The 72,089-nt window shown below is 25.4% G+C and overlaps 2 protein-coding genes across 2 annotated transcripts; both read right to left on the bottom strand.

Annotated features, from left to right (window-relative positions):
* Positions 1-28,498: 28,498 nt before the first annotated feature.
* On the bottom strand, positions 28,499-38,357 carry LOC135924458 (uncharacterized). Its single transcript, XM_065459514.1, has 5 exons — positions 38,217-38,357; positions 35,940-36,060; positions 35,473-35,499; positions 31,697-31,783; positions 28,499-28,704 (listed from the first exon to the last, which is right to left on the bottom strand). The coding sequence occupies exons 1-5, from the start codon at positions 38,355-38,357 to the stop codon at positions 28,499-28,501; spliced, it is 582 nt and encodes a 193-aa protein (XP_065315586.1).
* A 15,723-nt stretch (positions 38,358-54,080) lies between these two features.
* LOC135924059 (2-hydroxy-1,4-benzoquinone reductase-like) lies at positions 54,081-55,229 on the bottom strand. Its single transcript, XM_065459107.1, has 3 exons — positions 54,872-55,229; positions 54,590-54,826; positions 54,081-54,539 (listed from the first exon to the last, which is right to left on the bottom strand). Exons 1-3 carry the CDS (start codon positions 54,987-54,989, stop codon positions 54,310-54,312), a joined length of 585 nt encoding a protein of 194 aa, XP_065315179.1. The 5' UTR covers positions 54,990-55,229; the 3' UTR covers positions 54,081-54,309.
* Between the last annotated feature and the right edge of the window lie 16,860 nt (positions 55,230-72,089).

Below are 72,089 nucleotides of genomic sequence, written 5' to 3'. Positions count from 1 at the left end.
ATTTCAGATTATGAGAAAATTTAGTATCATATTTTATTTCTATATATTTTAATTAAATAAATTATTATAAACCTTAAAATATTCAATATAATGGAATGTCTAAGAAACGCCTGAGATAGCTAATTTTATTTTAAACTGCATAAATTTGGATTGTTAAATGTGAGAAAAGTTTAGAAATTTTCTAGGAAGAATTGTACAAGGTTAAATTTTTTATGAATGAATATTTGTTCCTCCTTTTGTTTTGGTAGGTAATAGATAATTTTACTCCAGATTAGATTTAGAAAATACTTGAATCCACATTTTATTGCGAAAAAGCGGAACCGATATGAGATTAATATCAATTCATTAGGTTTCTTATTGTAGATTGAGCCAAGATCTAGAGGCTGTAGTGGTTATCGTATATGGCTTTTAAGACCTAGGATATGATGATGTTGACTGTAAAGTGTCTTGGGTTCTTTGGAGAATTTAAAATGACAAGAGTGGTCTTCATTTTTTTCAACCTGAGTGTTACACAAGGTGAGCATATATAAGCAAATACTTTCTTACAATCAGTAGAGAACCTGATAGATACATTCAGTTGTTCAGATAAAAGATGAGGGTGAAAATTTGGTTGGAGCTTTCGATAATTCGTATCCGCAATTTATGTTTGTGAGTTTAAAATTGGTGACATCTTCAGGTTATTGGTTTAAACATTCAGACGGTTTAATGTTCCAATCCATAGACATGTCGGAGATGGACGAAAAGAGATATTTCAAGAGTGCATAAGAGATAGTGATAAGAAGGTAAAAAATAAATTGTTGGACGCTTTAAGTTGGTGTAAGGAATTAATTTATAGCATATAAGATTATTTTTTTTTTAATTTATTGTCTATGACAGAAATTTCGACTGGTTGTTAGTGATGATAAGTATAATCTTTAGAAATTAAATTTAATAGTTTAATTTAAGATATATTTGGAATAGCATCCTAGCAAATTGTTCAGGAAATTTTTCAAAATATACAACTTTTTATTTCATAAATATATTCAATCCGAAGCATTTCGTTCATAAATAAATTTAATATTCTTATCTCTCCATTCCATTCCTTTTCTTTTTTTCTATTCTTTTATTTCTTTTATATATATTTTTAAATATATCCATATAAAAATTTGTAAAACAAGCATTATTTACCTCCAGCAACTTCTTCTCCAACTTAATATTAAATAAAAAATTATGAAGATTTCCTAAAAAATTTATTCAGATTTATTTGAAATAAAATAAAAGGCTAAAATAATCTATAATTTAATCATAAAGTGCTTAAAGGTCGCTGGTCGCTATAACAGCACAGCGGAGATTATTATCAAATCCATTATCTCAGCTAAGTACCTGATTCGCCTGTATAATACTTAACCTTTCTCTTGTCTGTGTACCCCATGATGCTACAATATATTTATTCCTTCGTAAACATTCTTGCACCAAAAATCAAAAGCGAGCTTTTATCAATGTTCAGCAATTATATGTTCCGATCTATCTCATAATCATCCTTTTATTCTGGTTTTATATCATTTAGTTTCATTAGCCTCATTGGTATGAGTATTCTGCAAATTTTCACAGGAAATCTACTTGAGATATATCACTTTAAAAAGTACAAAATGAAATTCTGAAAGTATGTTTTATATGTCATTTTCCCATACCTATTCTCTTAAATCTTTATATTATTCATACACCATTTTTAATCAAGTTCGTTTTTTTAATTTTTAAATATTGTTTAATATTTTATTTAGTTTATAATTATAGAAATTTTTATATTCTTAATATTTATATAATAAGTAAATAAAATATGTACTACCTGGAACTCCTATGACTTAATAAGAAGAATTGTAGATTATTAAAATTATTCTAAAAATTCATTCAATTTTAAAAATCTGAAATAAAGTAAAAATGATAAGGAAATATATTATAGGTTTGATCATTAATAATTTTATTATTTCTCTTATTGTTCAATTATTTATTTTATATATGTCATATTTTTTAATGAGATCAAACTATTGGCATTTATAATTGGTTTTTATGGATACTTAAATCAGGTTATTTAAGAAATCAACTTAATTTTTACTTATATATTTTAAGTGTTATTTTTTTATTGACCTTATGAATGTGTGTTTGTCCTTATAGTGAATCAATCGAGAGCTAATAAAAATATCTATCCAAATGAAGTTCAGCCTCTCTTTCTCTTAAATAATAAGTATCAAGGTGAGGGGAGGGGGATAATTTATCAAAATATGCTAAGAAATATTTTTTGACTGATATAAAGTATTAACTTAGTCTAGAAAAGGGTGGAAAGGGGGGGGGGGGTTATAATACAATTTAATATGGGTATGAAATAAAAGATTAAAATATCTATTGACTATAAAGTTGATTATCATGTTAGCAGGCGCGTCTAGGTTTTGGGGGATGATAAATTTTTATATTAATTTTATAACATAAAAACTGGATATCGCATAAAATAAAATGTAATTGAAATATCTTATAACAGATAGATATTTTAACCATGACGAATCTAAGTCATAGATTTTAAAGATGTATAACACAAAAATTTAATATGGGCAACAAATAAAAGAGAATTAAATGTATTTACCATTCTTAATCTTATTAGGTTATATCTGTTGACTGCAATATTAATTATTACTCCTACTGGGTTGGTCTGAAGGAGAGGGAAGAGGGAGTCAAGAATTCTAGAAATTTTTTATAACTTAAAAATTTAATATGGGGGGGGGGGGGGTATATAATGAAATGTAATAAAATATCTTTTGACTATAATGATTTTGTAAGTTGGACTTGGTCTTATGAGATTAGGAAATGAATAAGTTATGAGCACTAAATCTCTGGCGCAGGTTTTGTAAAAACATATATTTTCAAGATTAGTCTGTAATTATAATTTTATTTTATTCCTAGATGCAAGGCTGATTGTGGGCCAAGCTTCCGATAAAAAAAATTAATTATTTTATTTCCAATTTCTATTCAAAATTTGATGGCTCTTATACGGTTACCTAGAAATAAAGCTGAAATGTTCAGAAAAAAAAGGATATTCTTAAAAGCTAAGAATAAATATTTAACGCTTAGTAAAATATTTATTGCTCAGAAAAAATACTAAATGGTAAGAATTATTTCTCAATGCTCAGATACAAACTGAATTCAGAAAAAAAATGATCTTTTAGATATAAAACTGAAACGCTCAGATTAAAAATTTATTTTCTCAGAAAAATAGTGCAAAGGCCATTAGATACAGGTTGGTGATATTTACGATGACTAATAGACGTATCCTAAAAACTAATTACCCCAAATGCTGCATAGAAGCCATTTCATTTTAAAGGATTAAAACAGTTCCCATTTTTGGTAACTCTTGTCATCTGGTTTGATAAATTAGCCTAGTAAAATTTAGTAAGTAAGGTTATGCAAGTGAAAATATTGATAGAAAGCCATTACACTTATAAGTAAGCAAAATTTTTTAGATCGCTTTAAGGAAAAGGACCTTCGGAATTCCCTTGACTATACTAAAGAGCTTGCACACGAATTAAAAATGAATATAAAAGATCAGTGCTTTCCTTCAATAATATCAATAGTAGACGGAAATTTTAAAAACAATTTTCTTACGAAGGAGATGACATGCCTATACATAATCCTCAAAAATATGAGATTATTATTTTCAATGAATTACACGATCAAGTGAGAAATTTGTGAAGGAACGTTTCCAGCCAACTAAATCTCTTTAAGGATCAATTTGAAATTTTATTCAATATATCATAATTAATGCCTGAAAGAAAGCTAAAGGAAAAATGTTGCCAATTATAGTTTTATTAATAGATCCGGATACCTAAGAAAGCGATATTAATCCGTAAAATCTAATAATTGAATTTAAAAATTTAATGAATATATTAAACATCCCATAGAAACTCCATAGGAAATTTTAAGCTATAATAGCACTAATAGAATAAATGAAGCCTTACCAAATATATCTATTGTATCATTCCGATTACCGTGGCATCCGCAGGACCCAGATTCTCAAAGCTCAAATTAATTAAAAGTTACCTACGATCCTGTGAGGCACAGGACCGACTTGTTAATCTCTTTAAATTTTAAAAAAATGATATCACCTCATCGTTAGATTATACTGACATAATAACCATTTAAAATTGCAATATTTTATATGAATATATTTATTTTTTAATGTGTGTTACTCATTTAAGCTTAAAATTTAATAAAGTGTATATGTTTTTAGTTCTCATTGCGAGAATTTATCAAATAATAGGTAAGGGAGACCGGGGACAGTTTGTCCATAAAAAATTGAGGTGATATAAAAAATAGACAAAGCAATTTTTCTAAAATGTTTTAACTTAATTTTATTCTTTACATATTTATTAGGGTTCATCTATATCACATATATCACCTGGAAGTACTTGTTGTCACTTAAATCTCATAATATTAAAAAAATAAGTCAATCATCTTCATATTGTCATTAGTGGTACTAGAAGTGACTTCTAATGTTTTTATAAATTTAGTTAGATTTTTTTTATTCAAAATAATCTCTGCCTAAAAATGGCTAATACGTACCCCGTCAAAACCTGCCCAGGTTTTCACAATTATAAAATTTAATTTTAAAATATTAAATTAACATAAATTGTGTCAATATTTTTATATATGTTAAAATATATATTTCTTTATCATATAGAATTAATATTAAGTCTTACTTAACAACGTTTATAAAAAAATTATTAATGAAAATGTAAAATTTTAAAAAGTTACTTTTGGTATGTTAAAATTTAAATTTGCATTTAAAATTTTTCATGAGCAATTTTGTCCGAAACATTTTTGAAACTACTTAAGCACCTTATTAAAATACATATTTGGCTTAAATTTCAAAACTTAAACTTTATTAATTTTTAAATTATTCGAGAAGGAAATACAAACCTCGGGAACACACTATCTCCGGCGCCAAAGGTATCAGCATGGCGCTGTATGAATCATTGATTCATGTCTTGTATGATTTTATCTATTCTAATTAAAATGTTTTTTTTTCAAACATATTCTTATATGAAGAAATTTATTTTACCACTTGTTAATAGACGCTTGTATAAATAATAAATTTTTCTAATCTTGCAAAATTTTATTCTTATTTCAAATGATCATCGAAATTTTACCCCTAAGATTTCGAAACTATTTTTATATTCTTATACCTCCATTTTTTCTTCTTTCTATTCTTTTATTTGTTTCATATATATTTTTAATTTATATCTATAAAATATTTTTATAAAACCTATATTATTTACCTGCAGCACCTTCTTCTGCAACTTAATATTATAACATTACAAAGTTTTGCTAAATTCATTCCTATTTTAAAAATCTGAAATAAAATAAAGTTATTAATATTTAAAGGTATTAATCCTAAATTGTCTAAAAGTCGGTTCGCTGTAACATCACAGCACAATGAGGATTATTCTTTTCAAATCGGTCAGCTAACCTAATTTTCTCTATGATACCTAACCTTTCTCTTCTATCGTAAAAGGCTCGGGGATGCTTCAATAAATGTGGTTTTATATCTAGTTTTCTAGGTCCGTGAAGTTGGTCCCACAATTTTTGATTTTCAATGGTTTATCAGTTGGTGTGATTAGTATCCGATTTGTACCGTTTTCAGTTCGATTTGTACCATCACCGTTTTTGAGATATTCAAAGAATAAAATGGGGGGCTAACTTCACGACAGCCCCCCAACTTTTGAACTTAAAAATAAAAAGTGAATAGGTCGATAGAGAATGATTTGTACCGATTTGTACCTTTTTCAGTTCGATTTGTACCATCACCGTTTTCCAGCTATTGACCGTTGAAAATATGGCGCCAAAAATAAAAAACACTCAAATTTATTTTTTTTTAAAAGTTTTTTAACGTACAAGGATAGAGAATTTTTTTATCTTCCTAATGATGCCTCTAATTAAGCTTTATCTTTATTATTTATTTCGGAAATCAAATTTTAAACCTTATATTATAGCGTGAAGTTAGCCCCCCCCCCTCCGATATTCAAAATTTGAGATTTTTCATATTTTTAAAACGGGATTGATTTGTACCCGATTTGTACCGTTTCAAACTCGATTTGTATTATTACCATTTTCCAGCTATTGACCGTTAAAGATATGGCGCCAAAAATAAAAAACACACATTCCGAAATAAATAATGAAAATAAAGCTTAATTTGAGGCATCATTAGGAAGAGAAAAAAATTCTCTACCGTTGTACGTTTAAAAATTTTTTTTAAAAAGATAAATTTTGAGTGTTTTTTATTTATTTTCAACGGTCAATAGCGGGGGCGATGGTACAAATCCAACTGAAAACGGTATAAATCATTCTCTATCGACCTATTCACTTTTTATTTTTAAGTTCAAAAGTTGGGGGGGGGGGCTGTCGTGAAGTTGGCCCCCCATTTTGTTCTTTGAATATCTCAAAAACGGTGATGTTACAAATTGAACTGAAAACGGTACAAATCGGGTACTAATCACACCAACTGATAAATCATCGAAAATAAAAAATTGTGGGGTCAACTTCACGGACCTAAGTTTTCTTAGTCTCATTGTCCAAAGATTTGAGCTCTCTTTCATTCTAATAGATATTTTTCACTTCCAAAGAGCACAAATTGAAATTCTAAAGGTACGTTTCATTTGCCATTTTCCTATTCATTTTCTCTTATATCTTTATATTATTCAAACACTATTTAAGTATATTATTTTATTTTTAAATGTTCTTTATTAATATGTTATGTAATAAAATATGTACTACCTGGAACTTCTCCTACGACTTAAAAAGAAGAATTGTAGATTAAAAATTGTTCTGAAAATTCAATTATTTTAAAAATCTGAAATAACGCCAAAACGATATAAGTTTAATCATTAATGATTTTATTCCTTTTTTCTTATTCCTTCTATTATTTTTATCATTCTTCTCTTTTATTTATTTTATATATGTCATATTTATAAATGAGATCAAACCTATAGGATGGGTTTTTAATGGATACTTAAATCAGATTTTTTATTTAAGAAATCAATTTATTTTACTTACATATTTTAAGAGTTTTTATTTTCCTCATGAATATATGTTTCTCCTATATAGAGAATCAATCGATTAATAAAAATAATCCAAATGAAGATCAACGTTTCACTATAAAAGGACAAGTCAACTCGATAATGAAGCACATTAATATTCTTATGGCTAATCATGAAGATCCCACAAAAGCCCTGGTTAATTAATTTTTATTCTCATCATGATCTTGCAGAAGTCGTCGCTGGTTCACACATTTCTCTCTCTCAAATATAGTGTTATCAATCTCTAAAAATTTTAATACAAACTTGGGCGATATAGATGAATGGCCCTTGTAGATAAGTGATAATATGAGAATGTTTTTAGTAGAAAAAAATCCTCAAAGAATTGAGAATTTTAGTTTTCCAATAAATGGTAAACATTTTTCTGGTTCATTCCATATGCGATGAATTAGTCATGCAATATATTGTTTTGTTGTAAATTATTTTCAAATTCGACAAATAAAAACGAAGGCTATAATGACTGGAAACATTTTGCTGATCGCGTAAAGAATCATGAATCCTTTCAAAATCATGTGGAAAATCTGCACTAATTGATATGCTAGATAATCGCATTGTCAAAAATCAAGCAAATGATAAAGATCTTGAAAAATTATAGAGGATAACAAAAAGAGATGGTATGCAGTTTTGGTTAGAATTATATCATTCAATTTTTAGGCCAAAAAAATTTATATTTTCGAGGAAGCATAGAAAAACTCAATTATCAAAAAATAATATTTTAGGTTTATTTAATTTATTATCAATTTTATATAGTATTATTTGACCACATTTGTCGAATTAAGAATAGTGAAACGAATTCGAAATGAGATTATTAACTTGATAAGAGATAATGGTAGAAAAAATTGTTTATGCTATTAAAAAGGCAAACCTTTTTCGATAATATTAGACTGTACACTAGACATAAGCCACCAGGAACAATTAACCTAGTTATACGATATGTAGAACTTAACAACTCGTTTGAAATATATGAGCGATTTGTTAGCTATCAAAAAATCAATTCCAGTAATTACCAAGCCTTGGTAGAAGCATTTTTATCGTTATCTAAAAAATTGGGATTAGAGATAAAAAAAAATTGTAGTGAACAAGGTTACGATGAATCAAATATGAGAGAATATTATAAAGGGGGTTCAAGCTCGAATATTAAAAATTATTCGGAGAAAGCTTTTATGTCTTGTGGTCACCGCTTAAATCTGATACTTAGTGATATGGCACGATAATCATTAGTAGCTAAATCATTTTTTGGTGTTATCAAATATGTATTCTCTTTTCTGTTTCTAGTCAGCGATGCCAAATTTTGCAAAGTAATATAAATAATTTTTATATAAAACCGCTATCTGAAACGCGATGAGAGTATAAGGTGGAAAATGTAAAGGTCGTTAAATTTTAGGTTGGTGATATTTACGATGCACTAATAGAAGTTTCAGAAAACACTAATTACCGCAAATGCTGCATAGAATCTAATTTATCCCATTTTTGCTAACTCTCGTCATCTGGTTTGATATATTTGCCTAAGTAAATTTAGTAAGTAAGGTCATGCAAAGTTACAATATTGATTTAAAAAGATCTATACACATATAGAAAGTAAGCAAGATTTTTTAGATCACTTTATGAAAAACGACTTTCATAATTTCCTTGTCTCAGTACGTTAAAAAAAGCGATACTAATCCTAAAATTTTAGTGACTATATTAAACATGCATCCCATATAAACTCCATTGAAAATACGCTATATTAACACTAATAGCTTAAATGAAGCCTTATCAAATATATCTATTGTATTAAAGATTATTTTAACCATTCCAATTACGGTGGCATGCAGAACGCAGTTTCTAAGAGCTCAAATTAAATAAAACTTACCTACAATCTTGTATGGCGCAGTACCGATTTGTTAATCTCTCTTTAATTTCAATAGAAAATGATATCGCTTCATCATGAATTATACTGACATAATATCCTCTTTTGAAAAGACTAGGAAGACAAATAAAATTGCAGTATTTTAATTTATAATTATATTTATTTTTTAATGTACGTTATTCATTTATGATTAAAATTTAATAATGTGTATATGTTTTTAGTTCGCATCGCGAAAATTTATCAAATAATAGGTATTTTGTGTTTTTTTGAGTGATCGCCAAATTGTTTTTTTACTCTTTGCCGCCAAAGGTATCGGAACAGTGCTGTTTACATTAATGATTTATGTCTTGTATGATTTTGTCTATTCTAATTAAAATGTTTTTTTATCAAAGATATTCTTATCTGAAAATATTTCTTCTACCACTTGTTAATAAAAGCTTGTATAAATAATAAATTTATCTAATCTTTCAAAAATTTATTCTTATTTTAACTGACTAAAACGGTTTATATTAAAGTTCATGTTTTTTCACTAAGAATGTGTTTTTTTTAACTTATTAAATTACTGAGTTCGTTATAATTTGAAAAGTAAGATTTTCCTGGAAATGTATTCAAACATGTGTAGGATACATATCTACCCTATAAATTTAAGTTATTCATTCTATTACCTTTAAGTCATTTTAAAATTAAAAAAAAAATCATTGTAAATTGAAAATGGTTTAAATGTTGTAAAATAAAATTTTCTGTATTTATAGGTTATAATATATATATATATATATTATCTATGATACAGATTCTAAAATATATTCGAACATGTTCATTGCTAAAATCTGGACTTTGATGGAGAAAATATATTGAAGCATTTAAACCTAATAAAATCATATCGAACTGTCGCGGAATGGTTCTAATATAATATTTTGTATTCCATAATTAAAATCACCCCGAAGCATTTCGTTCAAGAAATTTCTTTCTTTCTACTCTTTTATATACTATATTTTTTTTTAAACCATATTATTTACCTGCAGCAACTTCTTCTACAACTTAATATTATAACATTATAAATTTGTTAATTTCATTCTATTTAAAAAATCTAAAATAAAATAAAATTATTAATATTTAAGGGTATTATATTGAATTGCTTAAGAGTCGCTCGTTACTGTAAGGGAAAATCATTTATTTCAAATTAGTCATCTCAGCTGAGTACCCACTCTGTATGACAACTAACCTTTCTCTTGTAGATAGCGAAGCCAGACGATGCCACAATAAATGAGTTGGAAAGTGAATAAATCGTAACTTTTCGTAAATTATTAAAGTATTTTTATAGCTAGCTTACTTAGACTTATTGTCCTAAGATTAGGGGCTCTTCTTAATCTAGAAGTCTGCAAATTAAGCTCTTTACAGGAAATATATTTGAGATGTATCACTTCAAAGAGTACAAATTGAAATTCTGAAGGTATGTTTCATTTATCTCATTTTCCTATACCTTTTCTCTTAAATCTTTATTGTTCTTACACTATTTTTAATCGAATTTGCTATTTTAATTTTTAAATGCTTTTGAATATTTTATATAGTTTTTTTATTAACAATTTGTATATTTTTAATATTAATATATTTAAACGAAGTGTTTATTACCTGGGACTACTCCTTCTATAGCTTAATAAGATTTGTAGATTATAAATAATATTCTATTAATTAATTATATTTTTAAAATCTGATGTAACTTAAAAACGATAATGATATAATATGTTTAATCATAAATAATTTTATTTATGTCATATAAGGAGATCAAATCTCTTGGATTTTAATGGATACTAGGTTTTCTTATTTAAAAAAATTAAGTTCTTATTATTTATACTTACATTTTATTAGTTATCTTTTATTGACCTATAAAAGAAGGTATGTCCTATATAGAGAATCAATCGTAAGCTAATCAAACGATCTATCCGATAATGTCAACCTTTCTCTCTTAATAAGAAGTCAAGATTTAAGGGAGGAGGATATTCTATCAAATAAATACAATCGAAATATCTTTTGGCTGATATGAAGTATTAACTTGATTGAAGGGAGAGTGGGAGGAGGGAGGGGGAGCAAATGTATAATATAATATGAAATTGGTATCAAATAAAAGAAAGTTAAAATATCTTATGACTACAATTTTGATCATAATCTTAGTAGTAGGTCTAGATCTTTGGGGTTGACAAAATATTAAAACAGATAATTTAATTATCTTTTCTCAGATATTTAGCCATCATAATAAGTGGGTGAATCTAAGCCTTTTAATAAAAAATTTTTAAATATGTGTAACAAAAAAATACAATATCATATAAAGGTTTATTAAGATATATTTTAATTGTAGTGATAATAATCAGTCTTGATCTTTTGAGTAAAACTTGATCAAGAGGAATAGGGGGGGGGGGGGGGATTTCAAAATTTGATATGGAAATGACAGTTATATATCTGTTGACTGCAATGTAAATCAATATGAATTTTGGTGTACGTCATGGGTCGTCAGGAAATTTTATAACCATAATATTAATTATAGGTTTATAATGAAAGCAAATTAAAATATCGTTTGACTATAATTATAATATTTATTATTTTACTAAGTTAGACCTGATCTTATGGGATAAGGGAATAAGTAAGATATTAGCAGTAAATGATTGTACTTAAATTGTTTAACCCGGCATTCCTGCCAGGTTTTATAAAAATATTTTCAAGATTAGTCTGTAATAATTATTATAACTTAATTTTATTCCTAAGCCTTGAACATCTAAGAAAATAGAATTTTAACTCCAATCCGGATATGCAGGTAGGTCTGATTATGGGTCAAGCATCTGGTAGAAAAAATTTAATTACTTTATTTTTCTATTCAAAATTCTATTTGCTCCTATTTAATAATGGTTTAGAAATAAAACTGAAATGTTTTGAAGAAAGTTATTCTCTAACGCTCAGAATAAATAGATAACGCTTAGTAAAATACTTAATGCTGTGAAAAACTACTAAGAATCATTTCGTAATGCTCAGATACATACTGAATTGCCTAGAAAAAATAATAATCGTTCAGTAAAACTAAAATGCTCATATTAAAAGATGAACCCCTCCGAAACCAGTGATAGTTAATTAGCTAAGAAATTTTTTTAATATTACTGATATAAGAATCTAAAATTATACATTTTCAAAATATAAATGATCGTATTTTAAAAACAATTTTTAGTTAGAGAGAACATTTTAAATATTATAACTCCTCTCAAAACATTTTTGATTAGAAATCTTTCTCCTGGAATTGGATCGTTATGACCAATATAGTTCTAATGATCCCTTTTAAATATACGACACTTATTTTAATTAAGGTGTAATGTTATTTTTTTATAATAAATATTCTTACCTAGAACAACTTCTTCTATCACTTATTTAAAAAAACAAATTATAAAATTATTTAATTTTACTTAATATTGGGTTGGTCATTTAAAAGAGGAATTTATTACTAAAATAATTATTGAATAGCAATCACTAATTAATTCCCAAAAATGTTCAATAATTTCATAATTTTAAAAGTATTATATTATTTTTTTATAATAAATATACTTACCTGGAACAACTTCTTCTATCACTTATTTAAAAAAAAATAAATTATAAAATTATTTAATTTTACTTAATATTGAGTTGGACATTTAAAAGAGGAATTTATTACTAAAAAAATTATTGAATAGCAATCACTAATTACTTTCCAAAAATTTTCAATAATTTCATAATTTTAAAAGTATTATATTATTTTTTTATAATAAATATACTTACCTGGAACAACTTCTTCTATCACTTATATAAAAAAAATAAATTATAAAATTATTTAATTTTACTTAATATTGGGTTGGACATTTAAAAGAGGAATTTATTACTAAAAAAATTATTCAATAATTTCATAATTTTACAAGTATTAGATGTGGTAATAGGAAAAAAAACCCCTGGAAAAAAAACCCCGGAAAAAAAACCCCCGGAAAATAAACCCCCGGAAAATAAACCCCCCGGAAAATAAACCCCCAGGAAAAAAAACCCCCGGAAAATAAACCCCCAGGAAAAAAAAACCCCTGGAAAAAAAACCCCCGGAAAATAAACCCCCAGGAAAAAAAACCCCTGGAAATAAAACCCCCGGAAAAAAACCCCCAGGAAATAAAACCCCGGAAAAAAAACCCCCAGGAAATAAAACCCCCGGAAAAAAACCCCTTTAGATTATTTTTATACACTCTCATATTTAAGTATATTCTAGCAATAATTTATATTGAATTGGTATATATACAATTGCAAGTTAATAATTTGTTAAAAATATTATGACCTCATCAACTTTTTGCTGATAGACCATTCATGCTTCCTCCACCCCACCTCCTTCTACTGTCATGGGCCTTGCTGGAGTTGGTATGCCTCCTATGAATATGATGCACCATCCAAATTTACTTTACCCCCCAATATGATGGGTTATTTATATTTACTATTGATACTTAAAACGTTATGTATATATTCTAAATTATTAAAAGTAACTGCTTGCATAAATAGGCCAATCCAAACAGATTTTTTTTAAAATACAAATTTATTTAAGCAGATAATCAATTTTTAGAAATACATATATAACCTGATTGGTTGTTAGCAGCCAGTATATAAAGAAATTGAAACTTAATTCATGCATATTTAAAAGATGAATATAGAAATAAATTCGTGATTTATTATAATAGAAACAAATATACATTCACCCAATATACAATTTAATTCAGTTGAAACCATTAAAATGCAAATGGAAAATACTCAATTTTTTTGCATTTGGTATTTTGAATAAATGTGATAATTTTAATTTATTCATGATTTCTCACCTCATTGATATGCAACTACCTTTAGTTTTTAGCTTATTAAAAGTTTTAAAATGTATTTTTAATCAAAAGAATAAAAATTGTTTATTAATTAAAATAAAAACGCTATGATTGGTATTGTTTTAAAATGTATTTTTAATCAAAAGAATAAAAATTGTTTATAAATTAAAAACGCTATAATTGGTTTTTAGACAATTGCAAGTTAATAAATATTATTGCAGCAACTAGTTAAATGAACAGATATTAAAATGTATTGTTATAAAATGTATTTTTAATCAAAAGAATAAAAATTGTTTATAAATTAAAAACGCTATAATTGGTATTTATTTATAAAATTAAACAATAATAATTTGGATCTTTATGACGTATATAAAAGACAAAAAAAAAATTAAATTTACAAAAATATTTTATTCATAAAATTTAAATTTAAAAAAAAAAATTAAATTTACAAAAATATTTTATTCATAAAATTTAAATTTTAAAAAAAAAATTAAATTTACAAAAATATTTTATTCATAAAATTTATATTTTATAAAAAAAAATTAAATTTACAAAAATATTTTATTCATAAAATTTGTATTTTATAAAAAAAATTTAATGGAATGGATCTTATTCATCCTGGAAAGCTCATATTTGAAGGTTATTCTTATACCATACATAAAAAATGCTCAAACAAGATTAGATGGCGCTGCTCAAAGTATTCTTCTTTTAAATGCCGAGCAATACTTTTTTCAACACTCGATAATCAAGACCCGGTTCTTGATACAGCTCATAATCATCCATCAAATATTGATGGACTAGTAGCAATGAAATCCATTGCTAACATGAAGAAGCGATGTGCAGACTCTTTGGCAAAACCTCTTCAAATTTATGCAGAGGAAATTGTAAAATTAGACCAAAAAGTTCAGTCGCATATGTTATCGGAAGATTCTATAAAAAGAACTCTAAGGAATCACAAAGCAATGCAACACCCTTCAAATCTTGAGAATTTGGAAGACCTAGTTATTGAAGGTATTGCTTTAAATATAATTATATTTTCATAAAAATTTAAATATTATAGGTGATTGGGCAAATTGTGGCTCCCAGAACTCAAAACGATTTTTATTTTATTATTTGATAATGGCCCACAAGCTGAAGAACGCATAATAATGTTCGCAACAGATGATTCCTTGAATCTAATATCTAATAGGACAGAGTGGTATATGGATGGTAATTTTGCCATGTCCCCAAAAAATTTTCTACAATTATATGTGATTAGAGTAGCAATAAACAATATTTTTATTACAGCGGTTTATTGTGTACTCCAGAAAAAAACTCAAAGTACATATGAAATAATATTTCAAACAATAATGTCTAAATGTCAGGAAAGGGATTTATTTCCTGATCCATTATATATATACATGGATTTCGAAAAGTCTGCTATGACCGCGGTTAAGAGTATCATTGGTATGATTATTAATATGTTTAATAATTTATATTTATTTTTTCAATTAGGGGATCACATCGTAATTAGAGGATGTTTTTACCATTTGTGTCAAAGTACACATAGAAAAATTCAGAAGCTGGGTCTGGAAAGCGAATATAGGACGGATGAAACTCTAAGTTTTTTTTGTGTGTGGCATGATGGACGGCTTAGCATTCGTTCCGTTATGTGATATGGATAATGCAATGACATTCCTTAGATCAGTTACTCCGAGCAATGGTAAGGACATTCTCGATTATTTCGATAAAAATTATGTCAATGGAGTATCAAGGAATGTCATGAGAAGCAATTCTCAATCCCAAACACGTCGAATTGAGCCTCGATTTCCTCCAGAAACCTGGAACGTGAATCAGAGTACTCTCTCAGATGAAGAACGAACAAATAATCAATGCGAAGGTTGGAATCATCGTTTTTCTAATCTGGTTGGTAATAAACACCCATCAATCTGGGTACTCATTAAAAAAATGAAATGCGAGGTGGCTGCCGACGAAACCAAACTTGAAAGATGGCGCGTAGGTAGTTGGACATCTAAAACAAAATCGCAGAGTTCTAACAACCAGATTCGGCTAAAGAAACTTTGCGAAGAATACCGTGATGGGGTGCGAAGCCTTCCGGATTTTATAAGAGCGATATCCTTCAATCCTTCAATATTCGATGTCAACCAATATAATTATTATTATAAATTATAAAATTATATATACATAATCATGGTTTACCAATAAATTAAACATTTCTTATTTCTAAGTTTTGTCAAATTTAGTCTATTTAATATCATATTTAAAGATGGTATTGTATTTTTACTATAGAAATTTTTTTTTACAATACATAGTTATTTTACTGAGGCATTTTTTCCCAGTACCAATTTAAACATCAGTTTTTCTTATTTAAGAATTTTTTTATGAAGAGTAGACCGGTCTTAAGTAAATTCTATAAAAATGAAAAAAAATTATTGGGGAATTTTTTTCCGGGGGTTTTTTTTCCTGGGGATTTATTTTCCGGGGTTTTTTTTCCTGGGGGTTTATTTTCCGGGGTTTTTTTTTCCTGGGGGTTTATTTTCCGGGGGTTTTTTTTCCTGGGGGTTTATTTTCCGGGGGGTTTATTTTCCGGGGTTTTTTTTTCCGGGGTTTTTTTTCCGGGATTCGTATTAGATCTATAGATATATATCTTTTTAAAAATAATATCTTCAAAAAATAGTAGTAAGAGTACGAATATTTAAAAAATGTATAAGTTTTTGTATAAAAAAAAGTTGATTAAAAAAAATATAATAAGAATGACTTAAAACTTTAATGAAACTGCAAGTGACTAAATAAACGTATCAAGAATTATAAGAAGAGGACACCCGAAAAGAAATAGACGCTAAGGTAAACTATTTAAATAAAATTTCTAAGCTGTGGTTGAATAAGTTAAAAAAAAATAGATCTACTTTATTTTTAATGGTCTTTATATATTTCTATTCTCTTTTTCTCAAATTTAAAATTTTTTAAGTTAACAATTAATTTAAAACAGTTAATATAAATTAAAAATTTTATTCTTCTTTTTTTAAAAAAATGAGGGAAAGGACAGGATCCTAAGAATACATGAATATGAGGTCTTAAAAATTTAAAATTATCCTTCATTAACCAAATATCATTAGCTAAATATCAGAATCATAAATATCATTAGCTAAATATCAGAATCATATTTCCTTTTTTAATACTTCACTTTTTAATAATGTAACGTGAGAAATAAATGCATAATGTACAATGTTAAAATTAAGCTTGAATTAATTATTTATGTCTTATATGATTTTATCTATCATGATTAAAATATTAAATTTTTACCAAACATATTCTTACCTGGAACAATATCTTCCATCACTTAATAATAAAATCTTTTATAAATTATAAATCTTGCATGAATTTTATTCGTATTTATCTGACTAAAATGGTTTATGTTAGTTTTACTTCACTAATAATATATCATTTATTGAGTAAGTAAAATGTAAAATTTGCATGAAATTTATTCAAACATGTGTAGAATATATATCTTATTTCAAATGTCCATAACCAAATTTTCTGAATTTATAAGTAGGTATTCTGCAAATTCTAAAATATATTCCAGCATGCTCATTGCTATGAATTTTGCTGTATATAATACATTGAATATTCTATATTTTAAACCAAGGGCTATTAAAAAATTTTTTAAACTTACTATAAGTGTTAGGCTGGTCACGGTTTATTCCGCTTCACCAAACAGGTTGTTAAATGTTTGCAATAAACTGATAGTTAATTAGAAGCAAACTAGTTCCCAAAAATGTTTGTAAAATAAATATATATTAACAGAATGGTAAAATTATTAAGGAAGCGTCAGACTTTTAGATGATCCCTTATTTATTAATTCCTGTTAATAGCCGATATTAGTTCTATATCGATTAATTTATAAAGTATTTTAATTAAAAATCAACAATGAAAATATAATTTTATAAGCCGAGCAAGAAAATTTTATCTTTACTGCTGGAAATAGTTGTTGGACTTCAAATATTTTGCCCATTCAAAGCAATAATAATTCGATAAAAAAAGTTAGAAAATTTATTAAACTGAACTATTTTTTGGGATTATATTAAAATATAACAGAGTCAAAAGAAAGCCACTCATCAAAACTATTAGTGCCATTTGAATATGTTAATACAATGAAGATGGGCTTCATCTTAAATTTAAACAACAAATATATGACCTTACGCTTGATCAGCATCCCAACTCTAGATGCTGACCCATCTTAAAAATTGTGAATTAATAATCCTGGACCTACTGATGCAAGAATCCTCCAAAAAAAATTAAACATAATGAAACCTTTATAATATAAGTTTATAAATCTGATTGTCCCGCCCGGAGGCCTGAGTATCTGGCCATTTAAAATTTTTTAACGGACCGGCCTGATCAATTTATTTATGATAGATTTTTGGGCCTGGCCAAACAATATTGTCTAGGCCTCGCAAATTTCTGAAAACTTGAGTTGAAATCTTTTAACCGTTCGAAGAGGGTCTTTTATCTCTAATATATTGAAATCAATATATTTTTCGAATTTATTTTAATTTATTTTGAAAAAGTTTGAAGTGTATTTTTATAAAACAAATATTCACCAGCAGCAACTTCTCCTATCACTAGTTAATAAAAATTATAAAACATTTTTATTTTTTTTAAAAAAAAATATTCTTACCTGGAACAGCTTCTACTACCACTTTAATTATAAAATTATTTAATTTTATTAATAAAAATTATTCCAAATTTTCAATTTTTTAAATTCTGAAATAACATTTTGCTAAAAACTTTCATAATATCGATAGGTAGTGTTGTTAAACGGCTCATTTTGCGCCGATTATTAAAAACGGCTAACTCAATATTTTAGCCAAAGAAATATTGCCTATGGCTCTAGATTTCGCATTAGATGTCTAAACCTTTCTGCCATCTATGAGCAAAATCTTCAGGCTTGAGTAATATTTTTCTGGATAAAATATTGAGTTAGCCGTTTTTAAAAATGGGCTCAAATCGATCCGTTTAACAACACTATCGATAGGAAGTAATTTTGTACTTTCTTAATTTTTTTTTCTTCGATATTGATTTTTTATTTTTAGAAAAGTCATTTTATTTTGAAAAAAACTGAGCCTTCAGAATTTCCTTGCTAAGAATTAAAATACTTATAGCTAAGGATTATTATTGATTTTAAACAAATATGTCAACAAAATCTAATAAGAACTAAGTTTTTAATGTTAATAATCACCATTCACTCCTTGAATCTCATAGAGTTGGGAATGTTAAAAAAAATTTCAAATGAAAGCTAAGTGCAATTATATTTAATCTCAATTTCACAAAACAAGATTAAGGAAGAGAGGAGAGGTGTGGGGAGGGGGTATTAAAAACTTTTCTAAAAAATTATCTTGACAATAGTAAAGCTAATAAAACTAATAAAGCAAATATATTAGATTCATGGTGACCATCCAACTATGTCTTAAATGATTAGTCTGAGAGGGATGGGGATAAAAAAATTGTTCCTATGAAATTTTTTGGATATTAAAAATTAAAATGTCCTTTTTGGTATCATAAAAACTTTTTTAAATTAAATAAACATTTGTGTACATTTAAAACCATGGAAACGACAAGAAAGAGATTTGCCAAATCTATCAAGATTGGCAAGAAAAATATTGGCAATTCCTACAACTAGTGCTTCTTCTGAACGAAAATTTAGTATTGCTGGAATGTTTTTAGAACCATGAAGAACGTTGAATCCAGAAAATGTCGATTCATTATTATTTTTTCATTATTAATTACATATTAAATCAATTTTATAATTATATTATTTTCATAAATATTTTATTTGATCTAATAAATTAGCCATTATTTAAATTGAATTTTTTTTTATGCTAATTCTAGTAATTCCCTTTGATAAAGTTGTAGATGGCGTGTCTCCTTCAATAGGGTTCTTAAATATTTTTATTATAATATTGCGATATCGATATCAAAAATCTATCATCTGTTTACATTGTTTATCAACTCTAAGTTTCCTAGATGTTTTATATTTGAGAAATTATTATCCATTATGGGCAATTTAGCTTTTTATCCTAGCATTAAGAAATAATTCTGAGCATTCAATATATATTCTGAGAGTTAAGTATTTAAATTTAAATGCGATTAAATAGGAGTCTATAACATATATTCTTACATGGAGCAAATTCTTCAACTTTTTGATTAAAATATAAATATGCATAAAATTATTTTTGGAAAAGAAATTTTTTGAGCTCTAAAATAAATATCCATATAAAAAATTGATTAGAACACTTCAAGTTTATCTGAACTGGGGTATGATGCAAAGAGTTCGAGATTACAAATAAATTAAAAATTGGGCACTTAGTAGGTTAGAACTTAAGTGACAATTTTTATATTCTCATCTGTTTTGTCAAATATGGTAGTTTTTAGTAATTATTATACTTTTTTTTTTAAAGTCAAATTTTAAAGTTCTTTGCAAATTGGTAATTCCATGACAAATCGACCAATGATTCGGCCGCATCTCAAAAATGAATGAAACTTGGCATGTTAGCTATTTATATAGTAAATGTTAATAAAATCAAAATTTTACAGTGCTAGCTCAATCAGATCCAAAGATATACGCTAACAAAGTCGAAAATCGCTAAGTGCGTGATTTCATTAAATCTTTAAAAATTACTTAAGATAGAATTACAAATTATATATAATTTTATAGCCCTTAAATTTTACATTGGAAAATATTAAAAAAATTAAAAAATTTCAAATGTTTTCTTATTTCCAGTAAAAATAAAAAATTAACATAGTTGGGAAGGGATTTTTTGGGTGTTGATATTCTCTAAAAATGTTTATTAATTAAACGATTTAATAAAAAATCTTGAAACCCATTTTTGTTTTTTTAATTTTATTATTTTCATAAATAAAAAAAGGTAATATAGATGGCGTTATATTAAAAATGATTTTATAATATGATATATTTAATAAAATATGCATTATATTGATATTAAAATTAAATAAATCGATTAAATATAACCAATTAGATATCCTGGGACAATAAGTAAGAAAGCTGTCCATACGGATATGGTTATTAGGACGATATATTTTAAAATATACAAACAATTATAAAAAACCACTTGTTTTAATTTTAATCCATTTTACGGGACGATAATTTGTAGGTACATCCTGTCACTGTTATGGTACTGTAATCGTTATTATTTGATTAATGGGCAACCATATCTTTTCCTCAATTATGGGGTAAAAGAAGGATGGTGATGGTTCATGGGGTGTAAAAAGGAAATATATATCTCCTCAATAATTTCATTTTTTTTAATACTGTGGCTAACCTAAAAATTATCATAAACATATGTTAAGAATCCTTTAATATCAGCAAAAGAGAAATTATCGGTATTCAAGATATTGTTAATTTGAAAGTCCTCTTCGTATGAATATATTTTTGATTTAAGTTTACTTAAAACTCAAAGGAAATACAGCATGTATGTCCCAAGTTCCTCGACTGGGGCAAGCTAAATTGAATCTTTCATGTAGTTTAATCTCTTCTAAATTGTATTGTTTGTTGGTTATATTGCAAAATTTATTGATGGCGTGTTTTCTTTTGCAAACGGTATAAATCAACTGGTGTTATGTACCCAGAACTGGTGCGCTGAAAGCTTGAACCTTTTAATGTTCTGGCAAGGCCGTCACATGGACCTTTTCCATGGGATGAGTTGAAAAATGTCATTTAGCTTTATAACCAATTGATTCATGATAACATATATTTATAAAAATTTTTGTTTTTATATAGCGCAACCGTTACGTCAGAGCACTAATATTAGGCTTTTTGCTGAATTGATTCATCAAAAAAATAACAATAGTATATACACAAGTGAAAGGATATTTTACAAATTATGGCCTCAGGAATTTCTAAGAATAAGCGCAAAATGGAATACGATAAAAATAAGAAATATGTGTATTAAAAATATTATAATATAATGATTTTGAATATAACGCCATCTATATTATTAATAAACTCTAAATTAAAATAAAAAAATAAAAATGTTATCGAGATTTTTTATTAAAATTTTTAGAGCATATCAAAACCCAGCATCTATATGACAGGATTTTCACTGGATGCAAACTCCCTTCAAAAACCTTTACCTACTCCCCTAAAAATTATCATTATTTTCACCTATTTATTTGTTGATACTCTTTTCAAAGAATTTATAAAGGATAACTTAAATTAATCTATCTCTACTACACCAACTATCGATATTTTGTGAATATAAAGAATTTATTTTTTTTAGATAATAAATTCAATTAAAACCTTCATTTTTACAATGAATTAATTATTATGGCATTATGAGCTTGCTAAAATATCTAAACCTTTTAAATTACTTTTAAAAGGATAGTTTATTTGGAAAACAATGTGTATGATTGTTTGCAATATATAGATTTGGGAATTGTATTATAATAATACTATAATAAAAGTATTAATTTTTACAGCAATAAATTTTGTCATATTTCATCTCAAAATTTAATGGATAACCCCCCAAAAAATTTATCCTTTCCCCATTAGAGCAGCTTACCTCATACCCCCTCAAAAAAATCGGATGCAAACTGTTCCTACCCCTCCCGCTCATGTAGACGCTGTCAAAACCCCCAAAAAATCCCTTCCTAATATTGTTAATTTTTTATTTTCACCAGAAATAAGAAAATATTTGAAATTTTCTAATTTTTTTTTCAATATTTTCCAATGTAAAATTTTAAGGGCTCTAAAATGATATATATTTTATAACTTTATTTTTTTAAAAAACAAGATTTAATGAGATCACGCACTTCGCGATAATAGACTTTGTAGGCGTATATCTTTACATCTGATTGAGCTAGTATTCTAAAATTTTGATTAGCATATACAACATAAATAACTATCAAGCCAAGTTTCGTTCATTTTAGAGATGGTCGTCCGAAAATCTCGCTTTTTTGGTCGATTTGATGTGGAAATTGACCCAAATATAAACCTATTTTATTATATTAATAATTTTAAAAACTAAATTATTTATAATTTCCTAATATAGCTCAATTATATAAAATACATTATAATAAAAAAAATTAGATATGAGAAACAGTTAATATGACAATCAAAAATATTAAATATGCAACATATCCAAATTTAAATTAACATCAAATAAATATTAATATAAGTGTTTAAAAGGATAGGAATTTTATAAAAACAAAAATGGGATAGGAAATTGTAAACATCTGGGGCATTTGAATATATACCACACATAATTTGTTTGTCTTAAATACAAGTATTGATATTTTTAAGATGTTCTTACATAGAATACGATGTTTGGATAGAGGTGATAATGATATGAAAATATTTAGGTACCCTTAATATTTGGAACTTTTAAATTCTGAACCCTGTTTATTGTATCTCATATGTTTATGAAAAAAATATATTAATCTTGTTTCACAATGTGTTACTCTATGTATTTTTAATTAACAATGTATAAAATGTATTGTTTTTATTTTTTAAACAATTCAAAAAAGTTGAAATCAGATGATTGATAAAATTTTTTTTAAGGATATTTAAATAAAATTATTTTAATTTAAAAATTTGGACTAAGAGTTTTAATTGGTTAAGGCGTGAATTGTTAAATCGATTCAATATCAATTTGAAAATCTCAAAATATATTTTATATAGATTTACTACCAGCTGCGTCTGTTTCAAAATACAAAGAAAAATATCGTTAAAATTATACAATAAAAATTTTAGCATAAATAAGTAAATGCCTTCGTATTTCTTTTCAAAAATCTATAACAACTTTAACTCTAATTGGATATGATAAAAATAAGATAAAAGATTCTTTTGCATATTTTTTATAAGATTCACATATCTGATATGATATTTTCTTTTCAAAAGAATCTTGCACAATTTTCATTATCTCGACAAAAGATAGAAACAGCGATATTATATATTTATACATTTGAAAAATTCAATATTCACTTTTTAATATTTTTTTCTCCCATGGATTACATTAATTTTATTGTTTTTTCATTCTTTCCTACCTTTATATTTCAAATCAAAAATCATTGATATTTTATTTTGACATACCAACTTTATTGTTGTATTCAAATTTGTCATCTTTAATGATTATTTCTTTATATTTATGTTCATTGTATTAAAATAATCATAATCTTATTTTATAGAGTGCAATGAAGCATTATTTATATTTCACTGTTCACATTTTGGCTTTCCCATTGTGCAAATTATACTTGGTATAGAAAGAATTATATATTTGTTTAAAAAATACCTATGGAGAAAGAAGCCATATAATTTGATGGCATTTTTTGGAACTAAGTATTTCAATTTGTTGGTTTATATATATCCCTCCGTTTCTCTTTTATTGTTGGGTAACTTAAATTGCTTTAGTTTGTGGCAATTATATTGGTTTTTTGTTAATCGCTATATTATATACCTCCCCTTCGAATTCACAGCTTATTGTGCAGAATAAATAGATTATTGTTTAACCTACTCCTATTTAGCAAAGGATCAAGTATCTTGTATCTTAAAGAGTACTTAGTAAGATATTTGTCTCTGCACACAAGATACATTTTTTAAAGAATATGTATCTGTATATAGATTGATTTTTGAACTTTATAAATAATCACAAGCCATAAACTATTAACTCTTTTACTCTATATTCATATTCAATACAAAATAGCTCATAAAATATGTGTGCATGTCACACTAATATAATTATCACACAAAAATATATATATAATACTTTTGGTTGAAAAACTAGTGTTGTATTTTTATCCTATTATTTCTCTCCTTCCAATTAAGACTACCCACATATGCCTTATGTGGCTAATAACTCTCAAGAATTGTATCTTTATCAACACTGTCTTTAATGCCAAGAAGAAAATTATATAAAACGGTGAAGCAACTTTTCTAAATAGATCAAGACAAGGGTCTCAAGGATAGAGTTTGTTTTACCACACTTGTAATCAGAATATTTAGATTGATAAAGTTATGAGTGCGTATTTCATGTTCATAACACTAAATAACGAAGATTATTAAGAAATTTTTCCGTAGGCAAGAATGTTGAAAACATATTGACATGGTAGGATTATGTGGCTGAAGACAAAATATTTATATTGAAAAAAATGGAAGAGAATATCTAGATTTACTAATGAAGATTAAAAAAACAGTTAACAGAAATATGAAAATAGCTGATGAAAAAAAATAATATATTCATATACATTAATTGAGCCTGAGCTCTATTTCAAATTCTGGTGATATACATAAAACGGATCCGCCCAAACCTGGAATATATATCTAATAAAATCATAAAATATAAAAATTCTTGCATTTATATTTTATAATATATATTTTTTTATTAACATATATACTCTAAAAAATATAGACTCCCATAAATATATTTTGTTATAAATTATATATAGTTTTTCATATGCTTGTAGACAGGGATGTAATAATTTCTTAATGGGAGTCTATATTTTTTAGAGTATATATGTTAATAAAAAAATATATATTATAAAATATAAATGCAAGAATTTTTATATTTTATGATTTTATTAGATATATATTCCAGGTTTGGGCGGATCCGTTTTATGTACATCCCTGTCTACAAGCATATGAAAAACTATATATAATTTATAACAAAATATATTTATAATTTAGGATCATTATTTTTTACTTGTAGGATCAATCAGAAATGTGGCTAAAAGTTTTGCATTTTTTTAAATACTATAAAAATGTAACAATTACCGAATTGGACTATTATTAAAAAATAAACAATATTTACAATTTATATTAGGAATGCTAAAATTGTAAAATTGGTATATAACTACCTTATAGAGATTAGAATTATTTTGGTCGGAAAAATTAAGCCAAAAATATCTAAAATATTTTTAGGGGTGGTAGATTAGACATTTTAAATTTCTCTTTTGAGGTCTACAGAATTTATTTTATAAAGAAATCAACTTTATAGATTCAGTCAAACCTGCCTAATTTGGACCTTTGATACCGGTAACTCTAAATGCCTTGATAAATTGGTAAACTCTCCACTTTAAAAAGTGGATTAAATTCATTTGAATAAGGCAAGATATCTATAAAGTGGCATTTTAACTCTATCTTGTATTACGCTTTAAAATTAGTTTAGATTATGACCCGAAATTTTTTTACAAACGTTGACATTTTGATACGGCAATGTTTGCTTTCTTATAATCATCATTCTCTAATGAGATATTGTTAGCATTTTATGTTTCAAATAGGTTTAATGTATGACAAGATATCCTTTGCCTAGGAATGTATTAAACTCATTTAAATCACAGGTGACTCAGCTGTGAAACAAAACTGAGCTCTAATAATCTTTTTCTTAAAATATTTATTTGAATTACATATTTAGATATTTTTGAAGTTAAGGTTTATATTTTTTATTATCTTATATCGGGTTGCATAGTATTCATTGGCTAAATAAAATTTTCACAATCACAGGAAGTTAATTTTTATTTATTTCTGAATTATTTTTATTATATATATTTCCTTTATTTTAAAGGATTAGTTAATTATGACGTGTTATCTATATATTTGTATATATAAATATTCAATTTATATTAATTACTCATAAAATGTTAGTTTAATTAATAATTATATATATATAAATTAAGTAAAAAAAAATCTTGTTATAGATACATCTAGCAAACATTGAACAGTTATTTAAAATAAGTTATGTGTCAATAAATTTAAAGATATTTCTCGTAGATTGGCTTTTAATGATTAGATGCTGAAATATATTTTTTCCTGAAAGGCATAATAGACATTTAAGACTAACAATACCTTTTTTGCCAGCTTTCTTTTGTGAAATCCAAAAAAATTTTCGAAACTTGATAAGGTATTTTTAGATTTATGTCCATTATGGTAATAGTTGTAGAAGGGTTAGTAAAATATCTATATCATCATTCTGAATTATTTGAATTTCATACTCGCCAGATGGCAAGTCAAAGTCAGAATTAAATATTACATTCTGTATCAGTCTGATTCTATGTCTGATAAAGTATCAATTCCATATTAAATATAAAAGATACAGAATCAGACATTTAAAATGAAATTTTAAAAAATAAATTTAATTAGTTTTAATTTATTATAAACTTTTATCTTATTTTATATATATATGGGGTGGTACAGTGGTGTGTGATGAAGGCTTGTAAACCGAAGGTCCTACGTTCAATCCTGGGAAGGAGCTAAAAATTTTCGGGTTTTTCTTCGATGGTGTATGGCTTTAGACATATGATATGATAAATTTCTGAGCTGGGAAATGCCACCCCGGTCACCGACAAGCTTGGACAGCCGGGTGTGCTAGGATTCTTGTCCAATAAACCAATAAAGAAGGCCAGCTGAACTCGTGGGTCAGATGATAACGATTTCTTGGCCAGCGCTAGGATGATGGGATGATGGTGACCTCGGGGGCCGTTCAAGCTCAAGTCTGTCTACCAAGTTACAATGGACTTGATAACGATACTCAGGTGGGATATCTGGTCGATATTGATTTGATGCCCCGGTGGGGGAGATCAAGATACTTTGGCCTCGTGATACACCGGTGATCGATACAAATGAAATAGATCAGAAATACAAATATTGGGAGATCAGGATTGGGATATCTGTCGATTTGATAACTCCGTGTTGGGAATATTGAGGTAGGATATCTGGTCGATACTGATTTCATACACCGGTGGGAGTTAAAGATACTTTGGCCTCAAAAATGATAAACCGGTGATCGATACAAATGAAATCGATCAGAAATACAAAGATAAAAATAGATAGCAAGATTAAAAGAAGAGCCATGTCAAAACAACAAAACTTTGCAATATCTCCATATAGAATGGAATTGAAATAGTTTAATATAAAAGATTATATATTACAAGCTATCAAATCATTAATAGGGAGCATAAAATAGTTACATTACAACTTATAAAAATGCTTAAGTATTTATTAATGATGTTAACTATATATTAGAATTATAGTTAGATAATTAGTTATTATAAATTTATTAATTATAATATTTTTTTATATCTTTTAAAGTTATTGTAATCAATAACTTTTATAATCAAAAAAAATGTAAGGTTATAGAAATATTAAATTTGGAAATAAAAGAAAAGTGTAGAATTAAAAAAATATACACAATTATTGGAAAAAAATATATAATATTAGTAAGTCATAATTATATAAAGTCATTAATTCTTGCTATCCTTTATTGATTGAGAGGCAAGTTCCTTTTTTGGGTTAACAGTTAACATTATAATTGGGAGCAAAATAGTCAAAGGGTAACCTATGCATAGGATGTTCATTTAGGAGGTTTCGGATATTAAAAGTTTGAAGCTGATATATTTATTATGTTTATGGCTTATCTTTGGCGTAGATAGAATCCCTCGTTGGGATCCTGGGTCTTAGCAGAGATCCGTTTCCCAGCTCTTTATAGAAGACCAGAGCATGAGAACGACGTTAGAGTCGTGGCAATTAATGGTAGGAATCTATGATTGGCAGGAAGCAAGCGAATATTTAGCTAGTTTATTCGCCTCGTCATCTATGGTATCCCTATTATATTGGAAGGGGCAAGAGGATCGGTGCATGAGAAATCCCAGGTTAGGAATTCCCTCCTCTTTCAAGGGATCATAGTCGAACAATCAGGCCGCTTACCATCGGAATTGTAAAGGTCAGTAGGTTCGAGGGTTGATGGGATGCAGGCAGATTTTAAGGCCCTGTCAGTGGTTTCATAGCATTTTGAATACCTAATAAATCTGCCTCTGCTTGCACTGTAGAGAGTGAGGGCTTTGAAGTTGACCGACTTTTGACAGATATTCGAATTACCTGTTTGTTAGATAATTAGTTTTAATTATATAAATTTTTATATTAAATTTATTTAATTTTAAATAAAAAATATTTGCACATGATTTAGAAAAATAATATGAGGTAAAACTTCCTAATCTAAAGATGGATAATGATAAGTGGCTTTTCATTATATGCAGAGAATATTCAAGAGCACGAAAAGGAAAGAGTGGAAAATACATGCATTTTGAAGAATGGACTCGTATTCATTTGTATATTTATGTAAATAAATATTTCAGAAATTCTACAATCTTGTTTAAAAAATATTATAGCTATATAAACTGGTGTAAATCACATTAAAATATCAAATTAAACATTGAATGATGATTTAAAAAGTTAATAAAAATATTGTTTACAAAGAGAATTTAATTTTTATTTTTGATTGCACTATTTTTTCTATATTTTTTCTGAATTGAGGATAAATTCTCATAGTAATTAAGTACAGTTTGATTTAGAGATATCGTACTTTTGAGATAGGTTTTTCTCCATAATAAATAAAAGATCCTTTCATTTGTGTTTATACTATTATTGCCAATAGATTATTTATAATATATTAGGAAAGAACTTGAAAATATATTTTAAAGTATGCAATTCCGTGGCAGGGTAAATTCTATCCTCCAAAGAATTTATAGGTAATAGTATTTGTAAATTGGATGGAGCCAGATGATGAATTGTAAATCATACATTGATTTGAGTCAAAAATATTAAAAGGGAATTAAAACGGCATTTGACTATTAATTCCACATTGTTGTAAATATTTGTTAGCTTAAGGAGAAGTCGAAGTTTGAATTTTCCTTTCGCCTCAAAAATCACATAAATCTCGTAAAATTTTTAATCGATATTATCTTTTAGTTTTCTAAATTGTATTATATATTAATATTTGCAATCTCATAACTTCAGCCAAATCGATATCTTTTTTTTTAAATTTTACACAAAATTTTGCGTAATTAAATAATTATTAATACATTCCAATGTAAATAAAAATCGGATATGGTATTGAATCTAATAATGTATCCGCTACTTATTAAATATCTGGTTCTGGTCACTTAGACATTTTCTAAAGGTCCTTCAAAATATGCTCTTCTAGATAAAAAAATTCTGTCACACTTGATGTCGAAGACTCCATCCTGCAGGGCTTTTTGCAGTCTTTTTGAAGCATAAAAAGTTTATAAAATAATTCTATTCAGCAATTCTGGCTCCTATTTGATAGGCAAATTAAATAGAATTTTTTGGTTAAAATATATTCTTATATCCATCAGTGTTAAAAAAAATAATTTTGTTCCATGATTCTAAAAATAAAGTTTAAAAAAAAAATTATTCAATTCATTTTAAAATAAAATCCATATATTTTTTTTAATTAATTTACTATATCATCTTATCTTAATAAATATTTAAATAACATAACAAAATAAATCCAGTCTTATAGTATTTTTTAAATACATTTCAGAGAGTCCTAACGATATCTTTTATAGGGGATAGCATAAATATAAATTCTATAATAAACTTTAAACTTATAAAATATTTCATTGAAGAAGTAGGGGAGACCCGAGGTATCCCTCAGTGTTTTGCTCTTCTGCGATAAAATTTATTTTAAAGGTTAAAACTATTATATCTTTGAATAGCCTTATCATTAAACTACAAAATAATTTAAAAAAAACACAACAACTTTTTATTATATAGGCCAATTAAGGTGTAACTAAAAATAGTGTTTTTTTACTACTCGCCGACGACTATGAAGATGGCAAGACTCTTGGGATAGGAAGATAAATATAATTTAACAACTAATTTTTATTGTTAAAATGAACACATATTATTTACAAATGCTAAAAAAAAATTTTAATGTATCATTACTATATACTCTTATATAAAATGAATTATACCTAGCATAAATGTGTCCATTAGGATTTGGTACGCTTTATCCAGTCTTCGTGTTTTTTTAATATGCTTATAACTTTAGATTTTAATCATTTTTTAATTTTTAGTATTATTTATGTTTTAAGATTACAATAATTTCTTCCTTTGTAATTTAATGCACTTTTATTAGTCATTTAACCCATTGCCTTTTAAGTTCCTTATGTAATAATTTTAGTTCCTAAAAAATTTTCTGGATGAAAAATAAAATCTGCTGTCTAAATATATTCGATAGTCTAATAATCATGGAATAAGTAATTTTTCCTTAAATCAAAAATCTACTAATAAACATATGGTACAATATGTAAGAAATACTTCTATTGATCAAATTTGAAAACTATTAACCCTAAAGATGACATCGTTATAGATATTTGGGTTCTCCTATTTAGCTAAAAAAAATTATCTAATAAATAATTTTAGCTATTTAGGTCATTTAAATAATGTCAAATATATAATTATTTATTTTATAATTATACTAAGTTTTTAGATAAATCAATATAGAAAATTTTTAATAAATTACATCAATGATATATTAAATAATTAATTAATATTTTAACCTTAAAAATTTATTTTTTTTGAAAAGAAAAGAAACATAAAATATATCTATCATTAAACCAGTGGCGTAGCTACGGGGGTGGTTTTTGGGTTTGGACCCCTCCCAGAGCAAATTTTTTTTAGATTATACGTTCAAACGACTTAAAAGTGACTTTGTATCAAATAAAAATACCATTAATATTATATTTTTCTGGTTTTGATGTTTGTGGAAGGATATTATATTACTATTGAAATTATTCTGGGTAGTATTATAATAAAGTCATTGAGAATAATCTACTAAATTATAATAACATATTATTCATGCATTTAAAAAAAATATTTATTATATATTGTCGAAGATGTGGTTAAGATTTTTAAGATAAACCCGGCCGAAGGCCGGGCAAAAGGGCCGAAGACCCGTTAAAGGGGGTCTGGGGGCGAAGCCCCCATGATTTTATATGTATGGACCCCCTCTAAGGAAAATTCCTAGCTACGCCACTGCATTAAACCATAACATTTAAAATCATACCCTTTAAACTTTTTGGAAAAACCATTATGAGTAAGCTTCGTTTAGCATTGTAAATCGATAGATTGGCGAATATTATGGAATTGGAATCTGTTAATAATAATTATATTTTGCGGAAACTTTATTTTTTAAATTGTTTCTTGATTTAGTTTTAAAATATTACGAATTAAAATTAACCTTATATAGATAAAATATTATTATTAAAATTATTTTAAAATTAAAAATATCCAAGAAATAAATTGTACAAGAAGTAGAAGTTAAGTTACCACTCACGAATATTTATTTATAATTCGTGCTTATCATTCTCTATTTAAACACAACTCTATTTTAAAATTTTATTAATTTTACAAATACATTACAAATATTGCCATAGAATTAAAATGTAAAATTTGAGGATTTGATATTGATAATGTATGGCTCCTATATAATCACTAATATAAACATCTTTAAATTCGCAATATTGAACATTGAGAAAGAAATAATGAATTCTCTGAATTATTTATTAACTCAGTTAAAAAAAAACTAAATTTAAAAGAAAAAATAGCAATTATTACGATATAAACGGAAACACTAACATTCGTATTTACAACTTAATTGCTCAGATAAAACTGAAACATTGTCTTTTTTTTATTGTAAATAATTTTATTTAAAAAACAGTTTTAATTTAAAAATAAAAAACAATATAAACTATATCAAAAATGAAATATATTTTATAAAAACAAATAAGAATATATTAAAAATTGGTATTAATATTTATTTTTTATTTTTTAATATTTTTTTTTTATTTATTTATTTTATAAAAAATAATAAATATAAGATCTTCTGGATTTTGGTATAAATTTTTTGATGTAATAATAATTAAAAATTTCATTACTCAAAAGTTTTAAGAATTTTGCATACCTTTTCGGTTCAATTGCGTAATTTTAGATTATTTTTTTATTAAAAATAATAAATAAATGATCGTCTAATTTTGGTAAAAAAAATAAATAAAAAAAAATATTAATAATTTCCCCGTGATTCAATGAGTTACCTAAAAATTATATGAAAAAAATATATATATTATTTAATTTAGAAAAAACATTTTTAAAAAAAGTAGTATATATATCATCAAGAGTGGAGTTTAGGCTTAGAAATTGGACTGGCAGATTTCTCGAAATCTTCTGAAGAATCCTCATGTATTTATCTCCTTTTTTGCCTAAGGTTTTGATAAAATGTCCCTCATTTCCGACATGCCTAAAGTGTTGATGACTATTAGTTAAAAGACTGTGTTTGAGGCCAGCATATTTATTTTTTTGAGGACTTTATTCCTTTTCGATAGCAAAGAATGATATGTCAGTCTTCGCTGTAAAATCGATACTATGTAGTCACAGGTCAGTGAGAGAGCGTTTGTCCAGGGGATAAGGGATATACCAACCGAACTTGAGGCATTGTCATTTGAAGTGCTACTGGTTCAAGAGTGAATAGGATATTAAATGTTTTGAGGGCAGCTAGGAGAATGTTGCTAATGCATTTATAGCTGGGGTATCGAACGTGAGAGAACTTGCAATGAAAGAAATGGTAGATATTAGATTTGATGGACTGTCCACAATCGATGCAAATGGAGAGTAAATCTTAGAAATGCGAAGAGCTATGGATATGGGTAGTTGTTCATCAGTTATGAGGAAGCCAAGATTAGAACTGGAGATGGCTCCCTTTATAGTCAGAGTTTGCAATTAATATTATGTTTATTTTCTCATATATAAATAAATTATATTTAAAATGATATATAACTATTACGGACCACTTCTCAGGAGAAATATTTAGTCAATCTTTTATTAATGTAATTCAAAAATGTGACAGTTTTCATGTCTGAACTTTTCTTCTAACATGCCCTGAAGATATTGAGTAATTATTAAAAATATAAAAATAAATAATCTTTTTGGCTATCATTTATATCTCAAAATATTTTATTAGAAAAGATATCATACCTACAATATTACCCAGACTCAAAAACCTAGAAAAATGATTAATAAAGAAGTCAAAATATATATTATTTATTATTTTTATTTGATATATGGAATTATTATGCAAAAATAAATTTTTAGTCAATTTCAATATTCATTTTGTACAAAATATTATAAATCAGATGGTATCAATTATGTAGGGCTTCCTGGTTTCATTTATAATCTAAGAAGCTTTTCTAAAAATTTTGTGTGGGGCCCGAGTCCACAATGCTCCATTCAAATGATGCATACCACTGATCTAAAATGGTTTCTTGTGCACTTTTCAAATTATTGTTATAAAAGATACTTTCTTTAAATATGCCATCATTCCGGGAATATTATAGTCATAGGTTGTTAGTCAAAAATATATAACTTATTTTATTCCATTTTAAATATTTTATTCTTATTATATACATTACTCAATCATAAAACATTAAAAAATAGTAAAATCAACGTTAAATAATTTTTTCTTAAATTAAATTTACCCATTTTTTTAAAATACTTGTAATCATGATGGATTAAGTTATTACTTGGAAATTTTAGGAAGCAACATTTGATTTAGTCAACACCTTTTAATGTTATAAAAAATTACTGTGTATTACCCATAGGGTAGACCGAGACTAGATAAATCGTTGGGCATGTCAAACTATTTTTAAAAAAATTTTATTTAAAAACATTAGGATATTTCAATTTTATCAATACATCTATATACCTAAAATATTTTAAAATAATTAATTATAAAAAATCATATAATCTAAGATATAAAAATGTATCAACTTCGGAAAATTTATGCAGTATAAGAATATAATTTATTTAATTTTAAAAATATTATTATACAATTTTATAGTAAAGTAATTGAACCCACATTTATAATGAAAATATTTAGTAAACATTATGGACTTTTCTATTATTTTAAGCATGATGAGCAAACAAATCTAGTTCTAGTGGAACTTGCTTAGTGTTGTTAATTTTCGATTTTTGACGGCGAACTCAATATTTTTTTCAGAATAATATTAGACAAGCCTAAGGATTTTACTCATAGATAGCACTAAGATTTTATATCTATAACTTAAAATCCTAAGGCTTCGGCAATATTTTACTGGCTAAAACATTGAGTTAGCCGTTGTTAATCGGCTCAAATCGAGTCGTTTAACAACACTAGATTTGCCTACTTTGAACCATGCCTTATTAAAAAATATAAATTAATTATCTTTTGGATCCCGTATAGTAAAATTTATGCATTTTATATCCCTTAAATATTAAATGGAAATTATTTTTAAATTTTTGTAGATATAATGCTATTTATATTGGTGCTCAGGTATCGTTAATTGGGAAAAATATTTAAAGGAAAATAGGACAACCAGAAATCAAACAAACGGATCCCCTAACAGCATGTAGAAATCCTCCTCTTCCGAGGCAGGTTTCCTCTTTTAGAAAATCAATTTTCTTTTGGATTAAATTCATGTAATCAAAATTCCAGCCAAATAGCGATTAAAATTCCTGAACCCTAATTCGGATCCAAAACTCCTTTGAGTTTCAAAATATTATTCTATAAATATCAGAATTAAGAAATAAAAATGTCATTTTTTTTTACTAAAAATAATCTAATGGTTTAGGATACCTGACAAGATGTTTATGATTTACCTCAAAGTTAAAGCAAAATCAATACTTTTACTAAAAATTGATAAATTCTTTTTCTTTCTTCTTTCATTTTTTTCTCTCTTTCTTTCTTTATTTTATAAATAAAAAATTTATAATTTTTTGAAAATAAATTTTTAAAAAATATGAAAAGTTTACCATAGTATTTATTGAGAGGTCTATCATCTAGACAAATTATTTTTTATAATTGAAAAACATATAATTTAATAGAGAATTATTAATATATATTTTTTAATAATGAAAATCGATATGAGAAAATCAAAAAGGAAATATTTTAATGTTTCCAACTAAATAAATAGAGAGTTTATCAAATTATAGATCATATTTTATCTTAGTCTTTTTTTAATTTAATTAATTTTTTCTATAAAAAAATCATAATTTTCTTCCATTTATTCTATAAACCCTACGTTCCAACGAGGTTATCCAACCCATATTCTTTAAAATCCTTTTATTATAGTTTGAAAGGCAGAAACAATGGTTAAAATAGGACATAATTAATTATGAAAGAAAATAAATTGAATTCGTTAGCATATATGATGCCTTCTATAAAAATCAAAATAAATTCAAAATCCTTATAAAGATATAAAAAAATAAAATTGTAATACCTATTTTGACGTGTTTAATAGTTTCCATAGTGCTGAACCACATATCGCATATCTTAAACTGGAAACTCAGCTTGTAAATACCCTTTGACTCGAAATTATATTTTAACGGTAAATTCGTGAACTTTATAATAAGGAGAAAAATAAAAATAATTTAGTTTATAACCAAAAATATAAAATAATTAATATACCTGGAGGCCGGCAATATTTCTATTATCAAAAAATTTTCTCCGACTAAGTTAAGGGGCCAAGCCTTAAATGTTTCCCCATAAAGAAAAGGAAAATCCCCAATCTAAAAAATAGATCGATCCAAAAAGGAAATTGTCAATCAAATAAAGAAAAGTGATAGGTGGGATAGGTTCTATGACAAAAAGAAAATTCCCATTAAATGAAGGAAAATCGAGTTTTTTTATATATATTTTTTAAAAAAATTCAATTTTAAAATTCAATTTTTGGTTATTTTAAATTTTCCTTCTCATTTTATTTGTGGCTCCACGTCAATTCGGCTCAGCGTCAATTCAGCGCGGAGACAATTCGGTGCGTATCTAATACAGCTAGCTGCAATTTATCATAAATTTATTAATTTTGAATGTTTGTACTATTAATTATTTCTTCATATTTTTTTTACAAAAATCTCAATTTTATTTAGTAAATGTGTAATATCAATAAAAAATTTAATAATATCAAAAAAAAATTAACATATTTATAATTTAATCATCCTTATTTTATACTAATAAATTTATAATTAATTGAAGCTGTATTAGATACGCACCGAATTGATGTTACGCATTGACGCTAGGCCAGATTGACGGCGCGCTTGCGCTGAATTGACATGATAACTTTATTTCTAACTTTTTGAGATCTTTCTAAGTCATTTTTAATTTATAATTCACTTTTTTTCTTAATTTTTTTTTCTTCTCATTTGTGATTATTCTTTCATGTTAAAAAATTAATTTCTTAATTTTACCTTTCTTCAATTCTCAATTTTTATATTCTTTTTCTCTTTTTTCGATTTTTAGAGATTTTTTTACTTTTAGTTTTTAGGTTTCATTTTTTTTTCTTAAGTAGAATATTTTTACTTTATAATTTTTTTTATTAGATTATATTTTTGACTTTTAATTTTGTTATATAATGAAAATAGAAGGAGAGATATGATTGTTTAATTTAAAATTTCAATTTTTATTTTAGGTTATTTTTTATTTAAAATGATTTTCAAACATCTTTTATGACACAAACCAAACCGATATTATAATTTTAGAGATTTAGAATAAGTGAAATATAATAATAAAACAATAATTAATAGAAATTTTCCGGCCCTAACTAATATTATAGTGTAAAATAAATATTAAATACATTTCTATTATTCATAAATTTGTATTTAAGGGTAAAACGGATAGTAAAGTTTCAAAACATACCTCATAAAATGATTATTCGTTGAAAAAAAATTTATAAGTCATTTGAAACAAAAGTTTTAAGGCCAATTTTATTTCTCAACAAATACATTATATTTCAAAATCATTTGACTCTATGTATGTTATTTTTTTTACTTCGCGATTTTTTACATTAACCATTAAATTTTCCCATTTATTCTATATTCATTTATTATTAAAATTTATCATTTGCTTTCTCATTAATTCTTAAATTTAGTTCATTTGTTATTGCATTTTTTCATTTATTTTATTACTATATATGCTTTTATTTTTTACTCCTCCCTCTAAATGAGATTTTGATCACCAGGTCTTATTATTTTTAATAGCCTTATTAACATGTAAAACAAAAAAAATATCAATAAAATATTATTTAAATATTTATAACTAAAGCAATGAATGATAATAGATTGAAATGCAGTTTATCTGTAGAATTCAATGTAAGATAAAGGGTTTACGTGTAATTTTTAAAAAAGTTATGGATTAATGATGTGCCACCTAAATAATAGTAGCAATTTTGATTAAAAAAAATAGAATCTTATCATATAAAGAGGTGGATCTTATAGCAGTATATAAGAAATAATAATATTAATCTAAATAACATAAATGAATTGTAGTATCAGATGATTGTCTTTTCATTGCAGATATCGAATGATTGAAATTTATTACTTTCTAAATTAACTAAAAAACTAAATTATCAAATATTTATTATGGGGTTTAATATTTTGGTCAATATGATGAATACACTTATTCATTTTCCATATCAAAATAATAAGGGTTCGATATCTTTATATAAGTGTGATTTTTTATTGTTAGAAAGCAAGGTTTAGGTCGTATATTTTATTTAACTTACTTCTTTAGATTCTTCTAGTTCCCTTGTTTCATTATGTGTCGTAATTGATAATAGTTTTATCTTGTAGGTCTCGACCATGTGATCGAAAGGTACCGAGAAATTGAAATGTACAAGAGATGGAGTTTTTTTGTGATAACTCATCCTTTCTACGTGAAAGTTAGGTAATAGAGTTTTTATAAAAAAAAGAACATTTACCTCTATTCTCATTATAAATTTTATCAAAATATTTCTATAGAAAAATTAAATTATGTTGGAATTTCCTGCATTTCCCATAACTTATCAATAAAATAAAATAGGTTAATATTTTATTTTTGTTTAATTTAATGGATAATATACATGGATAATTGAAACATCTACTAAAGCTTGATTTTTTGGATTGTAACGAAAGAAGTAACTAGTTATTTTTAAAGTTGTTTTTTTAAATATATTGGATATTTTTATATATATCTATTATCTATAAATGATGATTCCCTCCAAAATATTACTGTTATAAATGTAATGTTCCATTTACATCAAGCTTTCAATGAAATATTTATTAGTCAAGGAAAGCTTATTTATTCGAGAATAAACTAAAAATAAAATTAAAATTTTGAAAGAAGTTTATTGTTAATTAGGGCTTTCAAAATCCTGAATAATTTTTATTTTATTTAACTTAAAAAGGTTTTCAATTATATTTTTTAATTTAAAATATATTTTGGCATGTAGTAAAACATTGCGCCGAAAGATTATTTGGCCTTGCGAATAATTTTTTTTGACAATAGTTTGAACCCTAAAAATTTAATTAAAACAGAATTCCAACCCTAACCCCTTTTTTAATTTAGAGTTTAAGGTTCAAGAAATTGTTTTCTTTTTCTATTTATTTACATTATTGAAAACATTTTTTTATTGAAATATTTTTTTTTCGTGGAATCATTTTTATCATATTTGATGTATAAATTTCAAATATGTTACCAACCTTATTTTATAAAATTTTAATTATAATGATATGTAGTATTTGCTTATAGAATCCATGTGGAATCCGAACTCTCAATTTTTGAATTATTTACTGAGAAAATAATTAATATTTGAAAAATATGATCAGACTTGAAAATGTGCTTTGAGCATCTAAGATCTACAATGTTGTGATGATTTAATGAAACATATTGACGAATTAAAACCCATCCATATAAAATTATTATTTTTGCAAAAATAATTAAAATATAGACAAAGCATTATTGAAAATTCTTTTATTACCTTTTGTCATTTTAATAATTTTTGCAAATAATTTTATATGAATGAATTTTAATTTAATAGTCAATATGTTTCATTAAATCATCACAACACTGTATATTATTTTGCCATCTATGGATTATTTATTTATTAAAGATACTTGGTCATAACAATGTTATCTTTTATTTAAAATATGAGTGTCTGGCTGATGTATCAAAGATTGATAAGTAATGTATGGTCTTAATTTTTTTAAATGCACTTATCATTTTAATTTAAATAAAAACAACTACATACAGCCATTTTTTCTATACTATTCAAATATTGTGGGAATTCCAATTAAATTAATAATATGCCAAATATAATGTTTATATTATTTTCAAATAAATTTTATAGTAAGTCCTTATTTTTCTGTATGCTCCGAACCCTTGAACTCGAACCTGGTCCATATATTTTTTTACTTACCGAACCACCTCGTTTTGGAATAAGGGATGATTAAATTAAATAGTGATTTGAATCAAATTTATTTATTCATATTAGTGATTAAATTGTGATATATTTTTCAATCCTATTATATTATGTATGATATAGTTATTTTCTTTATTAAATATTTAATATCTTATTATAAATACCATTTAAAACATTTGTAACTATTTATCTTTAATACAAGATAGTATTTAATAAACATTATATTGTAGTATGTGTTTTTTAAATTCCTTTAAATAAAATTTGTATAGCAAAATTATTTTGGATAAGATTATATTAAAAATGAAGTTTTATATAATTTAAAAAGTAAGTTGCAGTGTAATTAATTACTTTCCAAATGTAAATATTACTAGTTACTTTTTAAACGTAACTTTTGTAAAATGTAACATTTCCTTTAATGTATGTAACTTGTAGCTTTAAATAATTAATTTTTAGAAATGAGTTATACAAATACTTTTCAAAGCTGCTACTTATAACTCTAACTAATAACTTTAAAGGTAATTCACTTATATAATCATTTTTATTATTCTAATCATTGATTTGAATATTGATTTATTAATATATTTTATATATTCATTAATTATAATTTCATTTTGGCTTCATTTTTTATAAAAATTCCTAAATTCTGATTTCCCCTAATTTACATGCCAAATTTAAGAAATTTTGCATTCTTAAATTATATAAATAGTTATGCTTAATATATATTATATTAATTATTTAAATTTATAAATTATAATCAAAATTAACCAAATTTTTTTAAAAATATGAAATATATCAAAAAATTATATCGCAAAAGAACATACATAAAGTAAAATATATATAAGTCTGACATTACACTGATTTAGAGGGTTTGACTAAATACTTATAATTGGAATATTTAAAAAGGGTAGGGAAAGAAATGAATAATAACAAATAATAAAAATAAAATGGAATAGAATAAAAGATTACCAATTTTTGATATTGTGTTAAAATATAATAGTTATATATAATATAATTAATATATCCTTATTAATATTATATAAATTTTAATTCTATTATTATATATATTATACTATATTTTAAGTTATTATAAATTACAAAATTTAAATCCAAATTTCTAATAAAATAAAATTGTGTGTATTATAATTTATCTTATAAGAGCAAATTTAAAAAAAAATGAATGGGTCTTTTTATTTTTCGATATATGAGCTCTCTTAGATAATATAGGAAAACGTTAACTTTCTACTATTTCTTTCAATCTTTGATACAAAATATATTTACTTGTTATTTATATATGTATATAATATATTTTGAATTTTATAGCCAAACCAAATTTTTTAAGTCTTAGGCAAAATTCTTAAGGTTTCCTTTTTTTCTTTATACTTCTCATCATTTTGGCCTGATACATACATAAATCGGATTTTTTTATTAATTTGAATTTTAATATAAAACTTGGAAATAGAAAATATGTTTAATCTTCACATAATAAAAAAATATTTAATTTGTTTATTTGAAACTAATTAATAGGAGTTATATTAGGTTTTAACTTATATCAAAAAATATTAAATATTTTATTACAAATGGATAAAAAAAATTTATTTATATTGTTATATAGAACCAAGAAATGCAAATTATTTGATGAGTAAACTTTTTTGAAATAGATGGCCTCATTAAGATAGCTCGCCATTTATTTGGTTTAATTTTCTCACTAATAATGTGAATTTGATGAAATCCTCACCAAAAACAATAAGAGTATTGGTATATTTATTTATTTTCAAGATTTCTGTCTAACTAATTGCTAAGGCCTATCTGTTGTGCTGAGCCCTAAATTTAATACATGTGAAATCCCAAGCAACTGGAAGTCAAAGCCTCATTTTTAAAAATTATCATTTATTGTAAATTTGGCGTAAATTTTTAAAAAGGTCCCCTAGGGAACAACAAAATAATATTGAACAGCAATTTACGTTATTTTATTTATAAAATGGTGTAAAAATAACAAAAGCTATATTAAAAAATTTTAGAGTGCGCTAATATCTTATCAACAAGGTCAACTATTTACCAAATAAATAATGTGATCAAACTAATTAATGCTTTATAATTTAAAATATCGCATCCATAATTTTTATTATTATATATTTCTAAATAATTACCGAATTTCAACTAGGTGAATGCTATTAGAGACAAATTCAAGTCCGATTGTATTCGTATTATTGACCTTGAAATAAAAATTCATGCATTTTTTTAATTTATTTCCTTTTACTTTTAATCCTTTATTTCTTTAATTTCCTAATATTTTCTTCTTTTTTTCTTTCTCTTTGCTTTTTTAAGTTTAATTAAATTAATATGAGTGTAAATTTCGTAAAATTCTAACTGTTTTATTGTAATCAAAATTGCCAAATTTAGAAACGACATTCATCAAAATTGTACAAGGTATTCCTCGAATCAAATTTTCGATTATTGAATCGTTAACCTCGAAAATTTTGGAAAGTCCTCTACCTGCTATCTTTACATCTTTTAAAAAAAATTCATTTTTATGTATGCTATAAAATAAATTGTGGTATTATATATTTCCACTTAATAATATTGCCTATTTCTATCATAGACTTATAATACACTCTTCATAAAACTTGACGCGGGAATTCGATATAGGAGAGGACAATTTTTAAAAAAAATTACAAATATTCTTGAAGAATATCTTAACTATCATCTAAATAATGGATTTTATTCACATTTTATAATATAGGCTAATTTCTGATATATCAATCATCAAAAAAGGTAAATTCTGATTACCCCTCATTCCAGACTGGCTATTTGTATATTCTACGTCTTTTGACCACCATATAATATATTGATTATAATATCTTTAAACACCGATAAAGCTATTTTGTTTTATGCTGACAATTCATAAATTTTACTGTAATCTTATCGTGAAATTGAACTGTTGAGATAAATTTTAGCTTCAACCTTGATAAACTCTCTTTTCTCGATGTTGTAAAAAAACTTGATCTTATAATATAATAAGCACTAGAAGCTAGATGAATTATTAATTTTATTAACCCATTAATGTTCATACTTTTTCCAGCCGATAAATTCTTGGTTTTTTCAGATTTTATTTATTTTAGTCTAACTTAGAAATCATAATAAAATCGGAAGAAAAAAATCATCCTAAATAAGAAATCTGAACCGTTTCATATCTGCAACGTTGATTATTAGTGGTATAAAAATAGATAAACTTATATTGCAAAAAAATCAAAATACGATAGATAATTTCAAGATTTTTTTATATTTTATATTTATAAGATACAATTTTGTAATTTTTATAATTTATGAAATTATTTAAAAGAATCAATATGTATTGCTATATGACATATGTAATATATTTCCTCTGTTTATGACAAAGTTTAAAAAGCCGCCTTTTGTTATCGATAATAGTTATAACATAATGACCATAAAAATTTTTAGGCTTTTCAATTAGTGAAAAAAAATTAACTAGGGTGGCCTCTATTTGTACTCATCTTTTTATTTACTGAGTTTTCAAAAATGTCGTAGATTCTTTATCATCGCTTCGTCAATAAAATTGCTAAAAATAGGCCATCACCATTTTTTGACCTCGTATCTAAGTTATCACACAGATCTAGTGTTGTTAAACGGCTCAATTTGAGCCGATTTTTAAAAACGGCTAACTCAATATTTTAGCCAAAAAAATATTGTCTATGCCTCGGATTTCGTTAATAGATGTTCAAACCTTTGTGGCACCTATGATCAAAATCTTAAGGCTTGCATAATAATTTTCTTAATAAAATATTGAGCTAGCCGTTTTTAAAAATCGGCTCAAAATGAGCCATTTAACAACACTACACAGATCAACGCAACCCATTTGGAATTATATGAATTTATAAGGTTAGGTTGTGTAATTTTTATTTTTGAGAAAATCATTCGAGAGATACGTTGCATGGCTAAGAGCTTTACATGTTGATGCAACTGTCACCACTGAACTTTTATTCTTTCGAACTGCAAATTTTTCTTATGTTTTTTCAAATAGAGGTAATGGCCCCTCTCTTTTTTTGCCATAACTATATTTGTTTCTAAGGTAGAATTTTCAAACCTATTTTCTCTTATAGTTCAAGTTACAAAAAATCAAAGATGCTTCAAATGCGTTAAAAGCCTTAGAGATGTAAAATATTATCTAAGAAAATAAGATGCAAAGAAGGCAATTGGACAACTTAGAGTAAATTTGTAACAACATATTAGGATCCATTTGGCTTTTATTTTTACCTTGAAATCTAGGGGAGACCGGGGTTATGGCGAACCCAAAAAGGCAAACCTTAATAAAATTAAAAGTACTTTATCATTTTTAATAAAAAATATCTCATTTTGTTCAGCTCTATTAGTTTTATGGTAGGTTTAAATTTCACAAATATATATATCTAATATTTTTCAAAATGTTATTTTTTCTGGAATTTTTTTTTGTGAACGAGTGAACCCTACACGGGGACGAACTAAATAAATAAATTTACATTCTCAACTCACTCCATAAACATGAAAATTCTTAGATAAATAAATAAATAAAATTAGAAAATAACGTTTTCTCTTTTACTATTTAAACGATATATAGTATTACTCTGGAATTACAATTAATTAGTGGTTTTTTAATTTATTTCACTTTATAAAAAACTTGGAAAGTTTTAGAGAAGATTATTTTTTAATATTATAGTTATGTTATATTATTAACCTTCTAGTTGAGCAGTGTTATCCATTTCTCCGTAACAGGCCCATAAAATCACAAAGATATTTATCGCTACAACATACGCGTTATAGAACCTTAATAATATACTTTTCATAATAAATTTTTTAATTAAAAAATATTTTTTAATCTTTTATTTAAACAAATTCTTGATTGAGAATTATTATATGAAACTGTTAAATTATATTAATTTTTATAAAAAAATTATTAAATAATTCTCGTTATTTCCTTAATAATAATTTAAAAAATAAAAGTTAATGCTTAATCTTAACTTCAAAAATTTTAAAAAATTAATTTTAAAAAATATGAAGGTTGATTTACTTTTAAAGACCTTCTACATAATATATTTTTAATTATGATTTATTTTGATCTTTTGAAAAATATTTTTACCATTTCAACTAACCCCCTCTCCCTCCAATCTTTCAATTAAATTACCTTTTTTGACAAATTTAAACATTGCATAACTAGATGAGAGAATTTATTTAATTTTATTATTTCAATTAATTAATTAGTTGAATTAGGCAATGTTGTAAAATCTCTTCCATTTTAAATGTTTTTTTAATAACTTATCTAAAATTTAGACAACTAACTAAATCATTCATTTTTCTCTCCCTAAATTTAATTTCATTTAATACAATTTTTTTCATATGTGCAAATTAAATTGTATGTAATGGAGACCGGGAAATATTGGGATACTTTTCCTTCAAGCCTGAATAAATCCAATAATAATAAACTAATCTGAATAAATAAAACATCTTATCAATCCTCAATGTATAAGCTTGAAATAGTAAATGAATACTTTATAGAAGCAAAATTTTATGGCCAAACCTTACCCTATATTGAATCTATATATCTCACAGTACTAAAAAATAATTAAATATCACTTTAAATATCTGTGTCTAGATCTAAAAATAATAATCATTTGCTAATCTTTGTAGATTTCTTTACTTTAATCCCAAAACTTTTAAGTATAAATTGAGTGTCATTTTTACAAAATTTATTAATTATCAAGAAATCTTTAAAAAGTTTTTTTTATAAATTCTTACTCTTTTAAAAATTTTAACAATATTAAAAAATAGCCATTCAATTCTCATATAAAAATATAAAGTTTGATAACAATATTTAATTAATGTTAATTAATTGCGAAATTATTTATTAGATTTGAAACTATTTGAAATTTTAAAGCTAGTATATTTTAATAAATAAATTTGCAAAATTATCAGGTAAAAGGAATCCTTCAAAAATATTTCTTCAAAAATAATCCTTCAAGAATACAATTATAATGATATGAATTTCTTGATTTTTATAAAATAATATTGCTGACAACTAGTTATATATTAGGTCTAAACTCAAGGCTTTTTTACTATAAGTTAATTTTTTTTGCCAATTATATTATTCTAATTAAATTGATATAATATATTTAAAAGTATCGCGCTTTAAAAGAAATTAATTAAAATATCTATAAAATAATTGAAGGTATTAATCGTTTAATTAAAAATGGGAATTGAAATTTCATTTTATCAAATTTTTCAAGTGAAATTTTGAATCATTTTCTTTTTCAGTAAAGGAAAAATTAATCACTTATACCCTATTATAAACATAAGAAAATGCTTTCAGATTATAAAATTTGATGAAGCATTTACTAATTTATTTATGAACTCATTATTAAAAAAAAATAATAAAGTAAAAATATGTGAAACGAACGATTTTAGGTCTTATAAAGAAGAAATAAGAAAAACTCTTGTTCTTAGAAATTAACTTGTCATTGAATTGATATGCACTTACGTAATAAGTGATTTGTAACACTTTTGACCTTTTAGGTTGAAGATTCAGCAGAGCTACGCTAGGTATTTCTCATTACCCTGAATTCACAGTTAGCGCGAATTCGCGGCGAAGTATACAAAAATTAATTTAAAATTTTGTATATTTAGGTGCGAATTGGCGCTATTTAATAATTTTTTTATGTTTAAAAATTAAATGAGCAATAAAAAATTTTTTTTTAATTGTCAATATACTTTGATACTTTTGTATTTTTTTTTAAAAAAATGAATTATTCGAAATAATTCGAATCAATTACAAATACATTTATTATGCACACGAATAGTAAATTATTCGAATCAATAGACCTACCAAATATGAATTAGCATCAAGATACTTGATAAACATAATATCATTGGCGGAAGGAGCCGTAGGTTCAAGGTGATGTTTGGGGTCCCTATTGCTAATCTACCTTTGGATCATAAAAATTACTGAACCAGTCTATCCATATCATCTTGGGTCATATACCATAACCTCATTCAAGAGATTTGTTTCAGAAAAAAAAATTAGTTCCGTCAGGAATCAAACTAGAGTAGTGTTGAGACTTATCCCAAATAATCTATCTCTGACCAAAGGTGCCATTCAAAAAACGATATTTTTTATATTTAATCACAACATAATAAAAATATAATATGGATTTACTTCTTATTGATTTTTTTTTAAAATATTTATCATAAAAAATTTTGAAAAGAAAATAAAATGTTGTTTGAAAAATAACTCAGATAAATTAACATTTATTTTTTGAAATATTTCCAAATTTTTATTTAAGGCGATTTATATGCAAGTGTATCACAAAAACAATGCAACAAAATTATATAAATATAATACAAATAAAATGTATCTGATTATTATCTATATGTATGGCGATACTTATACAACTCTTATCTGAATAATGCAATAAGAAAAGTATGATTGTGTATTCCTTGGTTGGTTCCGTATCTAAATAATAAGTATGTTCGTTACAGGGTTGAACAGTATCGCAAATAATTGGATCCATCTTAAATACAAGATAATTTTGTGCATTTTGAAAATTATTTTGCATCTGTAACTTAAATACCTTTTTTTAAATGAAAATCTGTATATTTAAATATTATATATGGATATTTTTATTATTTTATGATATATATATTTTTATATAATTTAACAAGTAATATATTTAATTTATATCCGAATTAAACTATTAAACATGTTTTTTTTTAAATTTTCAACAATAATATCAATATTGATGTGTATTACACGTTGAAATAGTCTTTACGATAGTATTGTGTTCTATTAAAATTTACATTTTAGCTTACAACACTGAGTTAAAACTTAATTTCTCAAAATAGAAAGATATTTAAATAGAATATCTTGAGGAATATGCATAAGCAATGTCCCATAGCAATGGTTATTGTTAATTATTATTGTGAAGATTTGGCACCAATTTTATTTGTTATAAAAAGAAGTATATACATGATTTACATTAACTTACGTTTTTCCCTATTCACTTATTAAAGATATAAATTAGATTGAATAAATGATTTGAAAAATATTTTAAATTAAATTATGAATATAAGTTGGCTTTTTAGCCACCAATCTGTTTTAAAATTAGATGGGTTTATATTGATAATGATGATAAAAAAAATATTTACAAAACCCGTTGCTTGATGAATGAAGCATATCTATTTTTTAAAACATAAAATTAAAGCATTTGAAAGTACTACAAATTCATCTTTATTGAAGAGAACGATTATTTTTGTTTTAATATTATATTTCTAAAAATAATGAGGCTAATAAAATTGATATGGAAATACTAATAATATTATAGATGATTGTTTCGATACCAGCAGAGTCTTTAATGTATTATTATACTATAGCACGCTACTTTTACAAAAATAGCGATAACGGTAGCACTCTAGATTTTAGAAATAAGTTGCATAGCCACTTCGCTACCTTTAAAGAATATAACTATGTAGACGAAAATGGGGGGGGGGGGGGTACTAGGGTGTTCAGCTATAAAATTAATTGAGATTTTTAGATCCAGAATTATAATCTTTATTTTAAATAATTTAACTTTTACTTGTTTTTCATTCAAATTATTGTTTAAAATTATGCATTGTTTGCATTATTTAAAGGGGGGAGGGGTATAAGAAATTTTTTATATTAATTTAATATGTCATATATAAAACCGGGAAAATTTTAGAAGACAGCGTTTCTACAATACCCTTGTTAATTAATATCCTCGACTGATTCATAGTATCGCGGTCACATTTTAGCCCCAAAAAACCGAAATGCCGACTTCATAATCTCAATTCCCGGATAACCCTGTAGAGATGCCTTAAAAATTATTTTACAATAAATTCAATACATTTTATTATTAAATTTTGAAATTGAAATTTATATTTTCATTTGTATTATATACTTAAATCAACTGGGGTAAATTGTTTAATCGATGTGAGTCAGATAATTAATATATTAACGAAATTGATGATAGATTGGAAGAAAATTAATTTCTTGATAGCAATAAAATTAATTTTTCCTTTTATAAATTTGAAAAATATTTTCAAATTAGTGGAAAAACAAAAGCAAATTTATCTGTTTATATTGTAGGAAAAATTTACCCTCAAATTTAACAGGTATTTATTAACTCCAAACAACATGGAATTCTGTTTATAATGATATCAAATTAATATAAATAAAAGATCTTCAAATTTTACTTTGCTCGAAAAAGAATCTGTGTAAGTTGGAATTCAATGGATTATCGATGAAGAGTATACTTTTATAAAAGAGTACAAAGAGGTAAAAGTATTCAATTTCATTTTCATGTTTTAATTTTTTAGGTTATGCAATATATTGCTGTTTCCCTTAGAATTTTAAAGGTTGAGGATAATATGGAGATGGGGTATTGTTCCCAGTAGTGCTGTTGTTGTTAAACCGTTCGATTTAAGCCGATTTTTAAAAACGGCTAACTCAATTTTAACCAGAAAAATATAAGCGTCGAGATTTCGCCAAGTCCAAACCTATGTGCCATCTATGAGCAAAATCTTTTGCGTATTTCTGCATAAAATATTGAGTTAGCCATTTTTAAAAATCGGCTCAAATCGAACTTAACAACGCTAATTCCCACTGTACCTATCCTACAAAATAAATCTAAACTTGTGCCAGGGGAAGATAATTTTTAATAGTCTGGAGATTTTATTTTTACAGTCAAAATAAATGTAATTAATTATATGATTGATCAATAATTTAAGTTGGTTTAAATTATTTTGGATTAAATATAAGGTAATATAGTTGTTCAGATTCTTACTGAAAAATTAATTCAAACTTAAAAGCTAAAAGATTTAATAAATTTTAGTGATTAAGATATATTTTAAATACACTAATTTTTTAAAATATGATGACCCATTCTATACAATGATGATAATAGCTGCCATGATTCACCTAAATTTTAAACTAAACTGGCCATATATCAACTCATTTGGATCTAAAGACCAGCATGCTAGGCTCATGATTAAGCTGAATAATTTTATACTAAACAAAGATGCATTAGTTACAACATCAAACAATTTCTTCAAATAATATTTTTGAAATAAAGGATATTAATCCAATAGAAAATTTCTTAGATGCCTTTTATAAATAATAAAATTCTCAAGAGAATCATTTTGATGATTATTCTTATTTATAAAATTAAATACATCATTCAAGTGGCGGTGTGAGCGATTATTTAGTAAAGCGCTTTTTACTTTGTGATCGCAGGTCTAGACTTGGGGATGTAAATATAGAAATGATTTTATTATTAAAATGTGATAAAATAAATATTATCATAGTTATTTTTTTTATCACATTAATAGTCTTTTTATAAAAATTCTTTTATAATCAATAACTAATTATATTCAAATATTTATAAATAGTGACTTTTATATAATTACATTATAACCAAAAAATAAAACAAATTTATTAGCAATTTTTTTTTATAAAGTAGCCTAAAATGTAGCCAAAGCTACATTTGAAGAATAGTAGCTGATCTCGCACTACCTTGTTTGGATAGGTAGCCGTAAAACTCAACATTTTTAGCAAATAACGACTAGCGTTTAAAAGTAGTTGCAAACAACTCTAGATACTAGCAATTTACATAAATTTAAACACATCAAAAAAAGATAGGAAAATTTTGCCCTATTCAGTCCCTGTTGGCTATTTAGATTTGCAGACCCTGTCCATAGGCTAAATAGGCATAGATTCTCAGATAAAATATTTGAGAAATTAATTTTATTAAAAGATATGATTATTTATAAAAAAAATTAATGTAGTTTAGCTATTTTTATACGAATTGTCACATTATTCTAATAAATTACTTTCATAAAATTTATAAACAAAATTTTTATAAATAAAGTGTTTTGTTTAGCATTGTCTTAATTTTTTAACAGTCCAAAAATATAAGGTTTCACATCATCCAATAAAAGTATCTTTTGAAGTATCTGTCTACTTTTCGATTTTCTGTATCGTATCTGCATTTTGTATCTGAAAAAGCACATTGTATTTGATCTTAAATGAGAAGTATTTATATATGTATTTAGATAATTTTTTTAAAAAATTGGACTCATTTCTGGTTAGTTAGGGGTTAAGAATTGTTATGTTGTAGTAGGGTTGTTAAACGGCTCGGTTTGAGCCGATTTTTAAAAAGAATTAACTCAACATTATAGTCAGGAAAATATTGTCTAAACCTCAATATTTTGATAATATATTTCTAAACCTTTGTTCCTTCTATAAGCAAAATCTTCAGGCCTGGGAATATTTTTTATGGATGAAATAGTGAGTTAGCCGTTTTTGAAAATTGGCTCACTGACCCAATATTAATATTGGAATGATGGACTTGTCTCGATGCGAAGCGAGGAAGACAAATTAAATTTATAGAGGTCTGCCTTCGGCTCAATCGACAATGACATATAATTTCTGAAATTCGCCATATACATTTTCCTTATCCTTAAAGTCTAATATAATGCTTTCAACTTATTCATAAAGTCTCAATAAAATCGATGATATTTTTTTAAAATGTATTTTAGCCTTGCAGTTAAAATGTCCCAAATTGATGTTAGGAAATTGTAAAATGATAGATAAATATAACATCAAAAAAATTTGAAATCGATATTTATTCATAAAATAAATTAGTAGTATATTTATTTCTGTTGTCAATGCGAATAAATGAAATTGGAATATATATGCTATAAGAGGTAAGAACGATTATTATAAAATATAAGTTAATAATCATGAAACAATTTTTGAAAAATATTTTAGCCGGTGTATTTTTTCGTTTTTTTGAGGTATGGGGGGTTTTTTTCCTGCTTCCACCCCCCGCTGTGCCTCTGCCTGATATAGTGGTAGTAGTGATCTGCATCGGGCCCAATTTAAACCAGGCTCGGCCCAAAATTTTTTTATAAAAATTTATCCTACCCTGCTAGATCTAGAACGAATTCTTTTTTATAAAAATTATTTGTCCGACCAGCCCGAATTTATTTTTTGATTGTAAAAAAAATTTCTAAAAATAAAAAATATAAGCGCCTTGTTTCCTGAAAAAATTTTAAAAATATCAATTTATTTGATAAAATGTAATGATATCATATTTATAAATAAGCCCGACATAGCCCGGTCCAATTATTTTTTAAATATTAGGCTCGACCCCGCTTTAACTGAATTTATTTTAAAATGTTCGAGCCGGTCAATGATTTGCAGATCTCTAATAAGAAGTCGTTATATATATATATAATACATTCACTTATAATTTAATAATTGAGAGCTGGAAGGCTTATATTTAAATATAATTTTTTTATTAATCTTTAAAGAGATTCGAGCTATATATATATAAAAAAAGGTAGCATTCCTTATTCATTATCATAATGTAACCTTTAATACATAATAACCAGCAACAGAAGAGAAAATGTTTTTTAAAAAAAATTTATATTCATATTTAATTCAAAGGTAAATATTATTGATTTTTTTTATAATTCTTATATTACCACTTGTCGTTAAAAAAAGGTGACCTCGACACTACGAAGTCGGTGTTGATATAAACCAAAATAACATTTAAAAAATACGTAAAAAATTTGATAATGTTTTATTCCACTAAACTTGCAAGGTTAAATTTTTTTAAGGATTTTTAAAAAAACGAAAAATGTTTGTGGTCAATTGAAGATTAAAATATTTAAGGTAAGGTAAATAGTCTAGTGTTAGTGATATCATAAGCCTAAACTATCTGTATAAATCTTATTGAGATGTATATAAAGGACATAAAGGTACTCAATGCCTCAGCGTCACTGATGACCAGTATTTTACTAAGATCGTGTTATGTTGCACTGAGCACTACATTATCACATTTTAAAAAATTTATTTTTATAACTTGTTTATACAATTTTAAATGTTTTTAGAAACCGAAAAAAATGATTATGTTGTGATCCAAGTTAAATGCAAAAAAAAACGATTATACCCCAAAATTAAAATTCTTTTATATTACTTTTTCTATCTCTAAGTAATTAAGAAATAAATTTTTTTATAATATTGTAATTTCCTGTGTAACACCCTGGTATATATAAATTTTGAAGAAAATAGAGAATTCATGAATTTAAATAAAATATGGTCCTTATCATGCATGTTATACAGTAACTTTTTACAATACCCATCACACCATTTTCCCAAACAAAAACCAAATTTTGCTCAATTTGTTAAACAACTACCTAATTTTATCAGTAACAAGACTCACTAATTTTTTTAGTAAGAATTAACTGAATCACATGGTTACTCATCCCCCAAGTATGGAACCACCAAGTTGGCTTCAGAAAAAAATATAATCCTTGCTGGATTCAAATCCAGGTCTATCTGATTTTTGATCAATACACTCATCGACAAGGCCAGACAATATATATAAACATCAATTTTTTTCTTATATATAATAAATATGGGGTTTAAATTTTTTATGAAAAAAAATTAAAAATACCACCCATTTACTGGGGTATGGAAGCTATTTTAAATAAGCATTGGTGCGTGGTATCTGCCAGGTACATGACAGTAATATGATATTGGCAAAATGAGTGATATTTTTATTTTATATTATAAAAGTCTATTAAATTAATTGTAAAAGAATAAGAAAACTTGTAATAAAGATTAGTATAATATTTTATTTACTTTTATGCCATTTGTAGGTGCAGCCTAGCATAACAATGGAATAATTTTAAAAAATTGGGGCTGAGCTTAAAAATAAAATTACAATCCTTTCATAGGCATTAAAAATAATTCTTTAAGAAAAGATAAATTGTACCAAAAAATAAAATGATCTTATAATCATATACACAATTAAGAAAATTTATCCAAAATTTTTAATAAATAAAAATTTAATTTGGGTCATGAAATAATCAAAATTAGATCTGAGCTGGACTTAAATTTAAATTTAACCAGCTTAGAATTGTGATAAAATTAAATGTTGACCAGGGTCAAAATTTTAATTTCTGAAAATCTTATTTTATTATAAATAACAAATTAATTTTTGTCTGGCAGAAAAAGAGCTCTTTATTATCACTAACAAATTAGGTTAAAATGATGTAAATTGTACTTTTTGAGAAATTTACAAAAACAATGTTTATTTCTATTTGCTATAATAAATTAAATTTATAATTATCCATGATCATCATAGTTATTTAAATATAGTCTCAAAACTATAAAATGTGTATAAATTTTAAGTAAATAATATTGTGTGGTTATTTTTTTTTAAATAAATAAAATATTGTGTGGTTATTTTTTTTTAAATAATACATTCAAAATGCAATTTGACAATAAAATTAAATAATTTAGTCAATTATGTAACTTAATCTTGTGGATAAAAATTAAATCATGCATTTATGATGGAGGAATAGTTTTTTTGTGTTCTTTTATAGCCATTGCATACCATTCTAACTGCTTTAAAAATTTATCACATCTTTCATCCATTGTTTTATCATTAGCAGTACCATCTTCATTCAATGCCTCTGTCACCTTTGAAATTGAAAACAAAGATGGTATAGATACTGAACCTAATTCAATTAGCATTCCTCGCAATTGTATAGAACATCTTATGCCACCAAACATACCTGTATATAATCACATGCTTAATATAATTTTTAAAAAATATCTATAAAACTTATTGAATAACAACAAATTGCTGAAGGTTTATGCGCATAAGAAGCGGGAGGAAAATAGTTCAGCAAATTACTAAGTGCAGGAGGTATCGATTGATTATATTCTGGAGTAACAATTAGAAATGCATCACTATCAACAATATCTTTGTTTATAGAATGTAAAATTTGAGGTGCTTCTTTAGGATCTTTGAAAAAATGCAATGGAGTTCGTACGAGAGGAAGATTTAATTCAAGTGGATCTAAAAGTAAATATATAGAAAGCAAATTAAAAAATATATATTAACCTAAGAGCTTAAACTCGTGAGGCAAATGTGATAACTTTTCCAGAATAAATTTTGATACTCTTAGTCCATTTCGGTTATCTCTTACCGACCCTAATATAACTAAATACTTAAGGGGCATTTTTAATTATAGATATATATATAGGTTATTTGAAAAAAAAATACGTATCTATTATAAAACAGAAATCAGATAGAAATGTAAGCTCATGTCAAATCTGAGAGTGGTCATATAACAGGCAATGCTAATTTGGCTGGGTTAATTATTATTTGCCATCATACGATATCATATACCAGGCCGGAATCTATCTCTGTCCCAATGACATTATGTCATTGCTCTGTCCATATAGGGTCAGATTCTTTCAGGAAGGGGGGTGGGCAATAAATTTTCTTAACAATATATAATTAATATTTGCCTTTGATTGAATTATTTGAACACAAAATTGAAATATACAATCATTTTATTTGAAAAATACCAAGTTTAAAAATATCATATAAAAAAATATATATAATTATGATCAAATATGTTTATATAAAATTAGAAAGAAGATGCGAATTAACTCCTAACTCAAAAGAACCATGTTAATGGTTTTACAAATAGTATATGATATCATATGTAATATATGTTGAATTTAGTTTAATTGTGCTTGCATAATACTTATTATGGTTTCAATCAATGATGATAGCCTAAACCAGATGGTTTAACTTCTGTACCTTGGTTTTTAGGTAAATCCTTAATTTGAGACTTTAATATAAATTCTAATCCGGCTTATATAGCCGAGAAAATAAATTAATTCTAAATTAACAAATCATATGTTTTTTTACAAATCTTTATTTCTTCCCAGCGTTTACATGAGCAGTGGGGGTAAGTACAATTTGAATCCAATTTTTTTGGATAGGAGTATAGGGGTAGGCATTTAAAGGGGGGTGGACTATTTTGATAATTGTTAGTAGAGCATTAATAATTTAAATTATTCTTTTTATAATTTATTAAGGAACTAATATTATAATTAAAAGGTAATATTAATAATATAGAAATAACGACGCAAATGGTGGCAATTTTTTTACGGGGGTAGGTATTGATTTTTGAGGGGGTTTGCATCCAGTAAGTATCCTGTCATTTAGACACTGATTGTAAATGTGATGGTTTTTAATTGAATTGGGGAAATTTTTAGAGGGTTATGCATAGGTTTAGGGGAGGGGGGTTTGCATTCAATCAAAATCCTGTCAGGTATGCGCTGTCTCTTCCTGGACATATGTCAAACAGAATTTTAAATTTTTCAAAAAACATATAGACGCTAAAATAAGAGCCCTTTCATCAAACCCAATTTAAATATAAATATTCGATCCCAATTACCTTTTTATAAAAGAGGCTTTTTTATTTTTATTATATTATAGCTTATGTGGAATAGTTATATATTATGAATTAAATAAATCGATATAAAAATTATCCATAAATACATTACGATATTATGACCAGTGAGATTAAGCAGTTCAGATCTATAAAAAAATTTATATTGACAATATAACTTTGGTTGAGATGTATATTTTAGAGGGATCCAAACTAAAACGAATATCGGTTCAGGTTTGTGTTCAGATAAAAATAACTAAAAATCAATATGATCCAATGACATGATTAATGTTTTTGAAGTGGCAAAAATTGAATTGAGTAGCAGCTATTTTGTGTTTAGCTTTTAGGAAATGTATGATAATTTCATAAATCTCAGATTTATTTTTATTATACATTTTATTTATAATCATATTTTTTACTAGATGAATAAAAAACATTTTTAGAGCATGTATTTATAGTTATTTAAATATTTTCTGGTCTTTATTAACATTTACAGAGAAAGTAAAGGTGATGTTTAATACATAATGAATATTATTTGACTAAGCAAGTTAGAATATATACCTTCTGATGAGAACATAATTAAATATTCCGGCTCTTTATTAACATTTGCAGTTTATTACTTAATGTATATCTTTAATATTTTATATAGACTAATCAATATAAAAGAAAATCTCTATACTAATAAGAATATAGTTTAAAATTTTGTCATTTCCAGAGAAGTAAGAATTTATTGTTTTCTTTAATACTTGATTAATATCTTTAAGATTTTTAAAATATATTTAGACTTATCAAGTTAGAATGAATATTTTTTATAAGAATTAATTTAATATTTTATATTTATATATTCAATAACAAAAATCAAAGTGAGGAAAGATATATCATGATTTGAAATTTATTATAAAATTTAATATATTTTTTATATTTTAACAAAATGGTAATATTGTAGTGCATATGCTGTAACCAAAAATATTATTCAGGAAGCAAAATTTCCTTTCATAAGTATGATATCTCAAATTAAATATTAAGAATTAAATCTAAAGATGCAGCTTATATTAATAACCTATTTTTTCTTGTAAGAATTATTATGTCAGATTTGCTATAAAAATATTTAACATGTGATTTGGAATTTTAGAAATTACTCCAAAAACAAAATTGAATGTATATGATTTTATTGATAAATATTTTAAATTATATTAAAAAAAATTTTGATATAATTTCTTTTGTATTTATTTTTTTAGCAAATAAAAAGAGGATATATTTTATAATTTATAAGTCTTTTTATATTTTATTTTATTTTTGCTTTGAATTATGTTATTCCTTAATAATTATAACTATCCATTTCTAAATATATATAAATTTAATTCACTAAAGTATATTGTGAAAAATAAAATAACTTATAAATTTTTACAATAATAAATACAAATAATATATATATGTTATATTTACTTCTAATAAAATAAATGTATTATTATAAACAAAAGTATATGGTATAAAGTGTAGTTTTTTCTTACAAATAATCACCATAATATTTCCTTGACCTATAAATATTTAAGTTAAATAACATATTTTTATAATACTTGATTTATGCCCTGAAAAAGTACAGTTCTGTTAAATTTTTGCATTAAATCTAATAATAATTTTTGTTTATATTAGGCAATAACAAAACAGTATAACCATAAATGCTCTAAAAATGGTTATTATTCATCGTAAAACATATAAGATTATAAATATACATAATAAAAATAAATCAAATTTATGAAATTATCAAACGTTTCTTTCCTAAAAGCTCCAAACACAAAATGGCTGCTACTCAATTCAATTTTTGCCACTTCAAATTTGATTTTAGCATTACGATCGGCAGTCTATAGTATTAATGTCATTGGTATTCTTTTAAATAAAAAATTACTTATAAATTTTGCATAAAGAAGCAATTTTTTATATTTCATTAATTTAAAAAAGGAAGTTGCAAATATTTAAAATATGTTAATAAAAGCATTATAAAAAAAATTTTAAAATATCTGAAACTTATCAATCAAAATTAATTGAATTAGAATTTTGGTAAGATAGTTGTAATAACATTCACATTATTATATAAACATAAAATCATGAAGTTCGTCATAGAATTATTAGTGGTTCGATTCAGGTTCGAATAGAATATTATTTAACGGTTCACATCCAGTTTAAATTCCATAAAAAATACCATTTAGTAGTAGTTAAGAGGTCCGGTTTCGGTTTGAGTCCCTGATTTTAAATGAGTAAGTTAATACTTTCAGTTATCTCTTTTCATGTTCTACTATAAATAAATTACCCTTTCATGTATCATAAATAGAAACCAAACGAAATTTAAGAAAATTAAAGGGGCAACTGCAGAGGTGGAGTCAGTCTAAAATTTGCCCCTCCCTATCCCCAAATAAGCCTATAAGCGGGCCTGGCTTATATAGAACCAATTTATTTAGTGATAGATTATTATGTTGTTAATTGTTTAAGTTTTACATAAAATAAATTCAAAACATATGAATATTTCGAATATTTTTTCCATCGAAAATATATGAATTTCATTATTTTTAAATAATACATATAAAATTCCTTTTCAATTCTAGATCTGTAATGAGCCCCTCTATATTTAGAGATTAACTAGTGATGTATATAATACCCTTTGACTTCTGAAGTTATATCATATTAATAAATATTAATAATTTATTATAAACATAAAAATCTAATTTTAGGATATCAATGTAAACTTAAATTAATTCTAATAAACATAAATAAAATTTTAGTAAAACTCAATTCAAATACTCAACTGTAAAATTATAAATGTTAAAATTAATCATTATTCTAAAATTTACTTTTCATTTGATATATTTATTATCCTTCTTTAATTATTAATAATAAAATATATCATTGTTCCAACTAAAAATATAATTAGGAGAATCGGGATTACATTGGGAGGATTCCGGTATATAAAGCATCGATATGGAGCTTATTGGCAGAGAATAGTCCAAACCTATCTTTAAATTAAGGCTACACATTAAAACCCGATTGTTAATTACACAAGTTAGCCCAAACCGATTCAAAAAATAAAATATAAATTGAATCTATCCCCACCTCCACATCTCCACCATGAAATTTAGTATATTTATAATCAAAAATTTTATTTTAAAAATATGGAAATGCCCATTTATAACAAAAGCGCTTTAACATATCTTTGTAAAACAATAACTCAAAAATAAAAATTATTATGGAATCGCTAAACCTTTAAATCGTCATTCTAAGTCTATTTTGGAGAAAAAACACCACCCCCCCCCCCCCCCCACCACAAAAAACATTTTTTTAATTTTTATAAAATAAAGAATGTAATGGCAGAAAAATAACTGTTGTTCAAACCACTATAGGACTATTCACATCTGCTGAAATACCTAACAGCTCCAACCTAATAAAATGTAAATGTAGTAAATTTGGAGGAAGAATGAAAATGATCAAGATGCCCTGATAATACTGAGATTGCAAAAACAAAAAAATTAGATTTTTAAGTTTCTCTCATTGCAAATATTTTAAAACTGATTTAAATCAGTTATCACCAAATATGCCAACAGCGGTGTTAAAAAGCTCTAATCGGATAAATTTTAAAAACTGCCCCATTAAAATTATCAAAATAAAATTAAACAAGTCTGTAGATTTTGCTCATAAATGGCAGAAAGGCTTGAACATCCATTTGCCTAATGACGATCTTGTATACAAGGACCTTGAGAAACATTATAATTACAGAAGAGGAAGAGGATCATAAGACTAAAAGATTTTTCCAATTTTTTTGTAGCAAAATTTAAATAAAATTTGAATCAAGTAGCCATTTTAATTTTCTACACATGAAAAAATTAAAACCTTAATTGGTTACCAATATTACCCAAGTGGCATTGGAAATTGAGATTGCTAAAAAATTATTCGCTAAAAATAAATTCGCTAAAAAATTATTTGCTAAAAGATTAGAAAATTATTAAGGTGTTACACCAGATTTTGTCTAATTTCTTTACCCATACAAAAATTTATTTCGTTATAAATATTTTCTAAATTTACTTATGTTTGTAATTGAATCCCTAACAAGTATTATACAAGCACAATTAAACTATATCAAGGTTATTATATAATATTTGTAAAATCATTAAATCAACTTATTTCTTTTCAACCATAAGTCAATCCTTTTATTTATCCATTTATTTATAAAAATATTTGATATTGTATAATTTTATATGTGTTATTTTCCAAAAGTAGTATTTCAATTTTGTATTCAAATAACTTAAATATTCGTTCTATGGAATTATAAAAAATTTTTTTAGCTGATCCACCAAAATTTGTTTCTACGCACCCCCCCCCCTCCTCCTCCATGGGTGTGAAGCTAGAACCAGACCTAGAAATATCTTTAATGATCAATATTACAATCGTAACCAATTAATTTATTAAATGCTTTAATTAACAAGATTGTTTATTAAGGCTGAAAATAAATATTAATTTTTAGATAAAATGTTAAATTTAAGAAATAAATTGCTAAAAAACAATAATTGATCCACATATCTAACATTATGGGCAATCGAAGCAACAATATTTACTTGGTATAAAGGGAAGAAAAAAGAAATATTGTCAAAAAACAATTAAATTGACAAAAATAGCGTCTACATGATAGATTATTGGGGAGGGCGCCCCCCCCCTCCATCTCAATAAAACTATCCAAAATTAATTTGGCTTATATTTATAACCTTCTCATTCATAACATGATAAAAATTATTACAGGCACAGAATAACAAATAAACATTATTTGGTATATTAATCACCTGGTAGTTAATAAATACAATCTAAAAGTTAGCCTCAAATGTGTTTAAAGTTAAACTGTTAAGTTGTTCTCTGTTATAAATTATTATACCCTTAATCTAAAAATTATTTTTACTTTACCCTACCCCCTAGACTCTCATCCTTTTATTGCCTTCCCTGTACTTCCTTTAAAAAAAGTAGAGGCCGGTACCTCCTACCCATCCCTGTTCAAGTGACGCTGCCCAAATCTATTGAAAGGAAGGATCTGAGCGCCAGCATAATGACAGCTATGAGGCGATACAAATATCATTCATATTGCTTCATCCCATTTCTAACTTTATAGCCATCCGCCTGATCAGGAAATCCCTCTACATAGGATGATGTGCTATCTTATAAATAAATGATCATAGACTTACGACAGATGCAAGAATTCCTAAATACAATAAAACTTAACTCAAGATTATATAAATGTGTCAAATATATAAAAACTAATTTCTAATATATAATTATCATGAATAAATATACTGAATTCATATGTTTTAAGTAAAGATGATTTAAGAAATTTGCAAAAAATTAAATAATGATTAAAAAACAATTTTTTTTATTTTAGTATAAACCAGAGACCCAGAGTGAACCTTAACGAACCGTTAAACCATTATAAACCTTTATAAATATCAGAACCGATATAATTATTTTTTGAAGGAGTAAAAAGAACCTTTATATTCAAACCGGTTCAGTTTTTATATTTTAGGAATCAAATAAATTTGAATATCCAGAATTATATAAACTTGCTCCTATAGTACTGATGGTTCCCGTAGCACAAGTTTTTGTAGAAAGGGCCTTTTCGGGGCTAAAATTTGTGTTATCGTCACAAACAAATATGAATCCATTCATATGAGAAAATATATTACTTATAATATATTTAAAAATGAGTTATTGAATTTTATATATTTTTTTATATATAATTCATAGATGCTTATAACAAAAATAAATTAGACGATGGTGTTGCTTCAATAAAAAAAAAATTCTAACCGTAATGAATCATTATGAACCTTCCGAACCTCTGTAAATTTTTTCTTAAGAACCGTAACCAAAACGTAACCATTATAATTTTTTACATACTAAAACGTAACCAAACTGAACCGTTATAAATAACGGTTCGGGTTCATGATATAAACATAGGATCTAGGGTTTGAATAACTATAATTAATTTTAGCAAACGACTATCAAAATAAAAAATTTGTCATCCTCAGTGAAGTATTAGTGTTATTAAACGATCAGATTTGGGTCAATTTTTTTGAAAACAACTCTTTAAAATTTTAGACAGAATAATATTATATCAGACACGAGATTTTTCAAATAGCGATTCAAACCCAAATTTCCATATGTGGGAAAAATACTTTAGGCGTACATAATATTATTTTGGCTCTCAAATCGGGTCATTTAACAATCCTAGTAGGTAATTCTGGAATTTATTTCTGATAAAATCAGATAATTTAAATTTAAAAATCGCCCTCAATAAATTGGTTATTTAGCATAAATGTAGTGAGCGTATAATAGAAAACAGATTATATTTTTATTATTGTCATATGAAAACAAAAACTGATCAATGTCTAGATGATTTTATTACAAAATTTAAAAATAAAACTCATAGTATTGTGATATCAGTTTGAATGTTCACATTTTTATATTTCCAATAAAGAAAAGTTTCAAATTAGATATTAAATTAATGACTATACATAAAATTTGACCTAATATTTTCATAATAAAAGATGATATTTTAGGGAAAAAAAACAAAGTAAACGTTGTTTTTATTATCTTTTTTTGTAAAAAAGTGGGCTGTGTCCTTGTTCGAATTTTTGGATATTTAATTGCTTTTTAGTTTAAGCTAAAAAGCTTTTGAGCTAGCTAGAGCACCCTATTTTGAGTTTGTTTGCAGGGATGTGAACCGGGACCCGGACCAGGACCGTGAATCCTCTAGAACCCTCGTATTTTAACTGTACCCTAACCCGGACCCTTTTTAAAAGTGGAGGGTACAAGGGTTCTATCATAAAAAAAAATTTTAATTAAAATATTTTTTTAAAAAATAATATAACTTTTTTTCGTGGAATATTTTTTTATCTTCGCGTTTTTCTTTCAATATTCTTCCTGAACTTCCATTTTATTTAGAGATTGATATCATAAATTATTTTCTAGTGTTGGTAATAATATTTTATTATATAAATTTATTAATATGCTACGTTATAGAAATACGTTTATTATTTTGAAAGTGAATTTTTTTGTAGTGTAAGTAATAATATTTTAATTTAAGACGATTGGTGCCAAATAAAGGACTTACTAGTGTATTAGTTCCTTTAAAAAAAACAACATTAAGATTACAATCAGAACAATTATATTCATCTGATTTTTATGGCATATGAATTAGATGCTGATAAGATTTATACTAGTTTTTTTTCATACGAAATATTAGAAAACATAAAAATTCGAAAGCAACAATATTTCCAAAATAGTGTTGTATACGCTTCTATATATTTAGACCCTCGATATCAAGTTGTATTGAGTATTGAGCAAAAACAGATAGCTAAAGACCATCTTTAGGATTTATGGCATATGCAAAACTCAGAACATATTGGAGGTTACGACAATACCTATTGGTTGTAGTCAGAGTTGAGCAGTACCGCTAATACTTGTATCTAAGATACAAGATCCTTTTGTATCTTATTGACATTTTTAATAAGATACTAGTATCTGTATCTAAGATCCTTTATTTTGAAAAGAATCTTTTTCATTTTCTTTAAAAAGATACAGATACAGATTCTTTTTAATATTCTTGTTTAAAACATTTACATATCGCAAAATGTAACTTTATTTTCTTCGTGAAATCTTGTACTATTTTCTTAATTTTTTCCCGCTATATTTTAAATATATTGATAACCAAAATTAGTTGGAAATGTTATAGGTCACAAAGATAGATAGATTAAAAATAACAACACCAAAACTAAATAAGAGAAGGATATATTTTATATGTAATTAATTTGTAAAATGTTTAACAATCATAGTAGTGAAGATGAAATTATGGAGATGGGTTCTCCTGAATCAAATCCGAATCTTAAAATTCTAGATGGAAAATTTTATAAAGTAATTCATGTGAAAAAGAACAAGGTACAAGCTGAATGTCAAAATTGCACAAGTAAAAAAGTTATTAAAGGTTCAACAAACTCCTTTACAAACTTTGTTAAACATATTAAAGTATATTATATTTTTATTTTATAATTATCAACATAATAATACCTATACTTAAGTCCCTCTTAGATAATTGTTATTAAAAATTTTTATAGAAGATGGTTGATTACAAATTAAAATCATTTTGGATATATATTTTTTAGGGGTGTGTCGATACCACTTTTTGGAGGCCGACCCGATATTCCCGATATTAAATTGATATCGGCCGATTATCGATCCGATATCATATCTTATTTTGTATTCTCTAAAGATACCAATGCTTTTAATTTTTAATATACTTTATTAGTAAAACATCTTTAATTTAACTATACCATAACTTATGTCATTTAAATATATTATAATGATGAGTTATAGTTTATATTCAATTCAATTGCAATTCTAAAAGTATATAAAATTTTTTTATTATTAAATCACTTTTATATAATAAATAATAACATTAATCTATATACATAATAAGTAATAAACAACTTTATTATGAAATTTGAAATAAATATTTAAAATAATATTTAACATTAATATAACAGAAATACCAATATTTCCAATTTATCAGAGGTCAGCTTGCGGCGATAATAACTGTCAATATCACCAGCTTCACTAAAAACAGATTCTGAAGAGAATCTCGCACACCTTTATAAACAGAATGCGTAAAAAAAATAACAATATGGCAGAATATTTATTAATTTATTATTAAACATTATAATTTTTTAATGCATTTTAAATTGATTAAATTTTGTAAATAAATATTGTAATGTAATTTTACTCATATCATAAATAAATAAAAGTAACTAATAAAGTTAAATTCTACCTTATTATAATTATTTTATTAAGAGCCTTTTAAAATTATTTAATATTTTTATATATCAATTGTAGCTTAAATATTTTCTCTAATAAGAACTTGCTAAAATAATTATATATAAAATATATTAGTGATGTGCCGATTTTTTTATCGGATCGGATCGAGCCGGGTTCACCTATTTTAAAATATCGGTTATCCGCCAATATTATAAAATTTGATCCAATATAAAATGGCTTCTTTAACAAAAATAAAATGTTATAAAATTTAAAAAAAAATTTGGGCAAAAACTAATATTTAAATCCCTGGTTATTATAATTAATTTATTAATAAATATTTTATTAATTATTGCAAATAATTCTTATATGTGTATGCTATGTTCTTCACAAATAAATAATAATAACTGTATTTTATAAACTATTCTAATCTAATTGGTATTTATAATTTAAAAGTATCTTGTATTTAAGACACACTAATTTAGTAAAAGATATAAGTATCTTTTATCTTGTATCTTTTTGATATTTTGAAAAAGATACTAGTATCTGTATCTAAGATTCATTTTTTTATAAAGAATCTGTATCTAGATTCTTTTTCTAGAGGACCTGCCCAACTCTGGTTGTAGTGTTAATAATCATAATGATAGCAACATTGATGATTTTGAAATTTTACTTTTAAATAGAGAAAAAAAAATCAAATTATCATCAAATAGAAAGGAGGATCAAAAAATTCCTATTATATCTTTATTAGAAAAGTTCTCAGAAGTTAAGAGAATAAATAAGGATACAAATATTTTGAAATTCTGGGAAGAATATTCTTCAATATACCATAATTATATATCTTATCTAGAATCGTCGGTTGTTCCGGCGGCACAAATACAATAATTTATGTATTATAAAAAATAATCTATTTTAAACCAGTAGAACGTGGATTTTTATCTTTGAAATATAATGATTTAGAAGATATTATTATTGTGAGATTGAATAAAACATTTAAAATATAAATTATTTCATTTTTAATTTTATTTGTAAATTATGCATGTGTATATATTGAAATATAAAAATAACTAAATAATAAAATTTTTATGTTCCCTGAACCTGGACCCTTTTTTAAATTTTACCTGGAAACGTACCCGGAAATGGACCCTTTTTTGTTGAAGGATTCACATCCCTGGTTTTAGATATTTGGTGGCATTGCTGTTTTTCATTCTCGTTTTTTGTTTATGGTCTTTTGTCTTATTTCGTTTTTTTTTCATTTTTTAAAAATTTTCTTTAGCTTTTTTTGAACGTTTAGTTATATATCGATCTAGGATGCGACATTAATACTACTATAATAATCCTTATAAAAAAAATTACTAATTTTGTTAAAAAATTTTCAATATGACAATCACCTTAAATATGCCGATATTTTAGAAATTTCTTTATCATCACAATAATCAATCATTTTATAAGTCATTCAGAGTGTTGATAAATTGATTGGTTGGATCGGTATAACTTAATTTTTGGTGGCATTTTAATCAAAATAATTACCCTAGACCTGAACACCAATTAAAGATCGACCTGAATACCCATCCGAACACTAGCTCAACTTAATTTTTTTTGTCCAACACATATGTATATTATTAAATGATTTTAGTTAGAAAACGAGGCAGTAAAAAAGAATTTGATAATACACCCAGGTCTCGGATCGGGCTAATGAAAAATAAAATATAAATGATTCAGACTAGATCGAATTTTTTTTTTAAAAACAAAGGTTAGGCCGTGCAATAACTTTCCAAGTCTCTTGTTATATATATACATATTAAAAATATTGAATTACGGCTACTAAGATGGTGTTATATTATTTGGTATTTAAATTCATAATATTATAGATTTGAGCAGGGGTTGTGAACCCAAAATTAGGTTTAGAAATTTAAAATTGTTTGGTTAAAACATTTTGAGACCACTGACCAAATAAGGAACAATATATGAACAACCCATCAAACCCGGGGTAATAATGTTCCTCGGGGCAGATTTAGACCTCTTTCGATTAAGTTCCTCTTATCAAAATTTCTACTAAAACCTTGGATCTGAGTGAAAGTTTTGCTAATTTGAAAATGTCGCTTTTTTAAAAAAAAACTAAAATTTGCACGCGAACGTATTCACTTTTTATTTAATGAACAACGAACGCAACCAAATTTGTTTTATTTAAAAGGGTTTACATTACCAAATCATTATCAATTTTAAATTCAAAAACCTGCTTTATACACCATACCCATTTTAAATGATAAAGTTTATTATTTTATTAATGATTTCTTTTTAAAGCTGTGTGAATTGATTGGTTTTCAAAGGTCCAACTAAAAAAAGAGTCTTTCACAGGCAGCTGATGTGCCTCGTTATCAGATCACCTATCATAATGGCAGATTTATTTTGAATAGAAATGATAAATGATTTTAAATTTTTATCTAATATTAATAATTAATCAAAATTGGATTCTAATAAAACGATTATTTGTCATATATTTGAATTATCCACATTCGTCTCTTCGATTAGAACTATTCAAGATGGCTTATTTTTGAATATCAAGCTTACGATTGATTTCAAAGGGTTATAATTTATAATGCTGGATAGCATTTATTTAATTTTAAGGTAATCGATATAAATTCTCCACAGGAATAATCGTCTAATTGTAAAATAACATATTTTAAGGCTTTATATTATTAAATCTCACCGTTAATCCTAATTATATAACTATAATGTTTATTTTAATTTATTGAAATTAACAATTTATATCAAAAATGGGTTAATAATCCCGCAACACCTTTTTATTTTAACCTAAATTAATTTATCATGTAATCTTTTCAAAAAGTGAAAAAGTTTATCATGTAAAAAAAATATTTTTGTTTTATAAAATTACACATTAAATTAATAATAGATTAATTGTGAATATTTTCAATATATATAAAGATTAGATGGCTCATAAAAATAATTCTACAAATGTTATCGAAGAAATCTTCACCCTAGATAATTTCAATAATTACAAATATATATTTGTTCCTCTATATATAATACAGATCGTAATAACACTGCTAACCAATTCCTTTTTTTTCTGGACCCTCTATGATAAATCTATTCTTAGCAGATTCCATTTAATCAGAAGACGCATTATTACAAATTCTTTAAACCAAATTAAAGGTAGTTCAATTAAAAGAGCAAATAAAATCAATAAAAATATTTATACTACTATTAAACAGTATTTTGAATTTCCGGTCCAATGCTATTTCTCTCTCAGAGCTTGTGGCGATATTTTGTCAGCCCTTATTTGCTTGCCAATCCAAATTCATGTATCGTTCTATGCCCAACTTAGCGTGCAATCTAGCAATTCCTCAAAGATTTTGTGCAAGGAAGTAGCTACTCTATGGTACTTCAAGGAAGCGTTTACCTATCTGAGCTCTTTCAGTATCCTGGCTATAGCTGTTAATAGGTTTCAGGCCATAGTGTTACCTTTGAAATACAAAGCTGATAACAAACATATTAAATGGGGAATTTCAGTTATTATTCTGGCTGTTATGATCTTACCTACATTTTTTTTAACAGTCAAGATATTTGACGCGACTTCTTATAGACAGGATTGTAGACTTAGCGTTAGGTTGCTGAGAAATAATTTTCTATGGTTCACGATGACAGGTTTATAATTTACATATATATAGAGAGATAATTGCAAGGAGCATTATTTTGATTCTATTTACAATAAAGTTTTATTGATTAACCTTGCAATAGAATAGCTAAGCATTAAAACTAAAAATAACGATAATATTTTTAAACCGTTTTAATACTTTAATAACAAAATTTAGCCTTTTCTAGATATGTCATAATTATTTACACCTTTAAAAATATAAAAACAGGTATTATATTTCCTTTCACCATTTCCATAATCCTGTACAGCTACATGGCGTACTTCCTCAAATCGTCTAAAAACATAACAAATAATCTATTTCACAATTCAATTTCTAATAGAGGAACAGACAAGGCTATGCGTTTGATATGTCAATTGATAGGCGCCTACTTAATATGTTCCATTCCCTTATTCGGATTATATATTATGATAATGACAAATAAATTGGATGTAAGTAGTGAGAAGGTGCATGCTAGCATTCACAGTTTTTCTATTTGGTTTTGTTGCTTAAGATGGATAAACCCTTTGCTAGTATTAGCTAATACCTAAAAAGTTGAACTATTAGATGTTAATAGAATGAATTGAAAAAAAAAATAAACTATATTTTACACATTATTCTTCCAATAGATGTAATAACTACTACGAAAACTTCGGCCGATTCTACTAATAATTCACAACTATAAAACAGAATAGAAATTTAAAAGATTATGTTAGAATATTTTTTGGATAATTTTTTAAAATTAATTATGGCACAAACAATAACCTAGTATTGTTCACTTGTAAAATATAAAATCTAATCTATCTCGGAGTTCAATACTATCAGAATAAAATATTACTATTTCAGCCATTCGAATCTGGATCTTAGGCTAACATATTTTAAGCTCCCCGATCTGGATCCAAGAAGATCTCGTCAAATAAGACTAATGATTTGATATACCCACTTCTTGTATTTTTTATCCCGCAAGTCCAGTGTTTAAAATTTTTTAACTAACCATAGACTTCTATCATATTATGTTTTTTTCATTATCCATGTTAAATATAAATGATTAAATTTGAATAAAGAATTATTTTCATCAGACCATATGTCCAGGCTTTAAAATTCGGATAATAATGTATGCGTAGAATCTTACTAAAAAATTTCCGATCCCAGCCGGGGCCAGTTTTTTTTAATGTTAACCTAAATATTTTTGTGCTAATAGTAAGTATATAGATAGAGCATGATTTGGATTAGCTTTTTATCCATTAAAATTTATTTAAAACTTATTTTATTTTAATAAGATTTGGGTATTGTTTATCATTGCTATAAGTTGGTTAAACTACCTAATTTATTACCCATAAATTTCTATAGAGATACACGATCAGGACAACTTTATTAGAGTTATATGATAAGGTGTCTCTTGTTATAAGTAAAAATTGATTACTTTAAAAGATTTTTAGTTGGCTAACTTTCTTTTTAAAGAAGAATTTTTGATTGCAAGCAACATTACAATTTTACCCAGAAACTTCATTCACACGCTCTAATGCTCCTACATGTGGTGAGTTTATTAACAAATTTTTTTCATAGTAATAACTATTTTTGTAAATTGTTGATTTTTAAGCATTTTCGCTTTTTTAGCCGGCTACTTTTATTTTTTTAGCAGAAAACTATCATTTCGGTATCTGTTTTTTAATGTAAATATAAATCTACATTAATGAAAGCAGAAATAAATTAACCCAGCCTCAATGCCGTTATGATGTTTTTAGGCACATGGTTGCTTTTTTTCGTTCCTTCTTTCTTTACGTCAAATTACCCTATATAAGCTTTCTATTGTAAAAACAGACAAGGTAAAATATAAGAAAAAGGCATGGGGTCTCGTTAAGGCAACATAAATATAAAAATTACATGTTTATCACTAAATCCTATTATTATTTTTCAAAACGAAATATATTTTATTGAAAAGATTATATTATATATTAAAAACTAAACAGATTATTAAATAATATAATATAATATAAAACTGAATATTTTATTGGCGAAATTTTAAAAGAAAATAAATACTTTTTAAAAGATCCACGATAAAGGGGGGGGGGGGGGGGGTGTTATAAATATTTTGCAATAATAGTAAAAGTACATATGTTTTGCAGTATATTACTTCAGAACATATTATAGAAAAGCCAAGAATATATTGGGCAATGATTTAGGAGGGGGAGGATATTAAGACAAGGCAATTATAAATCTTCGAGAATTTATATATTATAAAATTAACTTAATTGGCAAGATATTACGAGAAATTGTTGGCAATATTGGAAAGATTATGGGTTATTTAGCTAAATAGCAGTAAATTTTTTAAAAGTGTTCAGAATTTAAACTTTCATGCGCAGAAGATTCAGCTCCTTGAAGCTATTAAATCTATAATCTAGAACTAATTAGGGTTGGCCAACTATCCAAACCTCCAGAATTCCATTTTTATCCCTGTCTAATGGAAAAAGACCAGATGTACTCACAAACATTTATTGGTTTATAGAAAAACGACAATTAACCGAAACATTTCTTCTATTATTACAAGTGAAAGGTCAAAAATTGGAAAATACCACGACTTTTCTGATTTATTTTATCCCAATTATAATAATTGTTGGTACCAATAGGACCCTAGGCTATAATGTTTTTAAAATTTTAAGCAAAATAAAATTATTTCAAATTAGTGGTGAACATGGACCTCTTTTGTTACAATAAACTCAAAAAACATTTAGGAGAAGGGAGCGAAAATCTCATTGAGATCCGAGGAAACTAAGATAGTTGCTTTGGATCATGGCGAAAATTGTTTTATTCATATATATATATATATACTCTATTTTTAATGTACAATTAAAGAATTGTAAAAATTTTCACAAAAATTAGTTATAGTCCTAACTTAGTAGCATTTAATTTAGCACAACACGCCTTTTTTCATTTTTAATATAAATTTAAAGAATTGTGAAAATTTTCAAGAAAAAAATATGTAATTTTTAAAATTTTTGAGTAATGAAACTTTGAATTATTATTACATCAAAAAATTTTCACCCATATCCACACGATGGCAATTTTATTATTTTTAAATAAAAAAATAATTAATCCGAATTTTTTATCTAATTGCCCAGCCCAACCGCATTTTTATGCATGAGATCCCCGGCAAACTCGGTTTTAATTTATTTTAAAAAAACTTGGCTGGCCGGGCTTTGTACATCTCTATAATAGGTGGTACTTTAAACATGCTGAAATTCCGGTAAAATCAAATTTTTTAAAATGTTTAAAAAAAGGTGCTTAAAAAATAATTTAAAATGTTGAAAAGAATAAGACATTTGATGCTATAATATATATATATATTTCTAATAATTATAATATTAATGTAATAATTTTTATATGGCCT

Source organism: Gordionus sp. m RMFG-2023, chromosome 2, assembly GCF_954871325.1.
Source record: "Gordionus sp. m RMFG-2023 chromosome 2, tfGorSpeb1-WG-v2, whole genome shotgun sequence".
Lineage (NCBI taxonomy): Eukaryota > Metazoa > Nematomorpha > Gordioida > Chordodea > Parachordodidae > Gordionus > Gordionus sp. m RMFG-2023.
Note: the sequence above shows the minus strand (reverse complement) of the source record. Positions and strands in the feature narration are given on the sequence as shown.

Excerpts from the sequence above, each read along its gene's own strand:
- LOC135924458 (XM_065459514.1), bottom strand. The coding sequence starts at position 38,357 with ATGAGTTATCACAAAAAAACTCCATCTCTTGTACATTTCAATTTCTCG. Across the intron at positions 36,061-38,216 it reads AACTAGAAGAATCTAAAGAA|TTCACGAATTTACCGTTAAA; the intron begins GTAAGTTAAATA and ends CTTATTATAAAG. Across the intron at positions 35,500-35,939 it reads TATTAAACACGTCAAAATAG|ATGATAGACCTCTCAATAAA; the intron begins GTATTACAATTT and ends TAATTTGTCTAG.
- LOC135924059 (XM_065459107.1), bottom strand. The coding sequence starts at position 54,989 with ATGCCCCTTAAGTATTTAGTTATATTAGGGTCGGTAAGAGATAACCGA. Across the intron at positions 54,827-54,871 it reads TCACGAGTTTAAGCTCTTAG|ATCCACTTGAATTAAATCTT; the intron begins GTTAATATATAT and ends ATTTACTTTTAG. Across the intron at positions 54,540-54,589 it reads AATTTGTTGTTATTCAATAA|GTATGTTTGGTGGCATAAGA; the intron begins GTTTTATAGATA and ends GATTATATACAG.